At 41.6% G+C, this 72089-nt stretch overlaps 4 long non-coding RNA genes across 4 annotated transcripts in view; all 4 read left to right on the forward strand.

Annotated features, from left to right (window-relative positions):
- The first annotated feature begins 23618 nt into the window (after window positions 1-23618).
- On the forward strand, window positions 23619-25836 carry LOC129709021 (uncharacterized). Its single transcript, XR_008725444.1, has 3 exons — window positions 23619-23647; window positions 24473-24499; window positions 25537-25836. It is a non-coding gene; the product is annotated as an uncharacterized LOC129709021 (long non-coding RNA).
- Window positions 25837-29479: 3643 nt separating this feature from the next.
- On the forward strand, window positions 29480-33040 carry LOC129709022 (uncharacterized). Its single transcript, XR_008725445.1, has 3 exons — window positions 29480-29516; window positions 32698-32724; window positions 33014-33040. It is a non-coding gene; the product is annotated as an uncharacterized LOC129709022 (long non-coding RNA).
- A 5337-nt stretch (window positions 33041-38377) lies between these two features.
- LOC129709023 (uncharacterized) lies at window positions 38378-45379 on the forward strand. Its single transcript, XR_008725446.1, has 6 exons — window positions 38378-38414; window positions 39498-39524; window positions 40437-40463; window positions 41599-41613; window positions 44321-44347; window positions 45354-45379. It is a non-coding gene; the product is annotated as an uncharacterized LOC129709023 (long non-coding RNA).
- A 20675-nt stretch (window positions 45380-66054) lies between these two features.
- The window catches only part of LOC129709024 (uncharacterized), a 6892-nt gene continuing 857 nt past the window's right edge, over window positions 66055-72089 (forward strand). The window contains exons 1-3 of the long non-coding RNA XR_008725447.1: window positions 66055-66202; window positions 68972-68998; window positions 70623-72089. The exon at window positions 70623-72089 is cut by the window's right edge and continues 857 nt beyond it. This is a non-coding gene — a long non-coding RNA (uncharacterized LOC129709024). The remainder of the gene's footprint in view (window positions 66203-68971; window positions 68999-70622) is intronic.

Consider the following 72089-nt stretch of genomic DNA (forward strand, 5'->3'; position numbering starts at 1 on the left):
GTGCAATCCGGAGGTTATCCAGCCACAGCTCCAGCACCGTCAATTGGCCAGTGAGGAGCCGCACCACTCCGCGTGCCAAGGGGTGCAATCCTCATGGAAACTGGACGTCTCTGTGTCTTTCCACATTATGGAGAGAAAGGCATTCCAAAGTCCCAACTATAAATTTCATTAGACTACCGCTGAATAAACATGAAGAAATACAAGACCTCACAAGACCTTGTTCTCCCTCTGCGCTGCGGCGATCAATCCAGGCCGGAGATTCCGCCCTCCGTGGTGTTGTCGCCGCCGCCGAAAGCCGCCACAGCATCAGCTCCGGGTCCCGCAGTCTCCGCTCCAGGCCGCCGCCCCAGCTCCGGGTCCCACAGTCTCCGCTCCGGGCCGCCGCCGCAGCTCCGGGTCCCGCAGTCTCAGCTCCGAGCCCCGCTGCATCAGCTCCAGGCCGTCGCCGAAAGCCAGAACGCCGCACCAGTAAGTCGGGCCACCGCTGCCTCAGCCCTGAAGACGGCCAGCCTCTCGTTGGTGAGTCCTGGCTGGCTCTGCCTCCGGAGCCTCGGGGTCAGTCGCAGGCTGGAGGCTGCCAGCTCCGCCATTAAGGCCTCAGCGCAGACGGAGGCAGAGAAGGGGGATACGACACGAAAAAGTCGCATTCCCCCGAAGGAAGAGACAGATAACATGTTTCACCCCCCCCCCCCCCCCCCCCCTCTAGCACAACCCAACAAACTAAAACTTAACCAAAACAAGACAAAAAAAACACAAGATGCTGGGATTTGGTTGTAAAGCCTTTGTTATCTTCATCCATTCAATTAAGGGCAATTCCTTATTGACAAAACATGCTGAAGTCCAGTGTCTTTTAACATTTGTTTTCTATACAACCGTATTCATCGGGTATTGAGAAACTAATCTCAATTACGAATTGAGCAAAGAATAAGCAAACGTTATACCGAGCTAGCTTACACAAATCAGAGATGCAAAGGGTCTTGGGAACGCTGATGCGGGACTCCCAAAATGTTAGTCTGCAAGTCGAATCGGTAGTAACGAAAGCAAACGCAATTCCAGCATTTATTTCGAGGGGGATTGTATACAAAAATAGGGATGTGATGCTCAGGTTCCAAAAGGTGCTGATCGGGCCCCATTTGGAATATTGCGAGCGATATTGGGCACCATATCCGAGGAAAGATGCGTTGACTCTTGAGAGGGTCCAGAGGCGATATGCAATAATTTACACAAGAATGAATATTTTAACATATGAAGAGCGTTTGTCGGCACCGGAAATGGACATGTTGCTGCAATCTTCCATACTTTTTTTGTTCATATCCACAGGAAATACTTTGAAAGGTATGTATGCCCCAGCCATGTGATCAACGGGGGAAATGATGCGCTTCTGCAATGAATACAATTTAAACTGCGGCGTTATCGCCTGTGCAATGAATTTTATTTTATTTTAGATTTTTTCAAAATGTAGAGGTGGCCTGGGGTGTTCCACCGTCCAATAATAACTTCTTCTCTACTTCTACCACATCTGGGGTCAAATATCTATCAACAGTTTGGCAGGATGGTTTTCTGATCACAGGAAACACCGAATAAAGCCATTCATTTTTACTAGCAGTGATGTTATCAATCAAATAAATATTCTGGGTATTCTATTACAAATGCACTGCTTCTTTAAGGTGAGGTCGCGATCACAAACATCGTTATGTATTGCCCATAGAATTCCCCATACCGCCGAAACATGCAAAATGTGCGTTTTGTACCGAGATCCTTTATGCGAGTGATTTGTGAAGCGAATCTGAGGGATAAAGCCGAATGAGGATGAGGCAACAACGTGCCATTAATGCAACACATACTCGTAAAGCCAAGTCATGTGCACATTCTCCTGAGATAGTTAACATAGTTGTGAGTTACCATCAAATTTGAACAGATTTGAACAAACTTGATCCGATGGGCAACATCGTGCATTTGTCGATGTACACAACGCAAACCATGTGTTTGGCGGTCGGGGATGTTGCAAATCACAAAGGGAGATTTTAACAGTGAGCGACGAATGCATGGACTGATATTGAACTGCGTTCGATTACGTCAGGCGCCAGTAGCTCATCTCGCGTCAGGCATCTGCCGTTCAGACACAGGATTTCTATTACGTCAAGAACGAATTACTCATCCCAGTGCCTCTAATGTGGGGCATGGTGCAATACAAAGTTCATAACGTGGCACAGCAAAATTATATATACTCAACTGCTGATGAATATATATATGTGTTCAATAGCAATAGAGATGTACCTGATTTATCATCTCAAATGAATAATATTTTCAGTCAACCTATTAATTCAACGAAATGAATTTCATGAAAAGAGTTGTGTACATCGATAATAAGAATAATCAGAATTATCGTGTAAAGTTTAATCATTCTGTTTTTAGAGCTGCGTAGCTGTCAAAGCACCATACAGACAATAAGTGAGAAACGTCATTTATTTTATCCTGTTCGATGTTTCCATGTTCGCCCTTCGATAGCATGGGTTATTTTTGCGAGTCTCATTGTTTCCTTGCTAGTCATAAAGGCGTACGCGTTTGTAGCTAATTGGCGTCTCTAAGTTCCCCTATTTTGTAAGGGCATGGTACGAGTGTACGGATGAGTGGTTAGCATGGACTCGATGGGTTGTGGTACCTGTTTCCCCGCTGTATTCCAACATAAACTAAACGAAACTAAAAAAAAACGAAACTAAACTATTCTGAGAACGCGTTAATATAAATTGTGCCTAATCCGACGTCATATACATGTTTAAACAGTAGACCTTGCAGACATAAATAATGGACATTTCATCGAGATAATATTACATTTCAGTTTTTTAAGAACCATTTGATGAACCTTGGTTTAGAATATAGTATATAAATCGAGTCATGGGTATACACGTTTGATTTGTCAGTAATGCAGGATGAAAATTAGGGAAAATCAAATTAATTTGTGTAAAAGTGTAAATTACGTCGAAAGCATGGGCAGCATCTGACATAGGTCAAAATCATGCATTTTATCAAAGTGGCCAATATTGACAGGAAAATTGTCATCAATTGTGTTTTCATTGTTCTTCAGCTTAGTGTATATGCATGCCGATAAATTTAAGATAAACTGTTGAATAATGATGTAAAATTGCATTGTTTAACGGCAATTCCAGAAACCCACAGCGTTTTGGAAATTATACCTCGCGCTGCCAATGGTCTTCAGATAACATCTTGATGAACTTTTTTTATGTTTCGCTCTTCGGCAGATGAAAACCTCAAAGCAAAAGAGAAAGGTAATTATTTAATCAGTTATATTTGCAATCACCGCTGACGAGTGATTAATGACTGACGAGTAACAATAACTGACGAATGATTATTGCCTAAATGTTCAGTACGTCAATGACTGAGAGGAAAGCAGTGGAGTGCAATTTAGGGTACCCGGACGTTGCGGCGTCGGACGTGAAGTCGAAGCAAAGGAGTGGAAGCCGAATGGAAACGAAGCCGCAACGCCAAATAACCGAATGGAAACGAAGCCGAAACGTCAACTAACCGAAAGGGTGGGACGCCTCACTGCAAGCTAACCGAAAGGGCGGGAAGCCAACAGACCGAAAGGCTGCGTTGCCTACAAGCAAACTCACAGAATAGCCGCTCTGTCAAAGCGCCACCTACCCACCTACGGAGGATGGCCGTAGGAGAGTGGGGGCTGTCCTGATGGATGCGCACCTTCGGCCGCTTACAACCTGGTGCTTGCGTTCAGATCGCCCAGTCACCTATGGCGTGTGTGGGAAAATGATCCGCGGCTGTGGGTCGGGTGGAGCGGAGGTGTGGGACAAAGTTCATCCCTCCACAGTTATGTGATGGACGCGGGATTCTGGACCAATCATTGTCAAGACCCACCCCCGGCAACGTCATGTCCGTTATTTGGCTTTTCTGCTGAGTGGCATTATGTCCGTTGGCTTGTAGGCGACGCCGCCTTTCGGGTAGGTGGCGTTTCGGCAGAGTGGCCATTCGGTGGGCATGCTTTTAGGCGACGCAGCCTTTCGGTTAGTTGGCTTTTAGCCGTTCCGCCCTTTCGGCTAATTTGCATTTAGGCGTCCCACGCTTTCGGTTAGTTGGCGTTTCGGCTTCGTTTCCATTCGGTTATTTGGTGTTTCAGCTTTGTTTCCATTTGGTTTTTTGGCTTCCACTTCTTTGCTTCGGCTTGTCGTCCGTCGGCGCCAGGTCCGCACACGGCTATTTAGAGTAGACACATATGGCTGAAGCACAATAATAGTTTGATTGCACAGACCGGGCCTAATAGTCAAATGTCTAAGACACATCTCACAACGACTACTAACTATGAAAAGGAACAGTGCTGCAGTGACGAGAGGCAAGAATGGATCGCTGATTTTGATGTTAGCTGCAGTGAACATACAGCCACTCGTTTATTACGATATAGTATTCTCGAATACTAAAATATTTGGTTTAATTCTTCTACTTCTTAAGCTCTTTGCTCCCCTTGGGAGCATGGATCATTGACAAACGTCCTCCTTCTCACTCGGTTGTTGGAAGTTCCTTCGAGATCTCCCCACTCTCAGACATTTCTGTCTGGCCGCCTCTTCTCCAGCTGTTCCTCTTTTCATTTATTCTTCGGGTTCCATTGCAGGCTTAATTGATAGGAATAATTAGCAATGTGAATGCGAATATTAGATGCCACGTTCATTAGAAATGTTGCACAATAATTTATCAGATAAAATAAATATTGTATCGCTGAGGCAGATTTCGTAATCTAATTTCCTTGTTCTTGTTGCTTTGAAACGGAAATTAGCATGATGAGAAATCAAAACAGAAATGATATTATAGTGCAACAGGGATTCTAGAGTCTAATATCCAGGATGTACGTGACTTTGCGTTGATAGAGCTGGCCGTGTTAAGCTTTTTGTGGAAAGCGCGTGTAAATATGCTATATTATAAATGGGGTGATGCAGTTGGCGGAAAATAAAGAAATAAAGAGAAGTCATGGCTTGTAGCTAACTGCGCGAGGGAAACTTATTTAAACTTCAAGGGCGATAGCTAAAGCTATAAGGAATCAAAACACATAGATAGATTCAAATTAATGATTTCAGAATATACTAGCAGTACAAAAAAATAACAAGCTTGGGCAGCGTGTCGAGGAGGTAACAGCAAGTGATATAACGTAGGCATAGAGGCTCTGTAGCAGCTAACAGTTTGCGGTGTTCGTCTAAATGTTGATGGTAAGAACTTGCCAGGAAGACAACACAAATATAAATGGTAATTAATGTTGTTATGGTTTCTATTAATTTGGCCACTCCATGATTGCGTTTAGCCTTCGAACTATAAGCACTATTCGCGTATTCAGATATTGAAATTTTATGTGTTTCATGAACTATGTGTCATAATAGTGTAGTGGGCAGCATAATTTAATTTAAGTTTTAATTGATATTATAACTCTTTGGAATGGTGATGTACATTCTATTCAACAGTGACAGTTATGGGCAATTTACGTTGGTGCGGATCCAGCACTCTGTGTGGAATTTTATCAACCTTGTGCAAGCGTTTAGCAATAATATCCATCTATTTGCGAAATGTTGACATTTAGATCAGTGCTCGGGAATTCTACAACGCTATTGTCTTGAATAGTGAATACTGGCTTAAAATGAATTCACATGAAGCCATGTATTCTATTTGGCTGAATGTGAATGAAAATTATAAGCGGTATATTATAACCGAATTTTTAAAAAGCGATTGCCGATCACACCAATGCATCAATAACAACATGTAACTATAATATATGGATTAAGCACGGCATGTAAATGGAGGCGCTACAAGTATCCGACTTTAATATGCCATACGTTACAGAAAAGCCCAGAAAAATTAATGAAAGCGTGGTCATTGTTTTACATTTCGGTGTAATTTGCTTGTTGAAAGGATGTAAATATAGTGACAAGAAATTAGGCGTGACAATAGGCATAGTTGATGAGCAAATCTTGTTGTGTGTAGACTTGTTTTATGTTCATCATTGGGGCGAGGAGTTGATAATCTTCCAAGGACACATTAAGAGATTCAGAGTGAAGACGGCAATTGCAGAATATAAAACATCTTAGTATTATGAAAATCTAAACATTAAGAGTTAAAAATGATGCGGTCAATACTTCAGTGGCGGTTAATGAGTCGCTTGAGATTGTAAAATTCATATGCAATTATCGGTAGGGGCGGGGACAACTCATTCAGATATGAGTGCATGCGCGTTGGACCAAAGAGTGATCTGCGATCTGAAACTGTTGATCCTCTGTACGTTTCTTTTCTTCCGAAAGGATGTAGCTTCATTGTGCTGAACAATTTTCCGTGTTTGTCTGTCTTTGTTTTCGAATGATCGAGAAACCTGCCGACTGGTGTAGCAGGCATATTTTGAAAAGTGATTTAAAGGAAATTACGAAATCGATTATGAACGATGCCATTATACTTTGCATGAGGTGGCAGGGTTCAGCTGTTTAACATCAGTATTTTCGCATCAGAGTGTGAAGGCCCATTCAGAGTGAATACGCTGCTCGGGGATTATTCGATGTCCAAACAGACATGAAGAAAGTTGATGATTGCTAGAGGGGGGGGGGGGGGGGGGGGGTGCGTTGCATCCTATACTAGGTATTATACATGTGATGAGTAATATCATAATATAGTTAGGTCGCAACAGATCCTCTCATGAGCAGATGCGAATTAACAATACTTTATACATGAATATGTACAAATCATAATTATGGGAAGATGGGAATACCCTGACAATTTTTAGTAGTCGTGTGCGCTACTGCAGCTGTTCATTTTCTATAGTTTGAATAGTCATGACTGAATTTACTGATCGAGGTGATTATCTGCCTGCGACCGGCAATGAAAATGTTATTTATGTTTTTGCTATTCTATTTGATGTCCATGTACGCTTCGAGGAATAAAGCAGGCATATTGTTTTCCAATAGCTTAGGCAATTCCGCTTTGGGGAAGCGCGGTTAGTAGGGCGCATTTTGTCTTAAGCTAGAAGATGAAAGCTATTTTGTGCGTGCTGAAAATATTTTCAGTGGCCGACATAACGTGAAGATATTGGGAGCAAATGAAGGAAAAACAGGGGAGGTCCCAACTGCTTTGGGGCTGCTGCTGAGGTTAGATGAATATATCTGGCGGATATGCTATGCGATTGTGTGCGCCTCTCTGCGCTTATTTTTTCATTTGTTTTTAAATTGTGGGATTCTAACACTGGCTGAAGATTGATCCGTAGGTTCGGGTCATGATACATGTGATAATATCTTCACAATATGCGACGACGCATCTACTTATCATCAGAGCTGGCGCTTTCTTGTCACTTCTACATGATGGAATTATTATTGTGTGTCTGGTGATGAGTTTTCAGATCTTTATAGGTGTAAATAAACTTTGTTCACCAGCATTTATGTAACGATTGTTAACTTTTTGCATATTATCGTTCAATAGCATGTCTATATAAACACATGGAACTCGTAGCACCATCCTTCAGGTGATAGAAAGAGGGCATAAACATACGGGCAATTATCACAAATTGGGATATAAGTTATTAGAGGCGGGCGCTTATCCGACACACTGGATACTAGTATTCCGATCATTTAGAGATCGTGCCTATGACTGTCTTCTGGTATCTCATGTGCCTCACATTCATCCAGTTCCGTATTATTAACGCACGATCGGCGGAAATCGAATGTCATATATCAGTGTAAAGCAGGTCTTGCATATGAACGTTACATTGCTGGCTGGCAGCATTCGCACAGGCAGGCTTCATGCAACTAGAACTAGTCGTGGATTATCATGATTGTGTGTGGCATGTTATCGAATTCCTTTTTTAAATAATGCCTCCTTCCGAGCTGTTAGTAGTATCTAAATGGAAGTCCCAATCGTGATAGCTTTTTAGTCAAAACTGATGGTACACACACATGGAGGAAGCAGGCAGGCCTCACTGGGTAGCTTATCAACTGCCAGCGGCATGTACATTGATTATATCTAACACTTCCAGTATTCTCTTGCGGTTCCGGGGGCTCTCCTCTCCTTCCCATCTGCCCTATCACTTGCAAGTTGCTCGGCAACTGGTATTAGCTGTATGCCGACAAGCTATTGTCTTAGTTTGTCGGGGGGCGTAGCCAATAGCTTTCTAACCCGAGCTATAAATGTTCTAGTTCTTACATATTTCCTTTGATCTCCAATTTCGCTTCCTTTGCCCTCATTTTTCCTGGCAGCACGCATAAGGCACCCTTCCTTATCCCTACACACATGTCCTTATCTGATGTTATGTACGCGCGTCGCTAGGCATTACCCTGACCGTCAGCCTGAAAAGGGTGGGTCTCGACTCATCAGAACTTCATCTTAGGCACGCAATTCCTCTCTCTCCAGAGATTCTGCCTGTCGCCGCTGAGTTACTCGCATGCATTGTGTGTGGTCTGTATTAGTATTTAAACGAGGGCAGGCATCTGGCAGAGCGGCTTCTCTACAGCATGCTCTGTATTCGTTTCATTTATCGGACGATCATAGCTCTTTGAAATTGTGGTGGGTAGCCGGTTTGCACAAAATGCAATCACCGGCGTGCATGAAACCTTCAATATAACCATATCCCGCCTTCTTCTGTTTACTACTTGGGGATAAATGTCAGCAATAGATCGACAATAACGAATACAAGCCGCATGTTAGCATTCGACTGATTGCGGTTGGGCATACTATGCTAGTGCTTATATGTAATTACTATTTCTTAGGCTATCCGATTGAACAAGGATAAATACTAAGAAAGCGTTAACGTGTTTGTTGGCTAGACCAAATTCACGGTCGCAAGAAGAGGAATATTTTTCCGAATTTTCGTTTCTTCTAGGTGTTGCTAAACATAAACACATATGCTATGATTTCCAGGTAATGCTGCTGACATAACATATGTACTACATGCTCACGCGCCTAACTCCATGAGGGCATCGATCCTTTTGTATTTTGCTTTAGGCCTATTCTTTTCTTACGCTTTAGGGGCATTAATATGAATGTACGGGCGACTTGCATAGACTTACACGCCTGGAGTAGATCTCGGTGTTGCGTATTTGTGCTAAAAAAAATGATTCCTTCGATGCATTCTGTTCGGTCTTCCAAAATCGAATGCATCAGAAATTGCACTACCGCATCCATTATGTTATGCACTGAATTCGTGATAGTTGCTTTTTTTTTAGAAGACATTGTGGCGATATTGTCTTTCCATCAATTTATTGTGAAATGGCTGCATGTTATAACTAGCTGCGTTAGGCTTTCACATTGTAGGAGTTGACGCTATTAATGTCAGAGCAGGCGTGGCTCTAATGGCACAGGCAAGTCGCAAACTCTTATAGAAATGAAAGTGTTGCGATGGCGGACTTTTCTTCATTTGAGAAAGGCGTTCTGAGGATATCAGCATGAGCGTATTGATGTTTGTGGCAAGTTCGGGAACCAGCTATGTATATACAATAGGCTGAATAGACAAAATATTGCAGGAGTAGGGCGCATCGGCCCATTCGAGGCCATTCACGCGCGCCATTCATGTGTTCATGGCTGAGCATGTTCTGGAACATCCACTGCCATCAGTACTCCATGTTACTACTAAGCAAAAAATCTCACCGACAAACAAAAAACTTCTCTCCGGTACTCCACGCACCTCCGTTTATACCAAAAAAAAAAAGCGCGCTATCTCTAAGATCCCTATATAGAGGCTAGCTCTTGAAGCCTCGTCACGGAGTACGGCGCAGCGTCCACGGCGCTCTCTGAGGGAGGGTGGCGAAGTCATCAGCACTACCCACTCACAGATCTTCTGGTTGAAAAGTTTTTCCAAAAAAAGATCGGCCGTTCTAAATGGCTTACCACTTATTCTGAAATAACTATGGTCATATGGCCTCTTCCCCAGTTCTGGAATCCTCCTCAACAGCTTTGGGAGGACACCTCCTGCTCTTGGCGTGTGCCTATTCCTTAAGTAATCTTATATGTTTCATGCAATAATATCCCGCGGTGCTCATCGCTAAGTTGCGCAGAGGTATCACAAGAGTCCTGGCCGCTCCAATCTATCAACTATTATGAGTATTTATCTGTGCGCCTATGCCGGGAATTAAACTTTCCGTGAATCTACGGACTGTGTGCAATTCCTCCTCATAGTCAATGGCGAAGTGGTCCTCCTTTGAATAAAAAAAATTGGAGACGCAAAACTGCAAGTAATAGCGCTAGATTAATTGATGATTCGTATTGTCTCCTTATTGATCAGTTCAGACGCTTTCAGGTCCTGAAGGAAATTACGTTGCGCTGCGTTCATAAACACAGAACCTATAAAAACAAAGACATAAAATATAACATACAAATTAAACTCAAACTTAACGCACAGTGAGGTGCACCAAGGCACATCTCGGTGCTGTGATGGGAGGGCTTAAAGTCTTGGTTGCTTCGCGTCTCTTTCGTCTCTTGTTCTCTCCCACGCTCATGCTGCGCTGCGCTCGGTCCGGTCCAGGAGCGGAGATTGGCCGCCCCTCGGCAGTCCAGCGGACGCACCTCACGTGGTGATGTCGCATCAGCCGCTCGAGGGATGAGTCCGGAACGGGGCCATTCTGTCGTCGTCTTGCCGTGACGGCTCGCTCTACAGGCACTCAGGCTCCGGGGTCTAGTGTCCCTGCCGCCCCAGCTGGCTCAGGCCTCGCGCCCCTCAGCTGCAGGTCGCGCGCAGTCCGCTGCGTCGCTCTTGCAGGGGCTCGGCTGCCCGCTATGCTCTGCGGAGCTGCCCCGCGCTCAGCTCCAGGCCAAGCCGCCTCAGGGCGTCCGGTCGCGTCAGGTCTCCGCCGCTGCGGGCTTCGCCGCCCGTCCAGCTCGCGGGTCTCCTCGGCACAGTCTCACCGCTCATGGGCTAGGCTCGCCTCCGTCGTAGCCTCTGAGGGTCCGCTGCCGGCTCAGCTCCCGTCTGCGCCGGAAAAAGCTCTGTCCTCAGCTCTCGATCTCCAGGTAGCCCCGCTCTTCAATTTCAGTCTGCTCCAGGCCTGCCGGCTCGCCGTAAGGGCGCAGAACGCCGCACACACGAGTGCATGTCGGGCCTAATGGCTGCTGGCCGTCAGGCGCCCGAGAACGGCCTATCGCCTCTCTGCGTTGGGGAGCTCACTTCCTGTAGCTGGCTGATGGCCCTGCGATGCCGCAGTGCCTCGGTGTCAGAGTCGCATGCTGGATGGTGCGCGCATTCTGCTCGCCATTTAGTCCGTCTCAGCGTGTCATGACGGAGGCAGTGAAAGTGGAAGTCTGTATTAGACTCGGAAAAAGTTCGCATTCGCGACGCAGAATGGGGAGACTAGAGAATCATGTTTCTACTCATCACCCCGTCCCCCCCCCCGGCACGCCCGCCACGCCGCACCAACAATACTGGACGTAACCAACCAAAGCTAAAACTTACAACCAAACAAGACAAAAACAACGGGGCAGAGATAGTCCATGAATTAAAAAAGCACAACAGAGACATGGCTAGCGAACTAGTCAATTCGTGCCGTCCACTTTTCATGTGGGGGTCTCACTATGGCTCCGCTCGTTAATCAATCTCCATGGAGGAGCTTTTTAAGCTCGCTATACTCATCTATTCTATCTCTTAGCTCACGGCCGCGTCCTCTCACAGTGCACTCTTCTATCTTCTTGGCTCTTTCTACTCTCTACTCATGCTCTCGCTATCTTCTCATCTTCTATCCCTGCTTCTCTATGGCTTCCCGTCTGCCTCTTGCTATCATCTCCAGTCACTCCTCACTTATCCTCTCATCGTATCTCACATCTTGATGCTGCATCTCCATGGTCCGTGTGACTCGGCAGATCTATCTGTTCGTGCTCGATCATACTCCTCTCATCCGACCGCTTGTATGAGCATCGTGCCATTCTGCTTTCCTTCACTGCGTCCTAGCTGTAGGTCCCGCACTGTGCTATACTTTGAAGTACTGTGAACAAGGACCCATCGTCGCCAGATAAGCGTTGTAGCTTCTCCTTTTCCAACTTGAGCACCATTTAGATAATAACGCTGCCCTCCTGTTTTGGGGGGGGCCCTGCAAAGTGTATAACCTCGCCATTTATCATACATTAACTGGCATCTGGCCCTGCATCTGCATCACTTCCTCGCCTCCAACCTGTTCGGGGTGCATAGTACCCGCTCCCCCCCATACACATCCTCCCTCACATTGCACACTGCTAACGGCGGCATTGTGTCATCTGGGCAAATTTTGCTAAGGTTACTATTAGATTCCTTCATACTCAACTCATTATATATATTGAAACTATTGGCGCGTCGCCAAGGCGATCGCGAGCCTTGTGGTGAGGTCAGCCGCTAGTCAGCTGGTCTGCTCATTTTGAAAGGGACCGCGATGAATTCATATTCTCTGCTTTTGCTTGTCTAGATTAACGTCCAATTCTCATAATCGATGTCTAGGCCATCCGCTAGCACCACACCCTAATTCTCTTATGTGCTCTATATTTTGACGTCTACCTTAATCTCCTAACGTGGGACCTGCTAGATTCATCAAAGCGTTTTTTCAAACTCGCAGGTTCACATGAGTTCCACTGGCTCTCACTTTCCCGATGCACTATTCCTGGTTATATCCTGCGAAAAAATTGCAGAAAGATTAGGCCAGGTAAAAACATTGGTCGACTGGGGGGGGGGGAGGCGATCCTGCTCACTGTTTTTTTTATTTTTCCGCTATCGCAAATGTGCGCTATTTTCATGTCTCTATTATTGACTCCCAGTTTTCTTCGCTCGCGCAGCCGATGTCACGGCTAACATGTCTATAATTCCGGCATGTTTCTCTCACGGACGCCGTCCTTTAAAGAGTGGGCATATTTTCATTATCTAAACGTCCCTCTAGTATCACTGGAACTGCTACTGAATTTATCGAACTTTTGGAAATGATACATGTCCAATGTGCTCCTTAGCGATTTCTAGATTCCACTTGCGGCTAAGTACGCTGCATTGGTCTGCATGTACCATCAGGCCATGGGATTTATGGGCAGTCTTTTCGAATCCACCATTCATTCTGCCTAACAATCATTTGCTGCGTGCGCGAAGCGCACGAATCTCCATTCAGTTCCTCCGCGTCAACCTGGAACTCTCGGCGCAGCTTAGTATCGTGCCTAGTAAAGAATTTCTTGTTCCTCCGGCTCCTTTGCGAGAGAGTGACGGATCCAAATGTAGCACCTGTTGGCAACCAGCTCATTTGCCATTCGTCTTGGTCAAGCATACTAAATTGGCATCCTTTTCCAGTCTTGAAGGGTGCTCAAATTTACCTCCTTAACTAGTTTTATTTCACTCATCTTCACGATTACCTGAAGTGGTTTTTTTAACTAACCGTTCGATTTACTCATTCTTGGTTGGCCTTTAATATCGTACGCTCATCTTTTGCTCCACTTATATATTAGCGTCAAGTATTAGTTAATATTATATTGCTCTTTGAAAAGTTAGCCCGCACATCTACTCTGGCATATCCGTCCCACCTCTACTCTTTGTAATTCTAATTTCTTCTGATTTGATTTTTATAGCTTCTCCGCTGACTTCACCCTTGTCGATCCCCATGGTCGGCTCTCTATTATGCGCCCTTCGGATATGCGGGCGACCTCTCTTGAGAAAGTGAACATGACACCTAGGCAATAGTTTCTGTATTATAGTCCTCATAAATACATGCCATTGTTGTTGCGGGGGGCACTGATCATACGCCGATAAGGGTATGTTTCCTGTCTTTGCCCGAGGATATAAAACATTTCCTTCTGAAATCCAAATAACGCGCTGAGGGGGTACTTCACTTGCAGAGTTGCCTTGGCTGTAACTGTGGGCTGCAGTGTGTTATTCTTTTGCCGTAGGAAGGCTCAATGATTCTAAATCGAGTTAGAACTTGTAGATGCAGAGGCTAAACTACTTTTGCACCGTGATTTTTATTATTCGATCTTTCCATTTTGTAAGCATATGTAGTATTCGGCCAAGGTAGCATAATGGATTGTTTTGCATAAGTTAATAGGGGTCGTCGTATTTAGGCTAGAGCATTCAACTGTTGGATTTGCTTGACCTGATTATATTAAAACGGTGCACATTTGATCACAGTCACAAACATCATAGTAAACATGGGGGTCTTCGTATTTGCATACGCATAGCGACAAAATATATTCAGATGTCGCTCCGCCAGCTATCATAAGGGTCGGCTTAACCACCAATTAAATTCGTTTTCGAATGGCGATCACTTAAGTTCTCATGGTCAGCACGACCCATCCGCCGGCGACTCGGCGCTCGATGATCTCTCGCGGCGCCGCCCAGCCGTCCCTTGTCATGTATCTCGCGGCTGAGACGCCTGCACCGCCGCTACGTCCCCACAACGGCGCCGGATCCGCTTATTAGGATTTGGCAAGCGCACCGCACCTCTACGTATCTGCGGGCTCGGCTCGACGTCTGTCACCCATACGGCATTTCGCGGTGTATGTCGTCGGTTCCGGGCAGAATGAACCGCGTTCGGCAGACATCTTCAGAATCTCACTACGCTGCGGCCGTGTTCGTACCGACTATCTGTCCCCATCGGCGCTTGCAGTACTCTCGTGAAGGCACTCGCAGTGGCGGCTGTGCTGGACGCTTCCTTCCAGCCCCTCTGCGCTTCTTATACTGCCGTCTGCTCTCTGTGGGCTGACAGTCCGCTATAGCTATCTAGCTTGATCGCGTCACACCTGCGCACTTCTGATTGCTGGCGGTCAATCCGCTTCACTAGTACTATACCTCGCTGGCTCCGTGAACTGCTGCACGCTCACGCTCTCGGGTGGTTTGCTGTCTGGCGGTGTGCGCCTTGTGCTTCGCTCAACTCCATTCGGCCGCAAAGTGCTTCGCGGCCGACGTCCGCGCTGGCGGGGCGAACTGTGCGTGTGTCCGGATGTCCAGTGGGGGGGGCGGGAGAGCCTCTGTGCCAATTCGGATGGGCTTTACGCCAGGCACGTCGCGGAGTCACTGCCCTTCGCGCGCTGTGATTTGCTGTGGGAAATCGTTCTGGTTTCGCCTGGTCATCGTGGCTTTTGTGGGCTAACGTTCTGTTCTAGACCATGAGCATCTGCGGCAATTAGTTAACTCAGAATTATACGGGGGGGGGGGGGGGGGGAACTTGATTTCGTGGGTCTCTCGCTAATTTTTAGAAGTCACTAGGTTTGCGCATCCGACCGGGAGGGCCCTCCGATGACAAATATGTGAGACGAGATTGCTGTCGCAAATGTGTGAAAACATAACTGCGCCATTGGGGCTAAAGCGTTTATAATTTGATGCATATCACAATTGTTATAGTTCTGGCATTTCAATAAACATTTCCCAAGGCTAAGTTAGCAGGCTGAATTGATTAATGTCACTATTTTGCTATTTTGCATGCACGTGGGGATCACTGGCAGAGACAAAACCTATCTGAATAGTAAGATGCTAGGTAGGTATGGGCTGTTGATATGCCGGATCTTGTCATAAGCGATATTGACATTGTTCCATTTAGGCATGCCTAATCATCCATCAACACTAAATATTGCATGCTATAAAAGAATTGTATATCTAATTTTTTAAATTTCCTATATTGCAAACCTGAGAACTCTGATCTTGTTATTGCTTCGCGGTTTTATTTGAGCGGAACAACTGCTTGGGGCGATATCGTCTAGGCTATTATTTGGCGCCGCAGTTCACTCATGTCGGCGTCTCTCCTGTGCCGGCGAGTAGGTGCACTCAAGTTTTTTGCTTGCGATCGGTTGGGATGGTCGTAAAGTGTTAAGCGAGGTGTAACATCTTAAAAGAATAAAAACGCACGCGTGCATGTAGCAATCGATATCTTACTCGGACTGTCGAGTGCAACTCTGCGTGGTCGGATTATGTCTGTTCCCCTGTCAGGCGTTTCCCACCCGGTGACGGTCTGCGCCGCTCATTTCTGGCGCAGTGGCCATCGCGTCTTATACTGAGATGAGGGTGGCGGCTGCGGAGGTTTCGGCCAACTGAACTAAAAAAAAGTAATTTCGGAGGGATGCCAACGAAAAGCTCCTCCACATGTCCCGGCATAAAAAAAAAAAGAGGAAAAGCCACAACCACCCGCGCCCGCACAAGCCCTCCTGCTTTGCGATCGTTCCCTGCGACGAAACTTGGTGCCATTATATGGATATCATTTGGGATATGCTGATATCTGAAACGTGATGTATAAACTACACTACATAAGGTTCAGTGCAGCGATATATTGTTAAAGAAGAATATAAGGTTGAGTGCAATCATAATTAACTTATTTTTGTAGTCAACAATCTTAAAGTATCTAGAAAATCAAGGAATTAAAACGCGATAAAATTTATCAAAAATTTAGGGCAGCAGGCTTAGGAAGGGAGAATTGAACGTTTGCACATCCACTCCAAAGTGAAAAGCGTCACAATTAATTTGTCTGGCAAACTTACGACACGTAGAATTCGCACAGGGTTTACACTCGCTCCAAGTCTAAAAATAAACGAACCAAAATGTACATCACTGAAACTGGAACTAACGTGGGCGATAACTTTCCTTCAAATAAGGACCAACGATTATAAAAGAGAGTGGCACATTTTTAAACGATCACAAATAACTCTGCAGAGTAATTTCCTTTGGGGCGGCAAAGTTGCAGAGTTGAATGAGCTATTGTCTGACAGCGCCAGAGGCACTGGTTCGATCCTAACCTTGGCTACGAAATGTATGGATTTTGCACGTGCTCCCTGTTTCCACTTGGGTTTCCCACGGGTGCCAAGTTTACATCCTACATCCAAATGTCGTGCAGGTTTTTAAGGTTATTTACGCTCGGTACATTTCCATTGGCGTGTAGCGCGTAGATTCGAAATTGGGATAACATGGAACAAATGTAAATGGGTGATCGATGATCGTCGTGGACTCGATGGGACGATGGGTCTTTTTTCATGCTGCATCTTCTTATTCATTTCAATCCATTGGTTAAAATTGGCCAAAAATACCTCTGTGCACAATGGAAAGGACATGTTTGACAAGTGACGGTAATCTATGCAATGATATGGGTGGTGCCTGGAATTGTTTTTTCCTTTCACGTTCATTTGATGTTTGACTTGGGGCTACTGATGAGCTAATGAATTAATGCTAAATATTAATTGCAGATTAAATAATTTTCTGTTGCAAATTCAATAGCGAATTGTAAGTGAGAAAAAGAAAACATATCTTCTCTGCAAAATATTTGAACTGAATGTCCCTTAAAAATATAGAGATTCGAAAGTACGAAAAGACACTAAAGGAGTCCGGTGAGTTTATTGGTTTCTTATGAATTCATAACTTGTAACTTACTGTCACGTGTTTTGTGTGTGTGGTTCTGGTCAACTTAGTATCATGACATTTCGCCTATCAATTTAATGCCAACGTTTTTGCTCATCCCCACTGACGTCGTTAATGTTACACGTTCGTCATTCCTGTCCTTGCGAAGACCGTGCGGGGATGGGGCGTCGAAAGACGAGAAGCCGAAGCCAAGAAGTGGAAGCCAAGATACCGAATGGAAACGACGCGGACAAGCCAAATAACCGAACGGACACGATGCCGAAAAGATAAATAACCGAATCTATGCGACATCGAAACGCAAATTAACCTGACGGACACAACGCCTAAAAGCCAAATTACCGAATATTATCAATGGAATACATTCCACCTATCTTTTCCAGAAAAGTAACCAGCAGTTAACTCCCAATAGTACCTTAGTAGCATATGTAAAATACTTTAAACAGTATGAAGTTCCAGCTGATTTCTTCACAATATTTGATACTGTGCCAACAAACATTGTTGTGCATGATGTGAGACGGACATCATGTATCATTGTTAATGGTTCCAGGCACATATCAAATTACGTAAATATAATACACGGTGTACTATCCATTTTTTTATTCCACTATATATTAATTTATTCTTTTTTGAATGTATGTGTTTACCTATTCATCTTTTCATCGATTTCTTTATTTATTATAATTACCATTTTGTCTCCTTATTTATGTATACATCAATTGTCTGTCTATCTATTTATTCATTTGTCTATATGTCTATGTATCCACTTATTTATTGATTGATATTTATTTATATATTAATCTATCTATTTATCTGCAATTTTCCAATATATGTATTCATCCGCCTATATATGTATTTCCCAATCTATTTATTTATTTATTTATCTATTTATTTATCTATTTATTTATTTATTAATTAATCTCTTTATTTATTTATTGGGATGTGCTTATTTACCTATTTATCTGTTAACGTTATTTATGTATCTTTTTTTAATGAAATACCTAATGATTTATTGGTTATCTATCTGTTTATTTATTTGATTAACTATCTGTAAAGGTATCTATTTATTTATTCATCTCGTTATTTATTGATATGTGTATTCATTTATTCTTCATTTATTTATTTATTAGTAAATCACTCCTCTATTTATTTATCTATTTATTTGTTTGTCTATTTATTTCTCTCTTCACCTTTTTATTTATATATCACTGGTTTTATTTATTTATTCATCTATTTATTCATTTATTCATCAATCTATATATTTATCTATGTATCTATTTATTTATGTATCTATTGATGTATTTATATAGTTATAGATTTATTTTTATCTCTTTATTTAATGATTTATTAATTGATCTATCTTGTCATTTACCTATTTATTTATTTACTTGGCTGTCTGCTTACTTATCTACATATCGATCAATATATCGATATATCTATTTTTAATCTACATTTATATATATTTATTATCTATCTATCTATCTATCTATCTATCTATCTATCTATCTATCTATCTATCTATCTATCTATCTATCTATCTATCTATCTATCTATCTATCTATCTATGCTTTTATTTGGTTAGCTATAATTGATCAATCTATTCATTTAGTCGTATACCTGTCTAAATGTTTATTGATTCATTTGACTATTTATATATTTATTTGTGTATTTATGTCTGTATATCTGTTTAAATGTATGTAATTAGCTATCTGCTAATGTATTTGTCTGCCTATTTATTCATTTATCTATCTGTCTATTTATGTATTTATTTATTTACTCACATATTATTCATTGATTTGTTTAGTGTGTCTGTCTGTCTGTCTGTCTGTCTGTCTGTCTGTCTGTCTGTCTGTCTGTCTGTCTGTCTGTCTGTCTGTCCATCTGTTTATTTATTGATTTGCCTTTATATTTATCTGTCAATTCATCTAGGTATTTGTTCATGTATTGATCTATGTGTCTGTTTATTCATCTATTTTATATGTATTTATTTATCTGTTTATTTTAGTTTAGAGATACTGCGCGGAAACAGGCCATTTGGCCCACCGCCTCCAAGACTACCAGCGATCCCTGCATGTTAACATTCTCCGACACACACTAGTGATATTTTCACATTTGCCAAGCCAATTTTCATGCAAACCTGCACGTCTTTGGAGTGTTTATTCATTCAACAATATTGTTTATCAACTTACTTATTTGTTTGCTGATGTATTAGATGTTTGTTTATTTGTCCGTTAATTGTATTATATATTTATTATTATTTACGAAGAGTAAAATCAATAGTTTTTTTCGACAAAAAGATGAAACTCGTTTTTATCACATTTAAGCATTTCAAATGTTTTGCTCATTGAGGATGTACACAGGTTGCTGAAAACTAAAAGTAGCTTAACATTTGTCAACTCTGAATTTACATATATAAAACTTACTGGACTCCTTGCTTTGTATTGCCCATTTCCTAAAGCCTGAATCATAACATATTATTATTCAGAAACTCCAGACTAATTTACAGTGCAATAGTGTTACATCAATACATTACTCCAAAATTAATTGAAATTGTTCTGTTATACCCATCACTTAACAGAAAAGAAGCTGAAAGATAAAGTTAGAGGTGTGTGAATTTAGGGATTTTTTTTGTATCTGCTGATATTGTGCACACCTCTATTACCGGTTGATGTTAACATAGCGACGATAATTATGTGATAATTCTAAGTGCAATTTTTTTTTTGTCTGCTTCACTTCGACAATAAGACAAGTGGAACCATGGAAAATTGAATATCGGGAATTTATCAGAGGAAGCGATAAACCTGAATTAGGAATGTATCAACTCATGAAAGAGTATTGATAGTTGGCCATATTAACAGTTACACAACAGATTGTCAACTGGCCTGGTCTCCAAATAAAACCAGGGCAGGTGAACTCACATAAAATAATGCTTAGTATGCACTCTCAGTCAACCCAAACATGACTTGAAATGTGCAAATAATTTTTGTGAGGGTCTCAAATCCCATTGCATTTTGCACCTTCGTGTAGTTATCCAGAGGATGTGTGCGATATATTGGCAAGGTTCAAGGTTCAAGATTCACGGTTCACATTTATTCTTCACATGCACCAATTAAGGTACAGTTAAATGAGTTACCATGTGGCCATACAATTTAAAAGAACACATTGCACAATAGATTTTTACATAAACATTCAGCACAGTGTTCCTCACCGTGATGGAAGACAAAAAAGTTAAATTTATCTTCGTGCTTTTTCACCCGTGGTCGGGGTCCTTGACCCTCCGTGGTCGCCGCTACGGACGTCCAGATGTGCAAGCCCTCTCTTTGGGATGATCGAAATTCCGACGTCGCGATAGATCGAACACATTCCGCGGCTTGGAGTTCCTGAATCGTCCAATTCCTTACCGTAGACCGCAGCTTTAGGACGGTATAGGCCGCAGGCCGGCGGTCGGGGCACTTCTCCGGCGATCCCCGGCAAGGATCGCCCCGCTCCGCGATGGGACGTTCACGCTTCGCCGTTGCTGAAGCTCTGGGTCCGACTCCGGGAATGACCGCACCATTCCAAGTTGTTAGGCCACGTGGGAGGCGAAGAAGCGACAAGAAAAAAAATCGCATCTCCGTGGAGGTGGGTGACTGAAAACGGTTTTCCCCTATCCACCCCTCCTCGCCCACCCCCCACACAAGACATACCGAGAGACACTAAAACATAAATTTGGACATCCAAGAAAACACCAACAAAAAGCCGAAATTGCGAATCCCCGCTGGCGAGGCAGGAGAGGCAGGAGAGGCAGCCGACGCGCAACGCCACCCGATGCCGATTACATGAAATAATCCCGGCCATTACAATATGTTGTCAAGGTTCAGCGCTACTTAATTCTGTACAATAACAAAAGGTGTATTTGGGTAATGCGTGTGTAGTATTTGTGGCCAGAGGGAACACCGATAATTGGTTGCATAATGCTCGTATTCGCGACCTTAATAGCATACAATGGGAAAAAGCTGCGGATTTGGGAGCAATCGGCTCATGCGCAGGAAACAAGCGATGTCATAGGGTGAACGTGCAAGTGTTTCTTTGTGGGTATAACTATCTGGATATTGCTGCACATTAATTAAACATTTGTCAATCGTGTTCTTCACGTTCACATCGCCCGTTTTTAGCATCACAGGCACTGAAAGCCTGTGGCATCTGCACCTTGAGGTCGCGGGGCATCATGGGACTGATACATCATTTGATTAAGATCTGAACCGGTACTAAATATTGTCGGTTTTACGACTAGGACAATCATTAGTGTAATTTTGCCCTTTCACGTATCATACATGGTCATACATAGCATTCGACAATGGGATCGGCCTTACCCTTAATGGCAGTATTCTCCACCTCGTTATCTCATTTGCTCCTGGGTGTTCCTGTTGCCGAAAAAAAAACCGTGATGCAAACTGTCAAACAGCTCTCGATCGTTCACCTGTTGAGGTGCAAGAGAGTATTCGTCGAAATACATAATCTCTTCAATCTTCAATGGAAGCAATGTCGTCCTTAGGCTTTCTTGATGATTGATTCAGTGTGCTGGGACCAGGACTATATTCACATGTATGCACGCCTTTGATACTTTTTCCACCACCGTCCCTTCGAAGAAGAGACGTTTATTGATACTCGGCCATCTTCATTTGATTAGTTCCTTAGTTTTACTGGCGTTGAGATGTTTTGGAGGGCGCCATTGGATCTGACGGTCGACCTCTCTCCTGCACTCTGACATCATTAGCCGTAATTCGGTGTAGTTTATTTGGGTCATTAGTGTCCACAATCTGGCACCGGAGCAGGCAACGATTTTAGTTAAAGTTTCCGCGAACAACGCGGGGAAATTGGTGCGTATGACCGTTATAAATCTCACTTGCAGCAACATGACCCTTCGAGACATTTGTTTCTGGCAAATTGCATCGGCATTTCTATTTTGATCTGCAAGTATGGTCGACGAGTGCAGCATAATGCTCTGGGAAAAAAATATTTTGCGCAGCCAACTGCGAACGTATGTCGCTCGGTTGAAGGAAATCCGTGCTCTATTGGGATCCGAAGACAGACATCACAAAACATTAATAGACATCCCCAGTGACGTTCTGCAATGGGGCAGCCTCGCATGTGGCTCATGAAGCCACGACTTCCTGTATGAAATGGAATTAAACACCTGATAATTGTAATGCCTGAGCCTAAACATCCTGTGCGTTCTGCTCAGTCCATTCGCAAGTGCCATTGGTCGTCAGTAGTACAGGAAAGATAACGGCTTGACATGGCAACCTGACGAACAAGGAAAAGACGCCAACCAAAACTCACATGGAGGCGAATATTCCAGAAGGATTGAGGCGCGGGACGCTAAACTATCGAGGGTGGAAGACGTCGCACACGACCCAACAGAATGGCGAAAGTTTGCTGTCCAATGCACTTAATAGTGTGGGAGGAACTAAGTCTAAAGTAAGTAAGTCTTCCTTTCGTATCTGAATTTATGACCTACAGCCCATTGTGGTCTCTCCTTTTCACCTCAGACTTTCTGCTAGCTGCAATCTTCACTAGCCAGCTATCAACCAATCATTGCTCACGTTGTTGAATCTATTGCTTTTTAGTTATCGCCCCAGCCTCCCTCACCTCTTTACATTGTCTAAAGCCACTGTCCCACTTACGTGTCCTTTGCACGCTAATTACGCGACACTTTCGCAGTCTCAAAGAAGAGTTTTGACCCGAACCGTCATGCATTCATTCTCTCCAGAGATGCTACCGGTCCCGTTGAGTCCGTCGAGCATTTTGTGTCTATCTGAAATCTTCTTGGCCCCGCTCTAGGAGTAAAGTGGGGGTGGATACGGACCGCAACGGCCGTGAGCCCCAGGCCGATCTCGACGATCGTTTGCCTGCTCATACTGCTGTTGGAGGTGAGACTTTGCGTCGCGGCAGGGTCTTGAGTCTGTGCCACTTTGGCCGTCAGTTACGGGACAGGCGTTGGCGCGCGAAGATTTCGTTCGCTACAACATTTCGGAGCTCCGCGCGATATCGCGCACAACTCCGCTCATTATTCAAACAACTGTACTATCTTGATTCCGATAGATATATTTCATATCAAAGTAAGTGTATTTATGAATTATATCCGTGTAGACAGGTGACTGTTTGACCGGTAGGTATCGCGTTACTGTAACTATGTAGTTTGCTGTAGGATCCAAATACATAAAAACGCAAGCAGTTTGTTATCACTGTCTCCGGTAATCTGGTGCATTCTTGGGAAAAGTTTATATATTAAAATCAGTGAGCGATCATAACAGGTGTTCAACATTCTTCCAGAATTTGAAGATCTTCATCAGAAATGCAGTAAGTAGTAATGTTGCAGTTTTAGCATGGGTCTGCTCCGTTTCGCTACATCCTAAATTATTTATGTTGCACTGAATTAGCTGCCTAAAAGTTAGTTTGCAACATTTCATCGCACACGTGTGTTCACAAAAGGCATATTGGTCTCACTCACCAAATATATTTAAAACGTATCCTAGCATGTGGGTTTAAGTTTATTATTCACCTTTATCTGCAGACAATAATAATGTTCACATCATAATCTCCCACAAAATAGTTACACATCATTTAAATATTATTTTCCATGCATGTGCACCACTGTAGTTCCCAGATATTTTAAAACGACGCGTTACAAATGATATTGATACGAGTTAATGTTATATTCATTCGGGCACCCACGGCAACTAACTGAAGTTCGATTATGTGGACGTGTTGTGGTTGTTCAATACAAGCGGCTTTCGTTGTCCTTTCATAAAAGGAACACAATAGTGCATAAGGAAAGCATTTAACACAGTGTTTTCTGTCACTGTGGAAATGCTCGTCAAACCCTCGTAATAAACGTTAACAGCTGAAACGCAAATCATATCATTGATATCAATTAATCCACATCTCTGATACGAGTGGAACACGCCAAAATCGTAATACACGGGTGTGGTGTTCCGTGTGAGTCATTTTATGGCATTGTTTCGATAAAATAAATGAAATATAATGATCTGCGTTATAACATTCTATAGAGCAGGCCGATCCCACTTACCCTCGCGATGGTGACAATTATATCGCCACAAATGACGGCGCTGTTCTATTCATCAATTTAAATTTGACAGCAAATACATATCCCTTCACTTTCAGAAACAGACCTCGAGCAAAAAGTTTCAAGTAATCGAAACACTTACTCAGTAATATATGATTCATATGTCGATATGTCTTTCGGATATATTAATATCTGGCCACTTCCTCTAACCGATATGTTCCCTCTGATGCTTCATTAACCTCACACACCGAATTAACATGTGGATGGTTATATTTATTCGTCACTTTAAAATGTCCTTCGTGTCTAAAGGTGGGCTACATATATTGGTAATTTAGAGTGAGTGTTGTTTTAGAGAGCATATTATGTCACGAGCTAATTAATCGCTGGAAATATGTATTGCTCTATACTATAAATTATAAATGCACATTATTAATACCATATAACAATATAATGGTTTTTAGATCGTAAACTGGCAGAGACCAATATTTAGCATATATTGATGTCTTACTTAGTGAAGACAGAACCAAAGTAGTCATTCAATTGGTCTGCCATGTCCTTGTTCCCCATGACCAATTCACCGATCGAAGGTCGAAGGTTGAAGGGATCCCGAGAAAAGGATATAAAATGATGAGGCGCATTGGTCACACAGAATGTTAGCTATTTTATTTTAGCGTGCACATGAAAACAATCTAGTTGGGGTAGCTTTGAAGTCTTTAAGGTGAGAATGTAATTTTTAAAGCAGTTATGCCGAACATATTTTTTCAGATAATTTTAGTGGCGGGAATGGCCTACTAGTGATGGAGTCAGATTAGATAGTGATACTTATCAGCAGGTGGCTTTTAGACAAGCGCAACGATCTTCATGAAATTGATCAATATGACAGGCGGAGGAGAGTAGTTTAATTTTGGCATCAAGTTCTGCAAATGTGTCGTGTGCAGAAGGGCCCACCCTTGAGCTTACTGCTCCATGTTCTATGTGCTAATGTTTCCTTATACGGGCAGTGACGTTTTCATAATCCCAGAAGAAAGGACACACGTTAACCTTTTTTCATTATTGCGATATGGGCATTGAACCGATAGCGGTAACAATTTGCGAGCCAGAAATAAGGTCCGACATAAATACTCAGCATTACAGAATATAAACGATTGTTGCATGTTTTCAGAAATGGAGGAACTCCACAAGAAAACCAGAGAATTAGGTGAGCTTGCTGTTAAACTCAGAAACATATCACGATGTTGGGAAGATGCTGGAGTCAATTATATGAAATAGCGATACATTTGGATAGCAATTGCAGGATCGGTCCGAGTCAGCATGGATTTACGAAGGGGAAATCATGCTTGACTAATCTTCTGGAATTTTTTGAAGATGTAACTAGGAAATTGGACAAGGGAGAGCCAGTGGATGAAGTGTGCCTGGACTTTCAGAAAGCATTTGATAAGGTCCCACATAGGAGATTAGTGGGTAAAATCAGGGCACATGGTATTGGGGGTAGAGTGCCGACGGATAGAGAAGTGGTTGGCAGACAGGCAACAAAGAGTAGGGATTAACGGGCCCCTTTCAGAATGGCAGGCAGTGACTAGTGGGGTGCCGCAAGGCTCGATGCAGGGACCGCAGCTATTTACAATATACATCAATGATTTGCATGGAGGGATTCAATGTAACATTAGCAAATTTGCAGATGACACAAATCTGGGTGGCAGTGTGAACTGTGAGGAGGATGCTATGAGAATGCAGGGTGACTTGGACAGGTTGGGGGAGTGGGCAAATGCATGGGATATGATGTTTAATGGGGTGAAATGTGAGGCTGTCCACTTTGGTGACAAAAACAGGTAGGCAGATTACTATCTAAAGGACATCAAGTTGGAAAAAGGGGAAGTACAACGTGATCTGGGGGTCCTTGTACATCTGTCTATGAAAGTAAGTATGCGGGTGCAGCAGGCAGTGAAGAAAGCGAATGGCATGTTGGTTTTTATAACAAGAGAAATCGAATATAGGAGCAAAGAAATCCTTCTGCAGTTTTACAGAGCCCTAGTGAGACCATACCTGGAGTATTGTGTGCAGTTTTGTCCCCTAATTTGAGGAAGGACATTCTTGCTATTGAGGGAGTGCAGCGTAGGTTTACAAGGTTAATTCCCGGGATGGTGGGACAGTCATATGCTGAGAGAATGGAGCAGCTGTGCTTGTACACTCTGGAGTTTAGAAGGGTGAGAGGGGATCTCATTGAAACGTATAAGATTGTTAAGGGCTTTGACACGCTAGAGGCAGGAACCAAGTTCCCGATGTTGGGGGAATCCAGAACCAGGGGCCAACGTTCAGGAGTAAGCCATTTAGAACGGAGACGAGGAAACACTTTTTCTCACAGAGTGTGGTGAGTCTGTGGAATTCTCCGCCTCAGGTGAAGAGAGAGCTAGATAGGGCTCTAAATATAGCGGAGTCAGGGGATATGGGGAGAAGGCAGGAGCGGGGTACTGATTGGGGATGATCAGCCATGATCAAATTCAATGGCGGTGCTGGCTCGAAGGGCCAAATATCCTACCCCTGCACGTATTGTCTATCGTCAATTGACTATTGCCTATTGTCTATAGTCTATTTGTTTTAGTTAACCATCGGGTAAAATACATCGATAAAACACAGCTTTCTTCACCATACCCATGTTATAATCGGAAACAATTGTGGAAATGTTAAGAGATATGTTTCAATGATGAAACGATTGTTTGTTTTCTTTCGTGTGGGGAGCACACCGTGATTACGATAGCACTGAGGAAAGACAGATTTGCTAAGTGTTTGTCGAGGGAATAACTGAGAATACCTAAGTAAGTATTCTGTGCGCTCTATTACTGCAGAAATTATGTGTTTGGCTCATGATTTGAGCATCCAGCCATTGCACATTTGCGTCGTGCTACTATTTGTGTTATACGCTAAACTGCTCTTGTTTATCTACCAAACAAATAAACATTTTATACGCATATACTTTTATATATGTTATATATTTTCTCCCGTATCGCAGATAAAGCAAAGAAGGGTACGTTTCCAATTTGGCACGCGTGCAAAATAGAAACACTGGACATAACATTTATATATACATACACGTGTCAGAAGACTAGAAAGTCACCGAAAACATTCATTTATACACAGGAACAACCTGGTCGAAATATCCCCAACTTTTCTTTTCGTATGTGCATGGAAATATATTATGACCAGAACTGTACATCATTATGAAAAAATACATTCTTAATTTTTCTCGTTGAAATGAATTTGCGGCAGTCTTCCCAATAATGGACTGGAAAAGTTTAAACTGACTAACTTCATGCTGTTCTTCAGCTTTCCTGATTCTTCATTCAATAGACGTAGGCATGACAGATGTCAACGTAACCATGCCCATCATAAGTAGGGTGAACCTGTAAAATAAGGACGAACCGTAGGGCACAGCAGATTAAACAATATATGTAATAGATGCAGCAGATTTCAACATGTTGATTATTAATACTATCTGCATACTTTAGTTCCAGCCGGTTCTTCCTCTTCAATAATCCTTCATATTCTGTGTTTTTCTATAGCTAGATAATAATGTTCAGTTATATAACCATATAACCATATAACCATATAACAATCAAAGCACGGAAACAGGCCATCTTGACCCTTCTAGTCCGTGCCGAACACGCATTCTCCCCTAGTCCCATACACCTGCGTTCAGACCATAACCCTCCATTCCTTTCCCGTCCATATAACTATCCAATTTATTTTTAAATGATAAAAACGAACCTGCCTCCACCACCTTCACTGGAAGCTCATTCCACACAGCCACCACTCTCTGAGTAAAGAAGTTTCCCCTCATGTTACCCCTAAACTTCTGTCCCTTAATTCTCAAGTCATGTCCCCTTGTTCGAATCTTCCCTACTCTCAGTGGGAAAAGCTTATCCACGTCAACTCTGTCTATCTCTCTCATAATTTTAAAGACCTCTATCAAGTCCCCCCTTAACCTTCTGTACTCCAAAGAATAAAGCCCTAACTTGTTCAACCTTTCTCTGTAACTTAGTTGCTGAAACCCAGGCAACATTCTAGTAAATCTCCTCTGTACTCTCTCTATTTTGTTGACATCCTTCCTGTAATTAGGCGACCAAAATTGTACACCATACTCCAAAATGGGCCTCACCAATGCCCTGTACAATTTTAACATTACATCCCAACTTCTATACTCAATGCTCTGATTTATAAAGGCCAGCACACCAAAAGCTCTCTTTACCACCCTATCTACATGAGAGTCCACTTTCAGGGAACTGTGCAGTTATTCCCAGATCCCTCTGTTCACCTGCATTCTTCAATTTCCTACCATTTACCATGTACGTCCTATTTTGATTTGTCCTGCCAAAATGCAGCACTTATCAGCATTAAACTCCATCTGCCATCTTTCAGCCCACTCTTCCAACTGCCATAACGTAGGCTTTGGAAATCTACTTCATTATCCACAACACCACCTATCTTAGTATCATCTGCATACTTACTAATCCAATTTACCACACCATCATCCAGATCATTGATGTACATGACAAACAACAGTGGACCTAACACAGAATCCTGTGGCACCCCACTAGTCACTGGCTTCCAACCTGACAAACAACCATCCACCATTACTCTCTGGCATCTCCCATTCAGCCACTGTTTAATCCATCTTGCTACTCCACCATTAATGCCCAACCATTGCACCTTCTTAACCAACCTTCCACGAGGAACCTTGTCAAAGGCCTTACTGAAGTCCATATATACAACATCCACTGCTTTACCCTCATCAATTTCCCGAGTAACCTCTTCAAAAAATTCAAGAAGATTAGTCAAACATGACCTTCCAGGCACAACTCCATGTTGACTGTTCCTAATCAGGAACATGCAATTCGCTGTCAGGAATGCATGATTGTATGCGCTAGCAGGCATATTTTTATTTACATATTCTGTGCGGGGATTGACGTCAAATCCAAATAAAGTATATAGAAAGCCAACTTTGCGTATAATGTTTAGGATATAATTATAATTCATAGTGGCAGTGAGTGAGCATTAAAGACGAACGAGAGCGTGATCGAATCATCTGTGTCTTACAAATATGTCTGGCAGAATTAAGCGAGTACCAAGATACGCAGGAAAATTTAGGTAAGGACATGCTTGAGGTAATTACATTTTCAAGAGCATTATTTGTTGCGGAATATCCGCAGTTGAGTTCTAATCAAGGGCCCGGAACAAAAATCGTTGATCTCCTCTTTGTACAGATGACTTTTTCGTTTAGGGGGTTGTGGCTCTCGATATGTACAAATCCAGGAATTTAAAAAAAAAACATTCTTCAAGTGGGATGCGCCATATATTGTGGCGTTTCAGCACGTTCATCACGATATCTATGCGGAACTGGACACTAAATTATATAGCATACGTATGCCTGTACACCAACCTTATACGTTAATTCCTGCGCTGTCGTCTGCTATCCAAAAGCCGCTTTAATCCTACTGTGTTGTCTTCTCCAACCAGCAGTTGCAGCACTTTCAGGCATTTTCCACTATGCGTTTTCAAGTATTCGACATTTGAACCACCGGTAACCTTATGACTGCCTATCTTAGCAGTCCCTCTTCGAAATGTGTAAACAACTCCAGAATCTCCATCGGCCTCTCACTTTCCTGGGAAATAATCTGAATTTGTCCGAACGCCCCACGTAGATAATTCCTTGTATTTCAGGCATAATCATGGTATCCTTTTTATGCACCATCTCCAAGTCCACAGTTTTCAATGAACATGGTGACCAGAATTGCGCACAATACTCCACATGTACCAGGATCAAAGCTGCAGCACGACATCCTGACCTTATAGTAAATGTCCCCACTGAAGAAGATTAGAAAACACTAGGCCTTCTTTTCTATTTTTGTGTGTTGCTACCTTCAGAAAGCTTTAAGTGTCTGTACCTCAATGTTCTTATAGATCTCAAGACAAACTATATATATTTTACATCGCCATAACCGCACCTCACGATTATCTGCTTTCCGTGGAAGTCTATCGATCCTCCCCCATTCTTGCACCATATCGGTATCGTGCTGTGTCATTTGACAGACTTCTGCACTGCTCATAACTTCACCAACTTTGATGTTATCTACGATCTGATTAATCAACCTATTATCCTTTTCGTTCAAGTAATTTTAAACATCGCGAACAGCAGATATGCAAGCAATGGTTCTTGCGGAACACGAGTATTCACTGACCTCCAGCAGACATGAAACACTTCCTCCACTGCAATCTGTCTTAGATGGGCAGGCTAGCCATCATCCCAACTAAAATTTCACCTTAATTAACCCCAAATCGTCTGGCAATACACCACCAGGGACTATATAAAATACTTACTCAAATTCCCGCAGGCAGAATCCAATCAATTCATTTTCTTCCAAATCGTAACTGTCTCTATCGCTAAGGTGCTTCTGCAATGTATTTTCAGCCATTGCTTTGAGGCCCACAGTGTTGTAATGTCTTGGATTGCCTCTATTTCACTTCTGTAAACAAAGGAAATAATGGCTACCTTTCAGATTTTCGGGGCCTCGTATATAGCTGGAAAATAGGACCTGGAACTGAAACGAGGGTCTTCGACTTTGCCACAGTAAAACACTCTATTACTTCTATAACTATGATGGCATGTTGCCCTATTCATTTAATGCTCTTTACGTGATCAACACCGCCTCCTTCATTATTTGCGGAATACGATTAGTATATCTTAAATACTGATCAAACTATCCTACTTGTCGTCCTCTTTGGTAACGGCCGAAGCAAAGTACCTCGCATACACCCTTCAACTCCAAACCTATATTTCGTTTACCCTTGAGTGGGTCTACAATCTTCCTTATTGTCGACTTATTTTAATATACGTCTAATATACCTTGTAATTGTCGTTCATTCGACTTGCCAATTACATTTCATGGCGAAGTTTGGCCCTTCGAGTTCCCTCCTGGACCTCTTTCCTGTTATCTTTAAATATGTTAAAACCCCTATTTGGTTTCGTCTTGCTGAACCGCACATGTGACCTTTCTTACCTTGCTATCGTTCCCCACACCCCTTCTTTACACGATCATGCCGCGACTGAAAATTGAGCAACACAGCTCGTATGTGTTCAACTGACTCCCACATGTTGGACTGCATTTAGACGCCTGGCAGCAATACCATATAATTCAATTTCAGAGTAGTTTGGAAGTCATATCACGTTCTCTGGTTGAAATGTTTCTCAAACGATGTAATGCGCAACCGCTTGTCAAGAGCGAAAGGCTTCATGCACTGGCAATGCTCATAAAGTGATCCGTAGGTTACTTTGCTGGATGAATGCTGCTCATCCGCATTGTGCGCACCCTGTAGTTGGGTTAACCAACATTTTTAATGGAAGTTCTGCTTCAGCTATTAGAGACGTTTAGCTGACGAGTGAAGAAAACTCAGAATGCAAAATAGCAGCAGACCACCCCCCCCCCCCACCCCCACAAACATGCTCTGCCACTTAATAAGATGGCAGTAATTTTGCATTTTTTCTCATCCCTTGTAACTTATTATTCATTAATCCATGCCTCTAGAAATCCCACTACATATATTAAATACATATGCCACACAGCCACACATTCCACCTAGCAGTCCAGTCCGGGTTTTGGGCATCATGTGTGCTGTACCATTGACAGCCTTGACAGCCTGTCGTTTAGTTATTGCGGTTTTAGAACGTAAGCTGATCCGATATGCACAGCTGTGTATGATGCTCGCTCCTTGAAATCTCAATAAAATACTTATCGTTCACTCTAGACTTTGTAATGGATCTCTTACAAACAACGACCTTACATCTTATCTGGTTCAATCTACTTAAATGTCCCTCTCTCAAAATCTATCAGATTCACTTCGACCATGCCTAATTTGACTCACAGGGAGTCCCGCACATTTCAGATAACAGACGAATTATTTTTGTTTAACCAGTTATGACCATACCCACATAATTTGGATGTAACTGTGGCAAGCTGTGCAATAATGCGTCTCTCTATGACTAGTTTGAAAAGGCTATAGTTGTTATTTTATCTAAAGTACCCGTATCATCACAATTAACATATAATTTGTTCAAATATGACTAAATGCTCATCGCCTCGTCTACAATCATTGGCAAAATATATTAATTGCATTAGAATGTAAACATCTCATTATCTTTCAACAAAGATCAAGATAACGAATTATTTACCATGTCAATTCTACATTATTCTATTCCCCCCCCCCCCCCCCCCCCCCCCCCCCCCCTCACCTCTCGTCCATCCCCTCGACCACGCTTGGATTTGGTTGACAGAGCAAAAGCTTAAAACAAGGGATGAAGGTAATAGTATTTTTTAAACATGACTGTCGTAGCAATCTAAGGATGTCTAATTGTTACACAATTTTCGGTAAATGCACTATGAAGTGTGATTAAACAGAAACAAATGCATAACTTTTATGTGGTGCACCATCCCCAGATGGGAAATTGGTTTTAACCGTTGGTGAAATATAACCGAGAAAGCTTTTTAAGATAGCTGCTGGTGTTTATTGACAGTAACATCTGGGGTGCGTCATGTTCTGGGAACAGTTTGCCCAGCTAAAAACCTGCACTATATGCTGTTTTGCTTCAGAGATCGCCGAGTTGCAGCATAAAAACAGTAAGTGTTTTGTCTCCTCGGGGCGTCCGTACTACACCATGCATACATATTTGGAAATAATATCTCGAAGGTCAATTCGCAGATTCAATTAACATACACTATTTCTAATGTGATGAATTATAGCAGCTCATATCCGAATTACCAAAAGAGGAGGTATTAGTGGGTCATGGCTCATTAAGGTGCATACATACCGTGGACTTACTGACTGCAACCTGGAAACCAGATTGAAGTTCAAGAACAAATTGACGATGTAACAACAGAGATCTGTAAATACTTGCACCATATTTAAAGTTCCACGAGGGTGGACGATAGCTAAGTTGTCACATACTTGTGGAGTGTTATGTCCTTTGATCGGAGCAAACAGACAGTGGAATGCCGCTGTTATTAATTCTGTGTAAATGTTGAATGGTAAGGTACATTGGGGATTTGGATGACATACTGGTTAACATTATAGTGTAATTTCTGATTACGCCAACATAGGTATCATAGATGAAGAATATCTAAGATTATGTCAGATCAGTTGAGAAAATGACCAAGGGATGCCAATTCAATAAAATATGAATTATCCCACTTTGATCTGCGAATTCAGCAAGGATGATATTGTAACTTATGGAGCCTGGGTATGATAGAGAAAGAAGGAGTATAAATAAGTGGCGAGTCACTTGGACAGGATGCCAAGACACGAATATCCTATTTTGGAGACATGTTGAGTTGGAATGTGCGCTCATTATGATGCAGTTATATAGGTCAGCGGTGGGACCAGTCATGGCCTACATGGAGCACGGCTTCTCTTCGCTCAAATATAGAAAGATGTTATTAATTTAGAAAGCGTGTGGATAAAAATCACTATGTTGGGACATGGGCTTGAAGGTTTAAGCTAGAGGGACACATTGAATAGTTTGGTAGCATGAGAGTATCGTTGTTGATGTGCAATATCGTGACGGGCATTCATAACATACATTCCTTAAGTAGAGAGCATAGTCATACGATGGAAGGCATGAGGTTTAAGAACGACAACAGGGGTTACGTTCAGCCAAAGAGTAGACAGTAACTGGAATGAACCACCAGAGTAAAGTATGGAATCGAATACAGTTACGGCTTACACGTGATATTTGGGCAGATATGTGAAAGGAAGACCTCTGCCTCAACCCTATCTTTATCACTTAATCCTGGCTCTCGCTGCTCTGCACTCTCAGTCCTAAAGAAGGGTCGTCACCGAATCTTGGACTAACACGCGTCTGCTTAGACGCTACCTTATCCGCATGTGTTTATACGGAAGTCGTTCTGTTCATCATTACAGCATCTGTAATTTGTTCTCTCTCTCTTAATGTATTTCCATCTATTACACGCGTGTTTTTTGGGGTGAGGAATGTTCATCTTTCCCGATGTAGTCCACGCACTCTCTGCCCACACACATCAAGGGATAGCTTACGACGTGATAAGTCTTCGAATCATACAGCAATGCGATCATGACCGCTTTTTCAAAACGATTTGATTGCCAAGCAACCTTCTTGCAACTGGCGGCACCAGATTCGTGGGCTTCCTGTCGAGACCCTTCTTCAGACTGAAGAAAGGCCTCGACACGAAACGTCACTTAATCCTTCTATCCAGAGATGCTCTCTGACCCACTGAGTTACTCTAGCATTTTTGTGTCTACCATGTTTTGTGCCACCAGATGACATCTGGTCCTAGACTCTCCCACCAGTGGAAGCGTCGTATCCGCATTCACTCTATTCAGGCCTTTTATTATTCAGTAGTTTTCAATTAACCCGCCTCATCCCACTAAACTCCAGCGAGTACAGAGCCTTTAAATGTTCACGTTTGCTAGCCAAATCTGACAACTACCGTCATTTCAATTGAAGTTAATTTCAGCTGAAGTTAATTTCAGCGTTCGTAAATTCGGACAGCTACAAATGTACAATTATTTATTTTTGCAGAAAAAGATATCGATCAGAGAAAATCAGGTAATAGTTGTGATTCAATTTGTAACTTAATCGACATTTGCTTTTTAGACTTTACTTTAGACGTCAGCGATACAGTCTGGAAAACCTTTCTTCGGCCCACCATCCGCGCCAACCAGCGACCAGCCCGTACTCTAAACCTCCCCTACATGCCGGGGGCACAATTACATAAGCCAATTAAACTACAAGCCTCTACAATTAAACTACAAGCCTATGGAGTGTTGGTGGAAATTCGAGCACCTGGAGAAATTCGAGCACCTGGAGAAAACCCACGTGGTCACTCGCAGGACGCAAAAAAACCCGCACGGGTAGCACAGGTTGTCAGGATGGGACTCGGGTCCCAGACACTGTAAAAAAAAAAGGCCGCAACTCTACTGCTGCGCCACCTTGCCGCCTGCGTCTCCTGACATGTTATGGTAGCCGTAAATGTTTTACAGGCCATTATATACATATGCCGTGTCTTACCTTAACTCTTTACATACGAGCTTCGGTGTAAAATGATCCTGTAAAATTATACAGGATTTAAAATTAAAAAAAATTGCCTCCCACAAAGAACAGTAAGATTGCGTTTGACACTTCGGACTGGAACACCAAGTCAGCAAGGTGTGCAGCTTCACACATGAACTACTGTGCTGTTTTGTTATGCTGGTATAATCACTGTGAACCAATTACCGAATAATTGCTCAACTTGCTGAATGCGCAATTATATTTTCAGAAACCCAGGCGCTAAAAAAAAGAATAATTGATTTGGGTGAGCGAAATACTCAATACCGGTTGCACTGTTATTGTATGAGGTGACAACCCTTGAACTACTGCACGATAAATTAAAATGAAGACCCTTCTTCAGACTGAAAAATATCATGATCCTCTATTCATGAACATAAGAGACAGCATGTTTTTTTTCGTGTCAACCGTTTCTTTATACGTATACGTTAAAGAACGAAAATTCATTTTTTGAAGTTGGCATGAAATATTTAGAATATCTATGTTGCCGTAGCTGTTTAAAATGATGCAATTTGCGATAGGGTCGTGACAGATCAGATTCCGTGTATTCATTTCAGTTAACCAAGGCCAAAAATATTTGAAAAGAATAAGCTTTTTATATTTCCAGATATGTGTGATCATCACACTTTATGTTCGTTCAAACGTGACCAAACAGACCACTTTGATCTGACTGCTTTTGAAAAATGGTTACACGACCAATGTTCTCTGACATTTAGTGCAAACTGATAACATCTTACTGTTCGTGACATGTTTTGCAGAAAAAAACATTAAGGGGTAAGCGCATTTTCTGGCTATTAATTTAAACGATCTGCAATGCACCAACCATTAAAGGAATTTGAAAATATCTGTACGTAAAATGCTCCTCATTTGATGTTACAGCAAGGAATGTAAAGAATGGGAAATCTTAAATTGGTTAAGTTCACCGCGAGTAAGATTGCAATCGTAAAGTTCGCATGACAATTTGTAACTTAATAAGATTTTCTGTTCACCTATAATCCTAGTGTTCTGGGCGGTTCTTTCAAGAAGGGTTCTATAGAATGTTCCCCGACAAATGCAAAAGGCAGTTTAGTTGCATTTCTGCAGGGTATGTTTATAATGCATGATCCGTTGGAAGTCGGTCAATCCTTAGATATCCAATTGGAATCTGAGCGATTTGGCTATCTGTCTGTCGAGACTGGTCACGTTTGGAAGTTAATGCGCGAGGCTTAGAGGACGTATTAATCCGTAGATATGTCACGATTTCCTATACCACGACGTTTTCTTGGCTTGACTCGCTCCTCTAGATTACGTTTATTTTTGTCACGTGCACGTGATGCAATGAAAAGCTTTGCATGCTAGCCAAAGATATTAGATATACCATACCTAAATGCAATCAATTCAAACTCCAGCACAATAGAACGAGCAAAAAGAAACATACGCCGCGCAGAATGTGGTTCTCAACATTGTAGCGCACTGTGAGGCATTATTTCCGAAGACAATGTCCAAAATCCTCAATCTGGTAGAGCTGGACCGGTGGGTACCCTACCTCACCGAACGACAGGTAAGAGGCCTGATTAGAGAAGGAAAGAAGCTGTGTCCCAGTCTAGTCGTGAACGCCTTTAAGCTTCTGTGCCCTGTGCCGGACAAGGTGGGAACATAGAAACATAGAAAATAGGTGCAGGAGTAGGCCATGCGGCCCTTCGAGTCTGCATATTGAGCAGACATCTATTCTATATCTAAAACAAATTTAAACAATCCTGTGCTTTGGGCAGTTCCGAGGACTACGATAGTGGAAAGGCCTGCTGCCTTGGCTAATATATACAAATTGCGAATATTTTCCAGTGTGGCATAATTACAATTTGCAGGAAAGATAGCACAAACTATAACTGCTCTTGTGGGAAGTTGAATTAATTAAACATGAAGTAGTTAACATTTTACGAGGCATTGGATGTGAAAATAGTGCATATATTCATGAAAAGTTGGAATGGATGATGGATGATTTATTCTTCAATATTTTTTTCCGACAAATGTAATTGCAAAGACAATTACAATATCACTTTGACCAAATGATTCGCAGAAGCTTGCCCCTTTCTGCATGGATCGAAAATGCAGGCGGAACATTCGCCAATAATCTTTAGCTTTCGCAGAGTTCACCTACTTCTGCGACATTTGATCTGTGATTTAAATAACTTGTTCGAACTTATACCTTCACAGTGGACCTGTACTTATTTGAAGCAAATGGTTCTTTGTAGGAATAGATTATGTGATTGCATTAGACATCGGATAATGTCATAGAACGTGGTGGGTTTCTTTTGAGCCTTCAAGTAACCTTCTTCGAGAGCAATTCTGCGTGGTTAAATTTAGTTTAGAACGCTGATAAAACTGACATTTTAGTTGCATTTTTCCCATTGGGCGCTTAAAGTTTCTCGATTTTGGAATCCATCTGGGCAATTCAAATGAGTCTTGCTGTAAGCCCCGTAAATGCTTAATCTGGAAATTGGCCCCCAAATTTCGAATCAAATCACACTCAAATATATGCGATGTATTCCTCTGTTATATTCCTTCTTATAACTTGGCAACAGAACATAAACACGCAACTTGGGCACAAACAGGGGAATATATCTTCGGATTGATCGCTATCAACGAGGAAGTTGACAGTGATCTGTGAAATTTCGTGGGGTACAAAGTAAGATTATTTTACGATTCTAAATCTACGTCCATCGAATAATTGTCAATTTTGAATTGAACTAGTCGTGAAATAGTCCGTAGGAGAATACTGTTGTATGCGTGACCTGCATATCTGAATTACCGGCTTTACCAAAACAAAACTGGGTTAAATGTCGATAGCCGTTAAGGTGTTTCAGTTATTGATCATGTAATCTTCCACATTAAAGGCCTGGAAGATTGCCGTAAAAACGTGGAGAATTTAGGTGAGACTTTCAATTAATTTACATGTGTGTTTGTACTGTATGTAACCAAGATTTAAAGATTCCGGTGAAATAAGAACACGTTACTTGATAGTAAAAGTGCTCACAGGAATTGAAATCAAAGTACGATCAAATTTATGTAGACAAACTAAATTTATTTTGTAACACGTATAATTTTCATATAAAATAGACAGACAATCCTGTAGACCGTACTATGTTATATATGGTATACGTGTTGTGTGTGGAGATGCAAAGAAAGTCGAAGAGGAGGGCATGGTGTTGTTTCTTTTCGCGTTGCGCAGCTGGCTGGCTGGTGGCTTTACGGAGAGCTTGTGCAAGTTGCACTCTAAAATGCCCCGTTGTATTCGTACACGATGCATCAGCTCACTGCGTCACTGAAATACTGATGAATGGAGGTCAGATTATCGATTCATTACGACTGAACGCAGCTTGACTGTATTTCTTTACTTGAATGATTTCAGCGACGACAATGAAAATGTTAACATTGAAGCAAATCCTTATTTGAATCACCATGAACTGAATATGTTTGAAATCGGATGCATTAATGTTTCACCCGTTTAGTATTAATTGCGTTTTAAATAGTTTTAAATATTTTGTCAACGAAGTGATTTGAAAGTGTTCATGAAACCGCAGGTCGATATCAAATATGCCGTTGACGGTTGAATCGCAACAAATTTAAGATACAAAACGGATCATCAAAGCCAGCATAGCATTGGGAATTATTCGGTTGTGACAATTTAAGAAAATATGTCAACTGAAATCCACCCTAACGTAATTAAGATCTGCACACCAATTGGATATCGACATTGCTGGTTGATCATTGACTGGAGTCATACTGCTCCTTACACCTAGACGTCCATCGGTGTAATTAAACCATGCAACAATAATAGATAGATTATTTGTTCAGATCCAGTATGAGATCTCTTCTTTGCATTTTTGTAACCACGCTTTTCACAGCAGAAACTCTGTACGCAAATGATTTCCAGCCATGTTTCCTGGAAAAAACCGCTGCTTAAACCGCATATATAGATTCAACATGTTGATTAATTCTATATATTTTTTTAGAAAGAAATATCGAGGCAAATGAAAAGGGTAAGAATATTTAATTACATACAATTAAATACATTTTTATTGATATCCCGAACTTTCGGAACAACAGCTGATGTTAATTGCCACATTCATTTGTACATAACTCTTAGCATGGATGCAGATACATTTCAATATTAAAGCGTCACCATTTTTAATATTTTTAAAATAAGGGGGATCATTTGAGGATAAGGATAGTTTAAAGAAAGTGGACTTTTCTATCCAGAGACGGATAGCTTCCAGGGTGTGGAGGAGACAGATACGCTTAAGAGACTTTGAGATATGCACGTGGAAATGCAGGGTGTGCCAAATATTGATCCCGTGCAGGAAGAACCGCTATTGTTTTAGTTTGGCTTCATGTTCGGTACAGATATTATGTTGTACTTTTCAATGTTCCATGCTTTCATTGAGAAAAATATATATACCTATCTATACTCACCTTCACGCAATGCCCCCTTGCCGATAATTGAATAAGAATCTGTCGCATAGTTTATATCACTGATTCCTCTACTGGCTTTTTAACCTCTGGCACATCTGTATTCAATATACAATTTATCTCGGTATTGGTTGTACACAATGCATGAGCTGCATCCTTCCTCGTCGATAAAGAAGTGTTACTATTATCTAACTTACCAACGATTGAAAGGTCTTCCATCTTTCATTGATTCAAATACCTGCGTGTTCCTTCGACAGTGGGAAATATAAATTTTGAACCTCAACCAATTGAGTTATTAATCCACGATTGCTGATGCCAATTCTATGAAATACGTACATTTTCCATAGGATTACATTTATTGCAACAACGATAAAATATGCATGCTTTAAGATAATCTTTCATAACTTTACTTATAACGGCATAGTTCAATGTGGTTTATGTCGCTTTTTGGTGCTGAATATTATGAACTTTCTGGTGTTCAGCCCTAACAGACTGCGATGCAAGTTACGGTAGGTCGAGCCTGCCTCATTTATGCCTGGTTTGGGTCATGATATTTTCATATAACCAAGCGAAATGGAACGGATATTTACTTGCGAATACATCGTGTAATCTATTGAGGTAATTTACAATAGAATTACTCCGTGACTTTTTCGGTGTAATACGTCACTCTTAACAGACGCTTTCAGTGCCCTCATATGACATAGCACAGAAAATCAGGCTGCCATGTATATTCTTAATTGTTGCTGTTCCATCGTTGACGCTTGTAATTTGAAATGAGCAGGCACCCTTACCTCGTGTACAAATGGATATTATAAAAGATACACCATTAGTCAATGCCAAAGGTCTTGAACACTTACACCTTCACGATGTAGGATGTCGTAAAACGAATCGTAATTGACCTGCATTCAAAATTGTTTCAAATAATGTGATGGCTAGTTACACCGCTGAACAATCGAATCCCTTGAAATGTGGCATCGGGGATGGAGTTCATTTTTATGATCAAGTGGTCTGAAATAACTGTGGCATTACCATGGCTGAAGAACTGGAAGTGCTTTGCAATAATTTTCATTCTGACGTTCCCGTTCTTAGCTGAAATAGGTCAAATGAAGCTGATGCGTTTTGAGAGAAACCTAGCCAAAAAAACGGTAGTTTCCCTTGTAGACGTTGACAGTGCAAATGTAGTGTATTGCTGTCGACCAAGATTGCAGAAAATAGTCGTTGTCTTTTTTCTGATAATCTTTCATTCCAAACCGTTTTCTGCTAAAAAAAATATTGTTGCATTCTTTTTACTCCGGTTTACGCTATAATATTCCAAAAAATATCTATAGTGATGACGCTCAATTCATTGCGGAGTGCTTTCAATAATCCTGAATACATTCTATAGTTCTGCATATTAACATCGGTTACTGGATTTTTCAGGAGGGAATAATGCCCCTATCAGGAATAAAATGTTATTCTAGATCTCTCGGCGGTTAAGTGACTGTTTTGTGGTAACGTTACAACGAAGTCCTCACCATATTACTTGTAAGGTTCTTCTCCTACAAAAATAGTTACCATGATTTATTAGATCCACCATCGTGTTGCATTATTAACAGATGCATTTCACTTGTTCTCATTAATGATCGTTTCTTCATATCGCTTTAGCAAAATCAAAAGAGGGTAAGTCTTCGAACACCTGAATGTCAATCTGAATAATTATGATTATCATTCTACTTGTAATGACGTGTTATTATCATTTAGATGTAGTACTTAAGGAAGTAGCTCCAGAAATAATGGATGCATTAGTAATAATCTTTCAAAACTCTTTAGATTCTGGAGTAGTTCCTGAGGATTGGCGGGTAGCAAACGTAACCCCACTTTTTAAGAAGGGAGGGAGAGAGAAAACGGGGAATTACAGACCAGTTAGTCTAACATCGGTAGTGGGGAAACTGCTAGAGTCCGTTATTAAATATGGGATAGCAGCACATTTGGAAAGTGGTGAAATCATTGGACAAAGTCAGCATGGATTTACGAAAGGTAAATCGTGTCTGCCGAATCTTATAGAATTTTTCGAGGATGTAACTAGTAGCGTGGATAGGGGAGAACCAGTGGATGTGTTGTATCTGGACTTCCAGAAGGCTTTCGACAAGGTCCCACATAAGAGATTAGTATACAAACTTAAAGTACACGGCATTGGGGGTTCAGTATTGATGTGGATAGAGAACTGGCTAGCAAACAGGAAGCAAAGAGTAGGAGTAAACGGGTCCTTTTCACAATGGCAGGCAGTGACTAGTGGGGTGCCGCAAGGCTGGGACCCCGGCTATTTACAATATATATTAATGATCTGGATGAGGGAATTGAAGGCAATATCTCCAAGTTTGCGGATGACAATAAGCCGGGGGGCAGTGTTAGTTGTGAGGAGAATGCTAGGAGACTGCAAGGTGACTTGGGTAGGCTGGGTGAGTGGGCAAATGTTTGGCAGATGCAGTATAATGTGGATAAATGTGAGGTTATCCATTTTGGTGGCAAAAACAGGAAAGCAGACTATTATCTAAATGGTGGCCGACTAGGAAAAGGGGAGATGCAGCGAGACCTGGGTGTCATGGTACACCAGTCATTGAAAGTAGGTATGCAGGAGCAGCAGGCAGTGAAGAAAGCGAATGGTATGTTAGCTTTCATAGCAAAAGGATTTGAGTATAGGAGCAGGGAGGTTCTACTGCAGTTGTACAGGGTCTTGGTGAGACCACACCTGGAGTATTGCGTACAGTTTTGGTCTACAAATCTGAGGAAGGACATTATTTCCATAGAGGGAGTGCAGAGACGGTTCACCAGACTGATTCCTGGGATGTCAGGACTGTCTTATGAAGAAAGACTGGATAGACTTGGTTTATACTCTCTAGAATTTAGGAGATTGAGAGGGGATCTTATAGAAACTTACAAAATTCTTAAGGGGTTGGACAGGCTAGATGCAGGAAGATTGCTCCCGATGTTGGGGGAAGTCCAGGCCAAGGAGTCACAGCTTAAGGATAGGGGGAAATCCTTTAAAACCGAGATGAGAAGAACTTTTTTCACACAGTGGTGAATCTCTGGAACTCTCTGCCGCAGAGGGTAGTCGAGGCCAGTTCATTGGCTATATTTAAGAGGGAGTTAGATGTGGCCCTTATAGCTAAGGGGATCAGAGGGTATGGAGAGAAGTACGGGATACTGAGTTGGATGATCAGCCATGATCATATTGAATGGCGGTGCAGGCTCGAAGGGCCGAATGGCCTACTCCTGCACCTAATTTCTATGTTTCTATGTTTCTATGTAGCCGGGTGCTCCCCCTTGAAAGAAATGGCTGTCTCGGTAAATTCGGTAATGTTCCTCAGTATTGATTACTAGAACATCTATTGTAATAAGAACAAATGGGGTTTCAACATAAGGCCCAGTTAGTGCCCATGATCGTTTTTTTTCTTGAAACGCGCATTTATTTGAACAAGTAGAAACAAGGATGCTATTGAGAGAAAGAGAACTTCTTCAAAGTAAGAGAGAGGGAGATGACGTATTAAAAGCAGGGAGAGAGGAAGATAACGTTGTCCATGTAGGGAGAGAGGAGGGTGTCGCCTTCAAACTGAGAGTGAACTTATTCAAAGGAGGAGTGTGGATGGCCGCGACACAAAACGTCACATATCCATGTCTTCCAGTGTTAACAGAGCCGCTAATATACTTCAGCATTTTGTGATTTCCCCTGGTAAACCAGCATCTGCGGTTTATTTTTTACCTATTTCTTTATTTCAACAAGGTCTAGATTGTTTTAAAATCTGGCACAGTTAATCACAAATGCTAATTATATGTATATTCAAAAATAAATCACCATTACGGTGGCGGCAACCTTTGGACACTGTCCATTCTGGAACAGTCCACATACAGTTGCTGCTGAATTTGCTGAGATGGTTACTCCATTGAATGCTGTGCAAGAAACTACAATATCATTTGTTTCTCGAATTTTCATTATTCAGCTTTGTTGCATAAAGGTTTTGCAGGTTGGATGCTTAAAGGCCCCTTACGTTCCAAAAGTCACCGTGTTCCTCTACTCAAAATTAACAGATAGATTATAATCCGACGAGGAACATCTGTACGCCTCAATGGTCACATTCGTTTTTTTCGACAGTGACAGAACAAATTCATTCACATAGCGCGATCCCTTGTTGTAGAAAATATGCAAAACAGCTTTGTCGTCAGGTTGCGTGAATGTATACTACGCTGGAGAATTAGGTATTCAGATCGCTTTGATGGTGTAATTTTCCCGAATCACCGGGTAAACTGCTGAGACATGTTCATATGAATTGCAGTGATTGTTCTAATGCACGAATGATGTAAATATATATATATATTTATATCTGTATAGACTTTGGAATACTTCAGGAAAAGTGCAGTAAGTTCTCACCAATGCCGTAGCGGCCATGACCACGTTGTCATGTCTTGACCTTATTCGGGATTGCATTAATTTTGCATTCTGTAGGTTTCATTTATTGTCAACTAAAGTAATAACAACGATTTAACATGATATGACGTGCATATCTGCATTTAATGGAGAGACTATCGTATTTTAATAGCGATATGATTTGAGTACCAAATATAACTTCGTTTTGCCTCCTACAATAGTAAACCAACACAGCAGTTCGTATATCCGTCTTCCATTCACCCTCTTGTCAAGTGCCAATATAAAGAGGCCTGATTGTCGTCACATTTCGTGAAGTGCGAAGTCACATTTCGTGAAGTGCGTGCTATTCCAACCCCACCAGATCCATATGTGTTTTGACAAATATTAGAGCAGAACATCTTTTTAAATTAAATTAGTCAACCCACATCCCCGGAGATCAAAATAGAATTAGCAGCTGGAGTAATTATCCATCCATTGTTTACGATTACAAATCATAATCCAAGCACGTTCATATCATTCAAATCTCATTCGCATGGTACAGAATTGGATGTTTAGTTTCGGTATGGATATAATTATCAGAACGTAATGCAGGCTATGATGCCGGATATATATAAACGTATTATAGATGAATGACAGCGAACTAGCAAACCATAAACGTGAAAACATTAAGGAGATGTGCCGATAAAGTACTTATTGAAAAGCAAAGCCCGAGAACCGACATAAACTTATTGGGCTGTGAGACGTGTTCTAAGAATAAATGAATACATTTAATGCACGGAGACCGTCACATACATTGCCAAGAATACACGGTTAAATGTAGCCTGTTTAATCCTTGAAACTCTTTACCATCAATCTGACTAAATTTAATAAAGTAGCTTCCGAGACAAATCAGGCTGTCAATGAAATTATTTCGAATGCGCCCATTGAATGTTACTTTTAATAGCGTTTGTTTTTAATATCAAACAAAGAAAACCTGTTAAATATGTTCATTTTTAAGAACTTGACCTCGACGCAAAAGATACAGGTTCGTTCGCTCTATTCAATTTCGCCGTTATGTGAATGGACTTTTGGCTTGACGGTGCAATGGTGATCAGGGGCATATTAAAGTATTGTCAAGCTATCTCAGTGAATGCCGTTTCAATTTCGACGGGCTCATGATACATACCCCAATTTATTCTTGATAGCAGCGATTGCAATTGCAAAATCAGAATTTGTGCGGGTTAATGCAGGAACCCGTCGGAAAATGTCGACCAGCCCTTTGCGTGTAGAATATTACTTGAACCGCTACATTATTCCTGCATTATGTTTTATCCTCCAGCAATATATTTTATTTTTTTTTCCATCATCTGTAGTCTCTTATTTAAATGTGATCCCAATTTACCTTTAATATATTGAAATACGGTATGATCGTAGATAATTCGGCTGTAAGTCAATGCCATTACTTTAAAAATAATACATTGTTAAGGAATTCATGTTATTGAAGGTCCTTACTTGCCCAAAGAGTAACGCAGACGGCAGTAATCTAGTCGCTCGGCGTTACCGTGGGATGCGTGTAGCGTGATCATTGACTACTGTACATGTGTGAATGCGTGTGAATGTGTGTGAATGACTGGTGGTGGTCGGAAGGGCCGTAGGCGCAGATTAGCAGCCACGCTTCCGTCAGTTTGCCCCAGGGCAGCTGTGGCTACAGAAGCAGCTCGCCACCACCGAGTGTGACTAAGGAGTGAATGAATAATGCGATGTAAAGCGCCTTGAGTATCTAGAAAGGCGCCATATAAATCCCATCCATTATTATTATTATTATGTGTACAATAAGACGTAAATTCATTGTTAATCAAAGTAATTTTAGTAGTTTACAAACAAATTTCAATTTGGAAGCTACAAACTGCGATATTGGTTTACAAAATATAGACGCCGACTGCTGTAGTAACTCAGCGGTTCAGGTAACATCCCATCAGTGCTGGGACCGCAGCCATTTTCAATATACATCAATAGTTTGGATGAAGGGATTCAAAGTAATATGAGCAAATTTGCAGATGACACAAAGCTGGGTGGCAGTGTGTACTGCGAGGAGGATGCTATGAGAATGCAAGGTGGCTTGGACAGTTTGAGGTAGTGGGCAGATGCATGGCAGATGAGGTTTAATGCGGATAAATGTGAGGTTATCCACTTTGGTAGCAAAAACAGGAAGGCAGATTACTATCAAAATTGCGTCAAAGTTGTGAAAAGGAGAAGTACAACTGGATCTGGGGGTCCTTGTAGATCAGTCTATGAAAGTAAGCATGCAGGTGCAGCAGGCAGTGAAGAAAGCGAATAACAAGAGGAAACGAATAAAGGAGCAAAAAGGTCCTTGTGTAGTTGTACAGAGCCCTAGTGAGACCACACCTGGAGTATTGTGTGCAGTTTTTGTCCCCTAATTTGAGGAAGGACATTATTGCTATTGAGGGAGTGCAGCGTAGGTTTACAAGGTTAAATCCCGGGATGGCGGGACAGTCATATGCTGAGAGAATGGAGCAGCTGGGCTTGTACACTCTGGAGTTTAGAAGGATGAGAGGCATCTCATTGGAACAAAAAGATTGTTAAGGGCTTCGACAAACCAGAGGCAGGAAACATGTTCCCGATGTTGGGGAACGTCCAGAACCAGGGGCCTCAGTTTAAGAATAAGCCATTTAGAACGGAGACGAGGAAGCACTTTTTCTCACAGTGGCGTGTCTGTGATTGGCGTGGCATGGCAGCATTTATTTTGTAGTTACCCAACATCCTCAGTCCATTGCTACTATGGCAGCGTTTCAGTTCTGTTGACTATTTCAGATTTAGATATGCGTTATATTTCATCGAAAAAACAATTCCGAATTAAAGTTATCAATATCATGTTTTCTTATAACTAGAAATAGATTCACTACAAAGCAAAATACAAGAATCTGGTTAGTAAAATGCGAACTAGCCTTATGTGTGTGTTGCAGTGGAGAATATGTTGGACGATATGTCCGTCAAACATAGATTGTTTGGTGCGCGTTCTCGGGATAATTATCTATTTAACTATTGGTGCCATGCTATGTGCAATACTGCGGCAATTTGGAGGGAGATAACCAGCGCCGCAGGTACGTAGTTCCATAACATAGGTAGTTAGATAGATGGGAAGAGAAAACAGAAGTTTTGTTACATAGTCAACGTAGTTTTTCTCGCATAGAATCCGTAACTAAACGGAAATGACCTTTCTCGGTCATGTTATATGATAGAAGAGTTCGAAAATATTATTGCGGTAATTGCGATTAGTGCGGCCACATTTAGAGTACATTTCGGCTCTCACTACTGTCTGAAGTGTGTCAATATAAAGGAAACGTTTGAAAGCATTGAGGAGGTTGTTACCGAGCGAATGATATGGAAAGCCGCAGAGAGCTGTTGTAACTCAACAGGTAAGACAGCACCTCCGAGTGACGCGGATAGATGTGTTTCCGACATTCCGGCCGAATCAAGAGCAGACACGAAAGATCATCTCTCTATCTTTGCAACAGATGCACCCTGAGTTACTCTTCTACTACGTGTCTCTTTTTGAAAACAAGCTGCAGTTTCCTGTGTCTCAGGAGATAAGGGCTACTTGTTCTACTGGAATTGAGAATGCTGAGTGTAAAACATATAACGGTTCATAAAAGCATAGGCTGCATAAAGAAAGTGAAACATCAGCGTCATTTACTCGAGGCAATGGAATCAAACCCAGTGGCCATTGGGTTAACGTGAGAGCGGGATGATTCATACTTAGAGGTTGGAGAAGGATACGCAGAATGGAGCATCACGTTCGTCGATTGTTTGCATCTTGAATTCCGGTCGCGGGAAAATGAAAAAGGTGGTCCGGGGACAGGTCTGAGAAATTGAATTGCAGTTCAGAGCAGAAACTGCAGCTTGGAGCAGAAAGTCCGTTGGTTTGTTGCAGCATCCAAATTGGTTAATGGAGTAGCAAATTAAAGCAAGGCAAGGTGCAGCTAATCGGCCTATTGGAAGTGAGGCTGTGTCGCGATCAAGAGCTGGGTCGAGTTCAAGTGCTGGGTCGAGGTCAAGTGTGAGTCTTTATCTCAAATATCTTTAGCAAAAATGTTGAGGCAAGAAAGCAATTGGAGGATGATACGAGGATATGGTTCAGTTGATGGGCGATGGCGAGTAAGTTAATATCCCCCTCCAGTGTGTGGCAGATGAAGAAGACTGCTGGTATTAATGCTCACATTAATGTTGGCTACACATGTGGAAATTTCGTCGCGCTGCAGCAAATTGAAACCTCGTTCGTAAAGTGAAGCCTCGGCTGGATGACCTCGGGACAATGTGGAAAAATGAGAGTCAGGAACTTGACTCTAAAATGGTACATGGAATTTAATACCGGGAAATGTCAGGTGTTGCATATTGGATAGTATAGCATCAGTAGGCCCCCCCCCCCCCCCCCCCCCCCCCCCCCCCCCCCCCCCCCCCCCACCCCCCCCCCCCCCCCCCCCCCCCCCCCCCCCCCCCCCCCCCCCACCCCCACCCCCCCCCCCCCCCCCCCCCCCCCCCCCCCCCCCCCCCCCCCCCCCCCCCCCCCACCCCCCCCCCACGGGACTATTGGAATAGTTGTAAAGCGCAAGGGAGTATGAGTGCAGGTACATGATTCCTTGAAGATGTCGTCACATGCAGGTCAACAAGTGTTATGCGCATTGGCCTTCATCAACTTCAGTACTCAAAGTATTGAGTACACAAGTTGGGAGGTCATGTTTTAGATATATTAGACGTTTGGTGCAGGACGAAGGCAGATGAGAGGGTGGAAGTTGATCTGGCGGGTGATGAGAGAAGATTTAGTGGGGCGGAATAGCAGGAGGAAGGCAATGAGCATAGGGCGACTGATGGTTTACATTGCATTTATATTAATGACGGGTAAAGTAGATGAACCGATCATTAATACATATGTGCAATTATGACGTTGCAGTCATTAAAGACACCTGGCTAAGAGAGAGGCGGGTCTGGCAGCTGAAGTTTCCAGGGTACAGCTGCGTCAGGAGAGACGGAAGTGAGGGTAAATTTGGAGAGGGTGTTGCGTCATCGATGAAGGAGCATGTCACGACGGAGATCAGATGTGACATTACCGACGATTCATCTAGTGAGGATATATGGTGAGGCAGAGAAACAAGAAAGCGGTTATCATATTTTTGGTTATGCACTAAGGGCACCCATATAGGGAACGGAAATTGGAAAAGCAAATGTGACATGAGATTGTAGGTAGCTGCAGGACTTATAATGTTGTCAAAATAGGGACCTTTAACATTCTCAATATTGATTGGGAATGGCACAGTGCAGAAGGCTTAGAAGGGGCAGGATTTGTCAAAGGATTTGTCAAAGAAACTTGTCAGTTTCTTTGTTGAACTAAATTAAGGCGCATGTTGCAACCAAAAGCGCTTGAACAATTGATTGGGAAGAAAGCCAAACTGTAAGAAAGACGACTGCGTTGGACTACAGATGGCGCAATGGGCTAAGTGTTCGGCTGGCGACCGGAAGGTGGCCGGTTCGAATCCCACTTGGAGGGACTGTCGTTGTGTCCTTGGGGCAAGACACTTCACCCACCTTTGCCTGTGTTTAAATGTAATGTAATTATGTGAAGCACTTTGGGGTCAATGCAAGTTGACTAAAAATGTGCTATATAAATTAAAAAACAAAAAAAAAGTACTCAGGATATTTTCCTCCGGCAATATGTAGAGGCTCACACACCGGAGCGGGCTACGCATGATCTAGTCGTGGGAATTTGGAAGGCGCAAGTGGATGAAGTGTACGTGGATGATTATTTTGGGACCAGCGACTGTTGGTATATTGGGTTTAAGATTCTTCCGATAGAGACATGACTATCGCACGAGTTAAAATTAAAAAATGGGCAAGGCCAACACTGTCGGTATCAGATAGAAACTCGCTCAATGTGATTAAACCAGGCTGTTTGGAGGAACATGAATATCAGTGGGATGTTATAAAACATCTGCTGAAATGAGTCTAGCACGAGCATGTTAATGTGATTGCCAAGACAGGTGTGTGTAGGGAAGCTTGGACGACGAGAGCAATTTGGTCTCTCGTCACGAGTGAGAAGGAGGAAACAGATGGTGCGATCAAGTGTATCTCTGGAGCTGAGTTTCGGGAACTGAGGCGGAGGCTAAAAAAATAATCCGGGAGGGCTCAAATAGCGCAGGAGATGGATCTGGCAGATGATATTAAGATAATCCAAAGCAATTGTTCAAAGGTTATAGGTCATGTTGTTAAGGAGGTGAGAAAATAGATTGTATGGACCTTGGGGAATACCTTAACAACTTTGCAAACATTACGCGAAGTACTTGTGGACCGGTGAGTAGTCAACTTTGGTATTTTGTTCAAGAAGATAAATAGAGATAATCCAAGAAATTAGAGTCCGATGAGCTTCATGTCAGTTGTGTAGTAGCTATTGGAGAGGATTCGTTGCGAGCGATATATTGTCGCATTGATAATATGGGGTAGTGTGCTTGACCTTTTACACGGCTGGTCATTCCTTATTAACATGAGGATTTTGGTAGTTGAGGCCAGTTCATTGGCTATATTTAAGAGGGAGTTAGAGGTGGCCCTAGTGGCTAAAAGGATCAGGGGGTATGGAGAGAAGGCTACTGATACTGAGACAGGATACTGAGTTAATGATCAGCCATGATCATATTGAATGGCGGTGCAGGCTCGAAGGGCCGAATGGCATACTCCTGCACCTATTTTATATGTTTCTATGTTTGAGTTGATGAAGGCAATCGATAAGAATACTATGATGGAGGTAATTCCCATGGATTTGCATAAGGTATTTAATGGAATTCCCTGAGGTATGTTGATCTGGATGGTGAAGACGAACGGGATTCACAGTTACCTGGTAATTTTGAATCAGTACTATTTACTAATAGAACACAGAGAATTGAGGTAGAAGGGCGTTATTCTGGCTGATCGTCTGTGACCGATGGAGACCAACGTTATCTGTAGCAGTGTCTCTGTCGTTTGTGATACGTGTTGCACATGAATGGAGAAGTGATTGTTAGAAGAGAACACTACTATTACGATGGTGGAAGAATGTAAGTGATGCTATAATAATCGAGAACGGCATCGAACAGCTACACAAATGGACGGATACATTGGCAGATGCACTGTAATTCGAGCAGTTTTAATATATTTCATATTGGGAGTTTGAATGTAAATAGAAATATATACAATTAATGGACAATACCCTCAATGAGTAAACGATTCAATAAATTGTGGCGCAATTATATAAGACTATGGTAAGTTGGAGTATTTGGAGTATTTGGAGTATTTGGAGCGTTGCGCGCATGTCTGGACATCCATTGCAGAATATGGCGGGTTTTGGGTGGGTAGGGAAGAGAGTTCATTTCGCATCATGCCGTTGGGGAAGACGTAGAACAGAAGCTGGAAACAACATAGCATGTCACGGAACCCGTATACAAAGAGAACAAAAGGACTGCTAACGACTAACGCTAATGAGCTATCCAGCTGAAGGAAAACAACCACTCCCCCCAAAAAAAACAGTGTGCGGCAAATTACAATGTTCTCAAACTCAGTGGTAAAAATGAGCGATGTGACCGATTTACTCATCGCAATAAGGTTGGATTGGGATGGATTTTTTTCCACGATGGAAAATATCAGGAATGTACTGGGAAATGCTCACAATATATGTTTTTGATAGTCAGAGAGTTATGCTGCAGCTCTCAGATGTTCCCTAGGAAATATTGCTGGTGAAAACATGATGATTTGCGAACAAAGTACAGAATAAAGCATTCAATATGCCGAACAGGCGCCAAGCAGGGCAGCATAACGCTGTGTCGGGAATGGAACATCCACTGGCTGCTCTGTGGTTTGGACTTGCACCATGCGTGTTTATTGATGTTATCTACAATGAGGTTGGCCGCCTGCATGGGTAATATTTTCTACTGAATATTGATACAGGTTGGTAGGACAAAATTGAATGAAACAATTTCATTATTAATGGATACTGGCAAATGATGTGAGGGTTAACATTTAATACAATGATTTTGTTTACTAAAAGTTGAATCAATGGAGTTCAATATAGTTTTCGTTTCCCATGCGATCCGAAGAAATATATTCAGTGTAATTAAGATGGAACCTATAAGCATCTTATAGGGTTTTATATTTCATTATCTGTTTGTTTTTTAATACAGAAAATAAGAAAAAAGGTAATCACGACTTTTCAAGCCAGTGTGTCTATTCCATGGACGTAAAATCAGTCGAAAGGCAACGTTTGGTCTCACTGGAGGTGATTTATTAGATCGATGACACTAAAAATCAAATCAAACTCAATAAAAATCTCCATTAATATATTTCACACAACAGTGGGTGATATGAACAAATGAATGATTTTGTAAAATTAAGGCAAAATGTTTCTTTTTCCAGAGTCCTGTATATTTGCGCATACCACTTTTCCTATATGATTTAATAACAATGCACACCACTACATTTTATCAACAAACGTGAGCTGGCCAGCCATGGTAAACCATTAAAACATGCCGGACTGATCAAACGTCAATTCCACCATTCAATTCAAAATTCGAATTGCAACAGGAGATGTCAGAATTCTCAAACAATAATAATACCATTACAGAGAACATTTAGTGCTCGAGGCAACATTTCTGGTGAGCCAATTATGAGTTTTTCGTTTGCAGATGCTTCTTCTTCTTCAAAACAAAAGTTTTATTTTTCATTCCATAAGCATTGCTACTGCATGTTTTCTTCGGGAAAAAACAACAATATGCATATGACGATATATGACTGGACCTCGTACACGCTAAATATGTACACTCTTTTCTGCGCATATATTGGCATGGAGGGTAACCTGCAGACTGTGGGCCGTTGAGGTCAATTCCAGCTGCCGTGCCTAAACATTCTTGAACTTTACAATATTATTATATCAAAGTTGGTCATTTGTTATAAAAACCGGGCACGTTTCCCAGATTGCTTGCAATCCTGAAGGACATTACCGAACCATTGGTCCATAATGAATGCCTCAGTTATAGAACAACCTACCTGTAATGGCTGTATGTTTTTTTCCCCACGCATAGGTGACTTTTCGAAACAACAACTGTCCGGATGGAATGTTCAGGCGGATTACTGGGTTACTTTTATTGTTTTGTGTCGCATTTAGAGATACAGCGATGAGACGGACCCTTCGCCCCCCCCCCCCCCCCCCCCCCCCCCCCCCGAGACCGCACAGAGAAGTGATCGCCCAGTACAGTAATTTGCGCACACAAGGAACAACGTTACGTCTTACCGAAGCGAATTAATGTACAACTCTGTACGTCTTTGGAGGCACGGGCTCAAACCGAAGCACAAGGAGAAAACCAACGAGGTCACATGGAGAACATACAATCTCCGTACAGATAGCTTCCGTAGTCAGGGACTCTACCGCGTAGGCAACAACTCTACCACTGCGCCCCTGTGCCGCCCTGTGCCTTGTTAATCCATTTGTCTCTTGGCCTTCCTTGGTATCATAAGGGCTGCGTGATTGCTGTCATATTTCAGTTCAACGAGCAGATAACTAAACCTATGTTTTACCTTTAATAAATTAAGATGAATGCATTTCGCTTTAATACATTGAAGTTGCAAAGAATGGGTTATAAAGGATCAAAACAAGATTATGCCCCATCTTTCCTCCACTTCAGCAGCGTATGTTATTTTTCGATACCAATGTACTGATAAAAATGTACGAGCTCAAAAAACAAAGGTAATTCGATCTCCGTTCTCACCTCAATTCTGATCTATGAACGGACTTACTAAATTGTTCATCAATTAAATTAATGCATAACTGCAGCAATAGGAGACTCAATACTGACAGAAAAGTAAATTCAGCTGAAATTCTGAATTTTTTAAGCATTCGCAAACTTTATGATTTTCTTTAATAATTTCACATATTCGTGCATCCACTTCAGACTTCGGAGCAGTACCCGAGATCCAGGATTTAGAGGTCTGGCATGGTCGTCAAAGGGAGTCGCCATGCATGTACATTCTAGTCCCATTTTAGTCCGCCTACTATGAAGAAACCTTTCAAGTGCGCAGCGGTCGAGTTTCTGCTTTACAGCGCCATCGACCTGGGTTCGATCCTGACCTCATGTGCTGCTTGTATGGAGATTGTACGTTATCTCTGTGACCGCCTGGGTTTACGCCGGATATTACCGTTTTCTACCGCATATCGAAGATGTACAGGTTTGTAAATTGTCCCGAGTGGAATGCTGCTTGTAGAATGTTGGAATTGAGGGATGCTGCTTGTGTACGATGTCGCCGTGCGACGAAGTCTCGCAGAGCCGAATGGCATGTTTTCCGCTGTATTTATCGTGCCATTGTGCCTTAATGCGACAACACCAGTGCTGTAACCTTAGCATTCACAATAATTATTCCCGAAAATAACTTCAATAAAGTACAGAGACATGACTTACACAACACAAAGCCACTCTCACTGTCCCCACTTAATCTATTTTCTTGCAATTCCAAGCAACGTCTATCCCAACGAATACCTTAACTAACGTCCCTGCTACTGATGTGAGGCTTACCGGCCTATCCTTTCTTCATTATCCCTGGTTGTTATCTCTAGTTATATTTTTAACAATGGAAAAACATTGCCTTCCCCTGGTGATCTGGCTCTCTGACTGTGCCAGGCGAGGATAATGTGATCTCCGTCAAGTCCCAGCAAACACCTATCTTGTCTCTGTTAATAATATCGGGTAAATCTCATCAGATGTTAAGACATATATGGGTGTTCCCGTAAAAAAGGGCACCAACATTGACATGGGTGGCCAAATTTGAAAGTTATTAAATAACAATGTAATACCACAGTATTAAACATGGGCGGACCTATGGTCGTTTTTGAGCTTATTTGTGATCAAAAATCGACAAAAATTCGCCCCAAATGTTATACTTTCCAAGTATAAAAAAAGAGAAAATTTGTTTTTTAGAAGATATATAAGACAAATGGGACACTTACTGATTTCGAACATGTCTTACAAAATGTCGGCACCTAACCCACCACGAGGCCCTTAGCTCACGCCAGGGTCTTTATAATCGCGTAGGTTGAATGAAAAAAAAATCTGCTCAGCCATGATCACATTGAATGGCGGTGCTTGCTCGAAGGGCCGAATGGCCCACTCCTGCACCTATTGTCTATTGCCTATTATCTTAACATCTGTAAGGATATGTGCGACACGATTCATCAAAAAGTGTCACAATTCTTGAAAACCATATTTCCCGCACGAGTGCCATCATCTTATATATCCTATGTACACTAACATATCGTTTTGAAATAATGCAATTAGCAGTGTTTTATACTCCAAAGATTTTTTAATTTAATCTCTCTTATGCTGAACACTTTGTCTGATTTTTCCGTGAGTGGCCAGACATTGTTTCCTTAAAACCTGTCATGACATTTTCATGACGACAATGCCTGCAGACTGATTTGGATTTTCACTATTTATCTCCTGTCTTCTTGTTTTCTGGAATTCGTGCTTGTGTATTGAACGTTTGACACTGATATTACAATGTACATTCATACTTCCCGATAGATTGATACATTTATGTAGCGATTCCCATATAATACAATAAGACAAGCAGCAATAATTTTTTCTTTAAGAAAACCCCAAACAATTCACTCATGTTTTACATTGCATATTTACACGGATGTTTGCATATAATTAGTTCATTGTGGCAGCATCTGCATTAGTATTATATTGATGTTGATAATATTGTTTCAGAGATTGAAAGAAGGGAAGAAGCTCATGGTTAGTCAGGGAATAGTTCAACTCTGTTTTCCTTTCATTTATTCAAAACCTGGAATCGAAAGTAATATATTTTTGTAGACATACAGTGCATTCAGAAAGTATTCAGACCCCTTTACTTTTTCCACATTTTGTTAATTACAGCCATTCTAAAGTGGATTATATTCATTTTTATATCATCAATCTACACACCATACTTCATAATAAAACGCAAAAATAGGTGTTTATAATTTTTTTGCAAAGTAATTACAAATAAATAACTGAAGTATAAGCATTCATACCCTTTGTTATGGCACTCAAAATTGAGCTTCGATTAATCATTTTTCCATTGATTTTCCTTGAGATGTTTTTACAACTTGCTTGGAGTCCACATGTAGTATATTAATTTGATTGTACATGCTTTGGAAAGCCACACAACTGTCTATTTAAGGTCCTGCAGTTGACAGTGCATGTCAGAGTAAAAACCAGCCATGAAGATGAAGGAATTGTCCGTAGACATCCGAGACGGTATGGTGTCGAGACACAGATTTGGGTAAGGGTATAAAACAATTTCTACAGCATTGCACGTCCCTAAGAGCACAGTGCCCCCCGCCATTCTTATATGGAAGAACTATGAAGCCTCCAAGACACTTCATAGAGCTGGCCGCTCGGCCAAACTAAGCAATCGCGGGAGAAGGGCCTTGGTCAGGGAGGTGACAACGGTCCCGATGGTCACCCAGACAGCGATCAAGGATTCCTCTGTGGAGATTAGAGAAACTTCCAGTAGGACAACTATATCTGCAGCACTCCACCAATCAGGCCTTTATGGTAGAATGGCCAGGCGGAAGCCACTCCTCAGTAAAAGGCACATCACAACACGCTTGGAGTTTGCCAAAAGGCATCTAAACAAGATTCTTTGGTCTGATGAAACCAGTATTGGCCTGAGTGCGAAGTGTCGCGTCTGAAGGAAACCAGGCACCGCTCATCGATGGCCAATACCATACCCACGGCGAAGCATGTTGGTGGTAGCATCATGCAGTGAGGAAGTTGTTCAGCGGCAGGAACTGGGAGACTAGTCTGGATCGAGGGAAAGAGGAACGGAGCAAAGTACAGAGAGATCCTTGATGTAACCGTGCTCTAGAGCGTTTTGCAACTCAGACTGGGTCAGATGTCCAGCTTCCAACATGACAACTACACTAAGAAAACAGCCAAGATAACGCAGGAGTGGATTCGTGACAAGTCTGTGAATGTCCTTGAGTGGCAGAGCCCGGACTCGAACCGGATCAAATATCTCTGGAAGGACATACATATACCTGTGCATCGAAGTTCCCCATCCAATGTGACAGATCTTGAGAGGATCTGCATATAAAAATGGGAGAAATTACCCAAATACAAGTGTGCCAAGCTTGTACCTTCATACCCAAGAATACTCGAGGTTGTAATCGCTGCCAAAGGTGCCTCAACAAAGTACTGAGTAAAGGTTCTGAATACTTATGTAAATGTGATATTTCAGTTATTTATTTTAATTACTTTGCAAAAAATTCTGAACACCTGTTTTCGCTTTAAAAAAAAATTATTATTGGGTATTGTTTTTGATTAATGGTAAAATAATGAATTTAATCAATTTTAGAATAAAGCTGTAACGTAACAAAATGTGAAAAAAAGTGGTGGGGTCTGAATACTTTCTGAATACTTTCTGAATGTATGCAATGTTTTTTCGTGACACATCTGACTTTTATTACTGCGCGGTTATTATTCATTTGGCACTGGGTGTAGTATTTCAGTTATATTCACGCTGTTGCAATCTGGAACGGTTCATGCCGTAGCGAAACTAGATTTGAAATCACATTTTTTTAATCTGTTAATAGCATTGAACGTAAGGCGAAATTATTATCAACAGCAAACTTAATGCACTGAAATGTTGGCAGGAGAAAATGCAAGTGTAACCATGCCCTTTGCATATTTCAACCACCAAAATGTTAAAATGTCAGTATTACAGCTAATGTAACCCGTTATTGCTTTGAGATGGATAACAAAACATGTATTATTGAATGGCTAAGATAAGGACACCTCACATTCCTCACCAGTCCTTCACAAGGTTAATTCCCGGGATGGCGGGACTGTCATATGTGGATAGCATAGAACGTCTGGGCTTTCATACTCTGGAATTTAGAAGGATGAAAGGAAGTATTTTTGAAATATTTAAGATTATTAAGGGATTGCACACGCTAGAGTCAAGAAACATATTCCCGATGTTAGGGCAGTCCATAACCAGGGACCACAGTTTAGGAATAAGGGGTAGGCCATTTAGAACGGAGATGAAGAAAAAAAATCACCCAGAGAGTTGAGAATCTGTGGAATTCGCTGCCTCAGAAGGCAGTGGAGACCAATTTTATGGATGCTTTCGAGAGAGAGTTAGGCAGAGCTCTTAAAGATTGCGGAGTCAGGGGTTATGTTGAGAAGGCAGGAACGGGGTACTGAATGTGGATGATGAGCCATGATCGCAGTAAATGGCGGTGCTGGCTCGAAGGGCCGAATGGCCTACTCCTCACCTATTGTCTATCGTCTATTGTTTATTGTCTATTGGCTACCTGTTCATGCATAGACAACATTGGCTATTGCGGTTCCGCTTCGGTAATTGGTCCGGTGACAAAGCATATTTTGCCTGCTCACTGTCTGAGTAATATCCCATTAAGAGCGCCGGTGAGAAATATTTACACATTACTGTCGTTTGTGGTGATTTATTTCTTAAAAGGATGCATACATTAATATCCAGATCCTTAATTATTTAATTTGCCCTGCCAATGCTTACAGTTCCTTGCAAAGTGATGTTAATGAGTAAATGCTCGAAATGCACAGCATGTCATGCGTCTTTAACAAACGATAATTTCAAGCTAATATAACGTCAACAGATTATCCTCCAGATTTCCAAATTGACCATCAATGGTAGTTTATTAATTTTGAAAGACGAAGAGACACAAATCCTCTGCCGAGTCAGAATTATTTTGTTTTTATTCATATATATTGCCGAACCAGAGGCATAAAATCCTCGACAACTGCTATAAAGCCGTCGAAGATGCTCGGCTTGAACAGGTCGGTGCAGGAGTGGCATGCTTTCTGTCGGTGTCAGGTGCGCCTGTATCATTACTTCATATGACAGATGTAAATTGACCTTCTGGAGACTGAATTAATAACAGCATTATGTGACTTTTCATTGGTTGAATTTGCTTTCAATTGTGCACACATTATATGTGGCATTTTTAAATTCTATACATTTACAATTCATCAAAAGATAATTATAGTTGAAACAGGGAATAAATAATTATTTGGCCGTTATCAGACCATTATGTGCCTTCCTTTGGAAAAAATAATAATTCGCTGTATCTTCATCATTGAAACTGCAAAATGAGTTATTGAAAGTAGGAGAAATAGGCCAAATAACATGAACACGCTTTATTGAAAAAAGTATGGAGCATAAATAGTTATTTCACAATCAGTCTCCCTCAAGTCAACATATGTAAATACGATCTTCCTACTTTTGGAATAATATGCTTCTGAAACTTTAGTTGCACGGTTCTGTACAAAATGACGGTTTTTTTTTTCTAAATTCGTCACAGAAATATCATCTTTGAAGGAGAGATTACAAAGTGCAGGTAAGCACGCGATAAAAGGGGGAGCGATGCCAGCACGAAAATTACCTTCACGTAACCTGTCTAATTATTGGTCTGATCAACATGCATTAGATGCCAGCTACTGCTACCGCACGAACTTGAGCAATGGAGTTTTGGCTTCTTCGAACTAACAGACTAAAACCACTGCAGTAATTTGCAGCTTAAAAATATTTTTAAAGCAATTATTACCATTAACAGATAACATTCCTAATTTGATTATTGAAATACCCAGATCATATTTTTGATATATACTTAAACCGAATTCCCCCGTCTGCGTTTTCCTTGAATAATCTTCTAAATCTGAAAATAATAACTGAGTTTGAGTTTGACTTTGAGTTTAGATTGACTTTGAGTTTAGTTTATTGTTTCGTGCACTGAGTACAGTGAGAAGCTATTATTGCGTGCTAACCATTCTGTGGATAGGCAATACATGATTAAAAGGGAGTCATCCACAACTGTGCAGATTCACGGTAACATTAATAGTGTGAATAAGGTTTAGTGCAAGGAAAACTACGATAAAGTATTAGCCAAGGACAATAGTTTATTTATTGTATAACAAAAAATAATAAGGTACATCTGATCTTCTTCTCCGACATACACTTTAATCTTCGTAAAACTACAGCTTATCGCTTTAAAGTTAGAATATTCCTCGTATCTCCGTTACGCTTCACATGGCCGAAGAGTAAACCTTCCCCATGTAAGTACAAAACTAAACTAAAAGCTAAGCTTCTGCGCAAGAAACAAAGATCGAAACATGCCATAGAATACGTCATAATTCCCACCCACATAATAACGGGCAGTTTAAAATTTAAAGGCACATGCCATAATTAATGACACACAAAATAAGCCAAATGGCCAAACACCAAGCAGATATACTGAGAGGAGAGTTAGCATATTGCTTGTATTTGGAATTCTGAATATTTTTAAAGCGCTGTTCTTGGCAAAGTAAACATTTGGATAACACACGGGTCGAGCTGCTGACCACAGTGTGTTAGCTCCTCTGCTAGCTGACCCCGCCGTTCCCTCAAAAGGATCCCAATTTGCACTCTTCAACGTCAGATCTCTCTCCAACAAAGCCCCTCTCATCTCGGACTTCATTTCGGATTCAAAACTTGACTTTCTGTGTCTTACTGAGACTTGGCGACAGCCTGATGATTACCTCCACCTCAACCAAGCCATACCTCCTGAGTTTGTTTACATCTGCAAACCCCGCGCTTCCGGGAGAGGAGGGGGTCTTGCACTGCTCTATCGCGAGAATCTCAAGATCTCGTCAGTCTCACTCACAGAGCCATCCTCGTTCGAAATCCTGACTGCTCAACTACATGGCTTCCAGAACTTCCAGAACAAGGGGTCACAGTTTAAGGATAAGGCGGACATCTTTTAGGACCGAGATGAGGAAAACTTTTTTTTTCACACAGACAGTGGTGAATCTCTGGAATTCTCTCCCGCAAAAGGTAGTTGAGGCCAGTGCATTGACTATATTTAAGAGGGAGTTAGATGTGGCCCTTGTGGCTAAAGGGATCAGGGGGTATGGAGAGAAGGCAGGTACAGGATACTGAGTTGGATGATCAGCCATGATCATATTGAATGGCGGTGCAGGCTCGAAGGGCCGAATGGCCTACTCCAGCACCTATTTTCTATGTTTCCATGTTTCTATGTTTCTATGGGTGTACACCCACCCTCATAGTGTCTATCTATCGTAATCTATCTACAATCCTAAATCTACAGAGCTTCCCATTTCAGACCATAAAACTGTCCTTTTTGATATTAATCTGCCTCTCCCTAAACGCAATCTGAAGCGCACCATATCCTTCCGTAATCTGAAAAGCATTAATTAAGTGGAACTCAACAGACTAATCAGTAACTCTCTTCATCCTACTTCCCCCCCACTCTGCATTGCTAACCTGGTTGATCACTACAATGACTGTTTATCCCACTCATTAAACCCCTTGGTTCCTCTGAAAACCCGTACAGTCTCTTTTAGCAGGTCATCTTCGTGGTACAATCCTAAACTCCGCCATATGAAAATGGTGGGCCGGCGTCTGGAGAGACTTACAAAGAAAACTGGACTAACTATTCACCACCAAATGCATACAGATCATCTTCTCTCATATAAAAATGCCCCGACTGCTGCTAAATCCTCCTACTACTCCAACATCATCAACAACAGTGAAAATAACACTCGGACTTTATTCTCCACTGTCAACAAACGACGTAAGCCTCCTGAAACCTCGAATCACCTCACCTCCACTGCTCAGTGTCATACGTTTTTGGACTTCTTCAGTACCAAAATCACCAGTATTGATCACCAATTGAACTCTTTCTCAGCTTCTGCTCACAACAGCCCACCCTGGACTTCCACACCGGACTCCCCACTCTCAACCCTATCTACTTTCCAGCTTCCAACAGTCGAAGAAATAACTAAACTCATCACCAAGTCCAAGAACTCCTCATGCATGCTTGATCCCATCGCTACTGTCCTGGTTAAATCCTGTATGCCCTCTATCTCACCCATCATAACGTCCATGATAGGGCGACAGATAGCACAATGGGCTAAGAGTTCGGCTGGCGACCGGAAGGTAGCCGGTTCAAATCCCGCTTGGAGTGCATACTGTCGTTGTGTCCTTGGGCAAGACACTTCACCCACCTTTGCCTGTAATGGAATGTACGGCGGCAGGCGCGGGCACACCGCGACGCCCTGTGTCTCCCTTTCAAGGGAGATGCTAAAAATGCATTTCGTTGTCTCTGTACTGTACACTGACAATGACAATAAATTGAATCATTTCATTTTCATTTTTTTTAACTCCTTCCTATCAACTGCTACTGTCCCTACATCTCTCAAAACAGCTTCTGTCACTCCGATTCTAAAAAAAAAAACAGGTTCTGATCCAAACAATCCAAATAACTACCGCCCCATCTCCAACCTCCCATTCATCACTAAACTTCTCGCAAGGACAGTAGCGACACAACTTCAAAACAATAACCTGTATGAACCATTTCAGTCTGGTTTTCGCCACAATCACAGCACTGAAACAGCCTTGGTAAAAATTACAAATGATCTCCTTCTCGCAGCTGACACCGGTCACTTATCCATCCTGATCCTCCTCGACCTCACAGCAGCCTTTGACACCATCTCCCACCCAATTCTTCTGGAACGTCTATCTGCCACCGGCATCAACAACAATGCACTACTTTGGTTCAGGTCCTATCTACACGACAGAAAACAGTTCATCCAGGGAAATAAAGTCACATCCATAACTGCCAAGTCACCCATGGTGTTCTTCAGGGATCGGTGCTGGGGCCACTGCTTTATATCATCTATATTCAACCTCTTGGCCATATTCTCCGTCATTTTGGAATCAATTTTCACTGCTACGCCGATGATACACAACTTTACCTCTCCACAAGACCAAACACCTCCCTTCCCCCAACTGCCCTCAACTGTCTTCAAGCTATCAGCAACTGGATGTCATTCAACCTTCTAAAACTCAATGGAAATAAAAAAGAAATCATGCTAATTGGCTCAGTCCACACTCTCCAAAACCCACCCGTTCACCATTTCATATGATGGCTCACCCATACCCACCTCCTCCCATGTCAATAGTCTCGGCGTCATTCTGGACAGTACACTTTCCTTTGGCCCCCACATCAGCAATATCACACGCTCTGCATACTTTAATCTCCGCAACATCTCCAGACTCCGCCCCCCCTCTCCAAAGACAATACAAAAGCCCTCATCCACGTTCTGGTCACATCCCGCATCGATTGCTGCAACGCCCTCCTCACTTGCACCTCCAATAAACTTCTTCATCGCCTCCAATGCATTCAGAACTCTGCAGCCAGATCATCGGACCACATCACACCCATCCTCACTCAGCTCCACTGGCTCCCTGTGCACCACCGGATTAACTACAAGATTTTACTGCTGACCTTCAAAGCCCTACACCACCTTGCTCCCCAATACCTCTCTGATCTGCTACTACCATACACTCCTTCCCGGTCACTTCGTTCCTCCTCAGTTGTAATTTTAACTGTCCCCACATTTAGACACAGCACCATGGGTGCCAGAGCCTTCAGCTGCTCTGCCCCCACGTCTCTGGAACACTCTCCCACCTCCCATCCGTCACCTGGACACTATCGATCAATTCAAATCACAACACAAAACACACCTGTTTAGATTAGCATACCCGACATAACTTCCACCATGTTCACCCTGATTTTAATGACTTAAAATGTTTTGTGTTTTTTTTTTCAATCAACTTGATTTTAATATTGATAAATGTATTGTGATTTTATGTCCTGTAAGGTGTCCTTGGGTGTCCAGAAAGGCGCCAGCAAATAAAATGCATTATTATTATTATTATTATTATAATGCAGGAGATGGTCCATGCGTCAATTAAATAAATATATATTAATTGAAATATCCGATTTATTGTAACTGTGCTATTTTGCTCTGTAAGCTGTCATGCATTTAAATCCCCCCTCCTTTGTCATTCCTTCTTTTTTATCAATACTCCCCGCCTCCTCCACACACGAACAGAAACACATTTCACCCGTAATAAAACATATTTGAATTTCGGAGCATCTGGCGTTCTGGTGAAATGGAATTGGATTCTCGTGAAATACAATTGACCTGGAAAAAACAATATTTCTGCAATCCTGTTGGAAAATACAATTGTTGTGAAAATTGGCTACGGCAACATATTTTCATTAATTGACTGCACGTCATTATTTAAATTTACTGAGCATTTTGTTTTCTATTTGCTAATAATCAATTCAAAATCTGAAGGAAAAATAAGAGGCATTGAGTGTTTTTTCCTATGCTACGTTAATTTTACAGAGGAAGGTGTCGTAATCTCGGGCGTAATCATGCACATGGCAATGTAACATATCTTGTTGGGTTAATATAATTTTAGAACACTTATATTCATGATATACTGAGCAGTGCATAAGTTTATCTAAGTTTATCTATTAAAAGATGATCTTGGTCAAATAGTCCAATGACCCGAAGAACGGCAAATGGCCTTAATCAAGTGAAACGCCACGTGTTGAATTTTGGAGCGGCATTGCACGACAGTATTTACACAATAAATGGTGTATATTTTGTAAACTGTGAATCTTGACACGTATGCAGGTGCATAGTTCGATGAAGGCGGTGATATATGTGGACATGGTGCTGAGGAAGGCGATTGGCATGATTGCCTTCATTCGTGACGAATGCAAACGGTACTACGCAATGTTGCTGCGCTGAACACATCGGCAACACAACAGTTGAGGTGCTCCCTACAGTCCTCTTATGGGAAGGATGAATTATCCTGCAAAGGGTCCAAGGAAATTTGGAATGTTACCGATTTCAGAGTGTTTGAGGTATAAACAAGGGCTGGATGGACTGTATTGTTTGCCCCGGAGTGACGTCGGTATAGGTGATTTAATGACACAAAATTAAGTACTACAAGGCATAGGAAATGCATAGCCCCAATCTTACCACAACTGTAACATGCTAGAGTGCATAGATTGAGAGGGAGATTGAGCGGGGAGAAGCTTAGCAGGGACCAGAGGGACACATTGTTAATACAGAACATGACGCATAGATTCGACGTGCCCTCAGTGGAAGTGGAAGTGGAATAAGTGGGAACAATAACGATATTTACAAGATATTTGGACAGTAACCAGTATAGAGAATATTTGGAAGATATAGGACAGGTATCGTCAAGTTGGACTACTTCCGTTAAGCAAATTAATCAGCATGGAGGATTTTGATCGATGGACCTGTTATCTCTATCATTTACAGAAAATGTGGAAGAATGGAGTAGATGTGTTAAAATTGAGTTTATTTTATTAAACCAACCCATTGTAATTTGCATGTGGTCTAAGTAGCTATATGTGGTTGTTATAGTCGGTGGATTTATTTACATTATGAGGTAATGCCTGCTTTATTCATCCTGAAACAGAAGAATATTTGCGTCAAAAAGAGATAGGTATGATTGTGTTATTTACATCTCTCCATTTGGGTCGCTACAGCACAATTTTAAGGCTTCGAAAAATAGTGGTGCTATCAATGGCTATATAGTCTCGGACTATATGGTTATTCCACGACAAAGTGACGCTTCTGTCGGGCCTTAGATTTGTTAGCATATATTAAAGTCATGTAAAACTGCATGCCGAGGTGATTCATTTAACTTGACATCATGTTCAGCGCAGGCATTGTGGCCCAAAACTCCTGGTCCTGTACACTATGCACGTTGTTCTATGGATGTATTGTATTGTTCTATGTTTATTGTTTTTCTCAATAACACGGGAATTGTAGCGATTGCCAGTCGAAACGTTTAAATGATTTAACACGTATTCACTGTTTATTTATTCTCATTCAGCTTTCGACGTTCTTAAAGAAAAATGCAGTAAGTGCAAGCGGATTCTCTCGGCGATTGAGCCCGTAAATCAGCAAAAGCCCACTATGAATGTCTGCATCCAACTTTTATATAAATCAGGTCGTAAAATGTCATCTCTGCGTCATTCCTCTACTCACAGATGAATACCATATGATTTTCAAAGATTACCACTGTTGATCTCCAATCGATATAGATACTGAATGCTCAAAAGTATCAATTTGCCAGTTCGACCATCTTAAATTTGTATTGCCTGCAATTGAATTCACAGCCTTCCGAAACATTTGGGGAAACATTCTACACGCTTTCTTGGTGATGGGTCATCTCCATCATTCGCATCAAAATTGTCCTAACTGTAGCACAAGGGGTTCGAAAACTATCATCGGACAGTAGATTTTTCTGGACAGAAGGTCATTCTCCGATATTCCCTCCCAGCAGTCTTTCTTTGCTCAATCCTACATCAATTTTAACTCTCTAGGAATCCAGTACTCTATACGGTAATTGAGCAAACGTCATACCAGACAAGCTAATTATTGGCTGTATCTTAAAGCTATCTCTGAGTGTTACGTGTAATTTTTCAAGATCCCCCACACATTTTCAATACAAATTGATAAAATCATTTTTTGCACGATGCTCTCCATCATTCAATCTCCGTCCGCATAGTTAACCTATCGCTTTCCGTTTTCAAGTACATTGCATACTTTTCGGAAGGTATACAGACAAGCAGCCCGACAGACAGACGGATATATAGACCGATAAATAGATAGATAGATAGATAGATAGATAGATAGATAGATAGATAGATAGATAGATAGATAGATAGATAGATAGATAGATAGATAGATAGATAGATAGAGAGAGAGAGAGAGAGATAGATAGATAGATAGATAGATAGATAGATAGATAGATAGATAGATAGATAGATAGATAGATAGAGAGAGAGATAGATAGATAGATAGACAGACAGACAGACAGACAGACAGACAGACAGACAGACAGACAGACAGACAGACAGACAGACAGACAGATAGATAGATAGATAGACAGATAGATAGATAGATAGATAGATAGATAGATAGATATATAGATAGATAGATAGATAGATAGATAGATAGATAGATAGATAGATAGATAGATAGATAGATAGATAGATAGATAGATAGATAGATAGATACTTTATCGTCCAATATACCGTGAAGTTACAATTACATTAATCGTTTTTGTACACACGGTAAATAAAGAGTCGCCACAAGACGCAGACAATGTTAGAAAGTACCCTTAACTATTGCTGCTCCCTTGTTTATCCCCCACTTCCCACCATCACTACTACATGTCCCTACGTTTTCGGCGCCATCCCGCCGCCCATTCTACGCCGGATTCCCCCTTTACTCTCGACGATTCCTGCAAGCCTTGTCCCCGTTGTCCTTCGCGACATCACGCTCTTTTAGATATAATATTTATTTAATCAGCGTCATCCTTTATGATACCATGCATTTTGTGCATGGTTTCATATCAATTGAACTTGGATATCTGTGCAGCAGCACAATCATCGCCTCTCTTATTTTATATATTTTGCAAGAAATCTACCAAATTATAAATCATGATTTTTTTTCATACATCTGTATTTGGTTATGTTAGTCATTTTTTTAAACTGCAAATTGGTGCCAGAATATTGTTCAATTGCACCCTTAGCTTTCCTGAGGTTAACTGCACTAATTGTTTGTCTTCCTGTTCTGTGGATACTTTGCTCCCTGCAGTATCTGGTGGACAATATCCATTCATAGCAAAATACCAACTATTTCTGAGGTCGCCGATTTCAGAATCTTACGGGCCCATCACTTCGCTCTTTAGCTGATTGATTCGGAAAATGTATTTTCTTCAAATACTCATCTCGTTTAATATCTCCTTTTACTTTCATCTTCCATGTGTCAGTACGCTTCTTATCTTCAGCTGGGGAAATGGAAAAACTCAAATATTTGGAGTCAGTTCTATGTGACAATATACAAATTTTAATTGTCCATTATGTTACTCTAATTGTGAAGTATTTACTCAACCTTGTCCCTTTGGGTTTACTTTGGGAGGAAATCTCTTGCGGTTTGGTTATATATTACAGCCTTGTTTCTTCCCAAGCTCCATTGCGTTTATCAATTACGTCACGTTTTCATGATAGTGTGCACAGTTATTCAATCAATTAATAAATGTTTAATTTCAATATTTCTGTCCGTCAAAATGTTACCCAACTTTACAAACGAAGCCCCTGTGTTTCTGCGTTGAATGAAATAAAGCATAATTCTAGCAATGTGGATAAAATACACTTCAGTTTGTTGCTTCTACCGAAATTTCAGAGAACTTTAAAAAAAAGTTTTCTGACGAAAGCATATCAAAAATAATAAAAAAAAATGAGCTATGCTGATGTGTAGAGTTAAGTGGAGTGAGATACACGTGAAGAACATATATGTCTTCAGAAACATAGGGATGTATCACAGTTACCGTTTGACATAATTGGTTGAAGTATGCATTCACGTGTACTATGCACTGAGCTATCGATTAATTTGCTGGTAAGCCACAGTAGAATCGGCCTGTTTAGTTCAGGAATATTACAATATTACAAATTATTTTTAACTGACCAGGTTTGTATGTTTGATTGCTACGACTGACGATGGTGGAAATTAAAACATTTTATAAGCGATATGGCGTCGTATCGTGTATAGTCTTCGTTTAGATGTATTTCCAAATAATATTACATTAATTACTTCAGTAGGCTGGTTACCTTTTTCATAGAAACAGAAATTGAGCAAAAAGATTCAGGTATGTTGTGCGATTACGTGCCGTGATTGAAAGCACCTTTGTCTCCTTTTTTCCTTTTAGATGCAGGCAGGTGGGACTAAGGGGACAAAAAATTGTTCGGCACGGACTTGTAGGGCCGAGATGGCCTGTTTCCGTGCTGTAATTGTTATATGGTTATATGGTTATATGGTAGATGTATTAGTGTTTCCTTTAGTTCTCTTTCGTGTGTCAAACGACGTTCTGCCATTGCTTTGCCACAGCCAGTGCCACATCTGTGCCTCTAATTAGATCGTCCGCAGTGCATGCCTCTCGCCGCAAGTCAGTAGATGAGCCATTGTCCGTCACTCTCAACAGTAGCACTTGTGAGAGTTCGAGAGCCCCCACTTCTTCCGGTTTAGTGCGCAATGTCCCACTCCAGAGCGGAGGCGGGTTAGGGCTTTCCAGGTAGTAGAAGGCAGGTGGTTTCCTGGTGCAATCTGTTGTTTGGTTTTGATGCCTGGTACGGCTGGCTCTAGTTCTATGAAGCTAACTCTTCCACGGACTCTTCAGGCTTTTCTTGGCATGTTAGTGATTGTGCAAGGGGTGGCGGGGGTCTGTGTCCGCATTTACAGCGTTCTACTGTAGCAGCACGATCATGTCTTCGAGACGGTTCGTCGATGCCTGCCAACTCGTACAGATGCTCAAAGTTTGTCGGCTTCAGGCATACTGTGATTTTCCTGCAGGTAATGTTCAATGCAGAGTCCACCTTGCGTGCATGTTTAGAGCGGCTCCAGACTGGGCTTGTATATTCTGACACTGAAACAGTGCGCCCGGGCTGCAGTACTGATTGTTTCCCCTTTAGTATCAAATGGGAATATTAAGATCGGTTAAGTAGTCTTTGCGATCATTTTAAAATTTGTTAATGTCGAATATTTTTGTTATCGCATTCTACTGTATTATTTAAATATTCCAACATCCTTATATGTATTAGGGTTTTGTGAGCTGTTCCTAAACCATGCTGTGATGCATCCCTATAAAATGTTTTACCGTGCAGCTCTAGAAGTGTGTGCTACGCGATATCGAGTAGGCCCTGGTGAGGGCCTCATCTATGATGGAAGGGAGAGAGCGACACAGAGAGAGAGTGAGTGAGAAAGAGAGCAAAAGAGAGAGAGAGAGAGAGAGAGAGAGAGGGCGAGCGAGCGGAGAGCGAGAGAGAGGACGGGGGGAGAGAGAGAGAGAGAGAGAGAGAGAGAGAGAGAGAGAGAGAGAGAGAGAGAGAGAGAGAGAGAGAGAGAGAGAGAGAGAGAGAGAGAGAGAGAGAGAGAGAGAGAGAGAGAGAAGAGAGAGAGCGAGCGGAGCGAGCGAGAGAGAAAGAGAAAGAGAAAGAGAGAGAGGGGGGGAGAGAGGGAGAGAGATAGCGAGAGAGAGAGAGAAAGCGAGGGAGAGGGAGAGAGAGAGAAAAGGGGAGTTTGACATTTTAGATAGATAATGGAATGACCTTCTAACATTTAAAATAAATGTAAGCTGATTTATTATAACACAATAATCCGAATAACAGTAATATATGGAAACCTCAATTGTGTTGAGTTGATCGTCAGCTCCCGAATGCCGTTTTAACTGGAATGATATTAGTCGAAAAAATAACAAATTCTTCTGTTGTATTTAGAAGTAAACACGTTACAAAGGCAATTAAAAGAACTAGGTATGAAAATGTTAATTGAATGGCATCAGTAGTTATTCAAAACGCCAATATTCGAACTGCATAATCATCGTGCAGTTCTGTTATTATTTGCTGAAATGGCAAATCAAAATATATTTAAGCACACATAGAAACGGTTTGCATAATTGACCCTATCTTTGTTATCGGTAATAGGGGAAGATCTGTACCGTTTGCCTCTTAAGCCCGCAGGTACAGGGTTGCACTAAGGATTGCGCTAAGGACAGCACGGTAGCGCAGCCTAGAGAGCCATCAATCCGGGTTCGACGACGGGTGCTCTATATACGGAGTTTGCACGTTCTCCCCATGAACTCCGTAGTTGTTATTCTGGATTTCCGCTTTCCTTCGACGTACTGGTTTGTCGGCTAATTGGCTTGGTAAAATGTTAAGTTGTCCCCAGAGTATGTAGCATAGTGTTAGTGCTCGGAGGGAGTTGTTCAGCACGGACTCTGCGGGCCGAAGCACCTGTTTGCGCGCTGCATTTTTCAACCAAACTAAATAAACTAAAACGTTACCTGCCAGCCTCTCAATATCATTCAATTTTTGATGTCCGAAATATTTGTCACCTATAAATCCAATAATTTACTGCTGATTCTTGGCTTAGTAAATATCAATAGACAAAATACATTTGTACAAATAAGACTCAGTGACCACATATGCTGAATGAAGGCAGGACTTTGCAGATACTCCACAAGATGCCACTCACGAAACCTCTCAGAAGCGTTGACGTTTAACGTCATTCTTCGATAGAGAATCGCGCACAGGGCATTCCTGCATAACGTTTCTTCCAAAATGTATGCCTTAACTTCGGAATGCACGGTACAATTTCGCTAAACGATTTTCAGAATACGAATGTAGTGCATTAACACGAGAACAGAATAGTAGTTCATACTTCGAGTACAAAACAAAACTGTTTTGCATTATCAACGAGCATTTCTTCTTTTTCGTACAACTGCCATTAATTGAACCGACTGCATATAAGAAACCTGACAGGGCAGATAGGAAAAGTAAAACGGAGGACATTTGTATCGAATAAGAATGTGAAAATGCCATCATTAGATTAATTTCTGATCTAATTGGCATTTATTTTGTCAGTTATGTCATTATACTTTCTGGGTCGTGTTTGTATTCAGATTGTCTGAAAGGTGTAATTCCTTTTTTTTGCCACACGTGCAGCCTGGTCTGTTGAGTGTTGCCAGCATTTGTGTCTCGTTTAGAATGTCAGCACAAGCCGTTTCCATGTATTTGGTTCCCGGGCATATTGAATCGGTGTCTTGTAATTCTGTGGGCCATCTCCTTGCGATTTTCTTTTTTCGATTAATTCTACATATATTCAAATGCTATTTAAACTTTAAGACGATTACTAGAATAATCTGTGTTTACTACAAAATATTGTTTTATTCTATTCACAGAGAA

The sequence above is a fragment of the Leucoraja erinacea genome, chromosome 24 (assembly GCF_028641065.1).
Source record: "Leucoraja erinacea ecotype New England chromosome 24, Leri_hhj_1, whole genome shotgun sequence".
In the NCBI taxonomy this organism is placed as follows: Eukaryota; Metazoa; Chordata; class Chondrichthyes; order Rajiformes; family Rajidae; genus Leucoraja; species Leucoraja erinaceus.